The sequence below is a fragment of the Diadema antillarum genome, unplaced genomic scaffold, assembly GCF_040938485.1.
Source record: "Diadema antillarum isolate AM-2024a unplaced genomic scaffold, OU_Dant_1.0 seq00000980_RagTag, whole genome shotgun sequence".
NCBI lineage: Eukaryota > Metazoa > Echinodermata > Echinoidea > Diadematoida > Diadematidae > Diadema > Diadema antillarum.
Window position 1 is genome coordinate 495178 of NW_027271820.1, and position 70892 is coordinate 566069.

The following is a 70892-nucleotide window of genomic DNA, read 5'->3' on the forward strand; positions in this document are numbered from 1 at the left end:
GGAAGGCGGAGACAAAGGCAAACTTAGTGGTGTGCACGAATTGTACCGACATAATTCACATCAATTATGCAGTAACGCAGGCACTACAGCAAAATTTTACTACAAGGGAGTTGAAAAAGCTGCCGAAATGCAGTCTTTTAATGGACCCGAATTATGTTGATGATCTGAAAATTCACATCCCCATTTTGCATTTCAAAGTGGATTTGGGTTGAAAAGCATTCCTTTTATGATGGAAATGATTATATTTTCTTTTTCGGAACAGTGTCTTTCCCCGTCCACTGGGACATGAGCATAATTTGATCCATGTTTGTGTGATGTAGACCGGCGAGTCGCCTCTTTTCTCGATGCCGATAGTTTATCGACTCGAACAAAGAGCTTTGCCCGTCGGGCCACGCGTGAATCGTTGCGCCATTCGTAAGACTGACTCAGCGGGCGAGCGAGGGATTGCTCCAGTAGTTCGGCAAAGTGCTCGCCGAGAGATATTAAATTTTAGAACGCTGTCACTATCGACGAGGAGGGGTGGGAGGGTGCTAGAAGAACGAATCATATTCCACTCATTGAAGAGCAGCTGGTCTTTGTTCGCCCTCAATGTTCAATTACTTTCTCGCTTGCTACCACGATCGCGCCTCTCCAGTTGTTTCTTCGGAGAGATGACCTAGCTAACGGTTGTCGAAAATTTGGATAGGCTTTAGCGAAGACGGAGAAACCTATTTCTTAGCCTAGGGGCTGCCAAAATACATGACCTCATTTATTTTTAAGGAAGGACCACTGTTCAAAGTTGAATTAGGCTGAAGTAGAATAATATTGGCTAGATTTATCCCTTAAAAGGCTCTCATTTGAATAGTTGTGGATGACAGAACCACTCGCGCTTCATCTTCATTAAAACCACCATTATGCTGTTTCTCCGCTCACCATATGCCACATCTCGTGTTACCATCATAACAACGGTGAAACTCTCAACCAATCATAATCAAGACCTTCTGCGCATGTGCGCTGAGCTTCGCGACAACAAAGATGCAACGGAAGAGTGATGGTCGCTCCTTCTGCTTCATTTGTTGTGTGTTCGTCTTTATTCTGTCCCTCGACCTCTTCGCCTCTTCCCTTGCCGCTGAAGAACATTTTTTTTTCGTCTGTCAGAACTTTTTTTTAAAACCAAATTACAGTGTGAATCCTACATTGTAATACGGATCGGATTGCATTACGATGCACGTGAGTTTTCTGAAGGGAAACATAGATGATCTCTGTCCATGGACTTTTATTCAATTCCTTAAAATCTAATGACTTGAACAGGGTCAAATCCATTATTGATCACAGGTCACTGAGTCCAGATTAGTGGGTTTGTATTGACATATCTGAACATGATATACTAGTTTCTGTGAAACAGACTCGACAGACGTGAATGACTTTGTTGGGCTAGGTCGAAGATTATGTAGCGGCAAAGTTTTTGGATGTAAGGGATTTCGATTCAAATTTGCCACGTCGCGCTCAGAATACGGGGCACCGATCGGGGTGATAGCGGACCCATTGCTGGTCAGACTTGCCGGACATGTAAAGTCCAAGACATGTCGTTTCCATGGTCGTGATCGATGTTATCAGGCCCGTCCTCGACGATGACATCCTGTCGACCTTCACAGGACAGTCATCATGATTTCACCTGGCTCCTCACTTGTGTTTGATGATCTGAAATTTGACGAAAAAAAATAACGATAATATGTGAAGATATTTATCTTTGTGTAACTGTGCTGACGACTGTTCACGTAATCCTTTTATGTTTTGGTGCTTAGACGTCTGTAGGCCTAACTCCCATTTAGTCAAAGCTATAACTTATTTATCTTTCATGATTACCATTTTATTACCATCAGCTTTGAACATGATTATTGCAACCAATTACTAGTGTCCTTCACTCAGAACGAAGAATGATAAATTTGCATTCTGTAGACAGTTGTGTGAATAGGAACGTGCTCGTCTCCGAGAGCATTGTTTTGCTGCTCGACTTTTTTTCTGAGAACAAAGAAGAGAAAATCAACACGTGTTCCACGGACTGCAGTTGTTTTATTATCGGGCTATCGGAGGTGTATGCAATGCAGTTTGCTCTCAAACAGATATATCACAAGCAAACAAACCCACACGAGCAGACCTAACACGCAGCTCTAAAGGGTCAAGGGTTACCGGTCTTATGTTCAATCTGCCTATCGGGAATTTATGCACTATCATTATATCCCTGTTTCTGTTGAATTTGCAACAATGATGGAGTACACCTTTTCCCGCTTTGGGTGTGGGGAGGTAAGAATGTGTTCCGACATTTGTACTAACGTCACAGAAAAAAAAAAACTAATCAGGTCTTACAAGCAATTACACTGTATGAATGAGTGTGTACATGTATTTAATGCTCAAAATATTTTGATTCTGATCTTGGTGTTGCCACATCAGTTTATAGGAAATCAACATGCAACTGTTGATACGCCGAAACTGCTGCCAATAAAGTGTTCCCCCACTTATTGGCAATAAGAAATGATTATAGCTATTCCCTTTAATATCATCTGAAAATCTACATATCTCATCATGATATCAGCTAGTTGACCAGCAGACCATTATCATTAGTATTATTTCAACATATTTCTATCTAGTGGTTCTTGAAGTACTTCTACACACCTGTAATCTAATTACAATGTATATCGCTTCAAGACCCATCAATGAGGGTTGATAATATACAGAATACAGTGTACTTTGAATGTAAGTAGCACTTTGCAACCATTGTGATAAATACTGTCCTGTATAACACCATTGTATGACGTCACAACACTAAACGAGAGACGCGCGCACTTCTTGTTCAATTGTGATAGAGTGAAGTCAAATAAAGGTAACAGTATAGATGTTTCAATAAGATTGGATACAGGTGAAGGCTGTTGTGGGTGATTAAAGTTTCACATGTTATCAGATTAACACGTGTCAAGATTTAGATTAATCTGCGTTAAGCTGCAACTGTGACAACCACGATATTTGTAAAAGTATGTAATGACGCTAAATAATCAGCAACGTAGAACGGTAAAAATCATTCATAATAACAAAGGGACGTAAATATAAATGCTCACTTTGAAACGGGTGTAATGTCATTTTTTTTTAACTTTTATTCCTATCTTCAGTGTTGTTTTTAGTGATTATTCTGAGGGAAAAGCTACACGCAACAATGTAGGGCCTACGAGTGCCTCCTCTCTTCATTCGAAATACCAGTTGAAAGACAGACAGACAGACAGACAGACAGACAGACAGACAGACGCGTGAACATCCATTGCTCTATTTGTCCAGTTGCATAAAGTCTGATCCATATTATGTTCAGTTATTTTGATAAAAACTAGCAACTAAGGAACGCAAATCCAGAACAATTTCATATAGTCCACATACCTGTGAACTCTTATCTTCTGTGTTATGCCTTATCCAGAATAAAAGATAAATCACTTTTCATATGACAAAAGAAAAAAAAACATAAGTATGTGTCATCTAGAAAGTGTTTTGATTTGCACCGACCCCTACCCCCCCCCCAACCTACATGTACACACACACACACACACACACACACACACACACGCACGATAAATGGCTTACATGATGGCTTTTCGTGAGTTTTACTCTGCTCTATGCATGTAGGCCTACTCTCTCTTAATCAAGCATACAATGCAAACGTATCCATGTTACTATAATGTCTGTAGATAGCTCTTGGGCTGCTAATCATGTATTGTTCTTGTTTATATGAAATAAAGCATTACTTGAACGGGAACACATATCATCATATTGCCATTGTTTCTCTATTTTTTGATAGAAATGTTTAAACTAAATGCATCGTATTGTACTAAATGGTTACATGCTAAGAAGATAAGGATAAATTCCTGTATAAACATGATAAATGTTGGTATTTTCATTGAATTGTGGATGTATAGCAGTTTCGGATTTAATTCAAAATATCGGTGCATCACATCAAACGGTCCAATCGAAAGAAGAATGCATGAGTAGATCTAACATTGCCGTAAAATCCAGTGATTATGTGAAATAGAACAAGGGCATTGCAACTCTATGCGAGCAATAAGCCCGACACCGATTGTCATGCACTGGTTTAGCGTTTGCTTCCATGAACTTCAGAGATGTTAACTTTGTGAAGACGTAAGTGCAAGGAAACTAATGTTAATGTGTACAAGATGCAGGTCGTAGGATTTTTTTTTTTTTGGGGGGGGGGTTGTGCTGTTGTTATTTCAGGCTGGTTAGATATTGTCGTTAAATTATTCAAAAGACTTGATATGCCTTGCATTTTAAAAAAATGAAAATAGATATATTCTATCGCAGTATGATTATGTGTCTGCACAAAACATTACCTGACTGCGTCCAATGTAACTGTAAGACAAACGGTTAGTCCGTTCTGTCTGTTCAGGCCAATTTGATCAAAAAGGCAAATCGCAAACCAATTTATAAATGGCGCATGTGGACCGGTGGCTTTAGTATAAAAAGGCTGACAAATTATTAAGTCTGGTGTGATGAATATGCCTTGTAAAATATTGTCATCAGATTCGTGCATTCAGATGTGATACGATGGAAAAGTGAAGCAACGTTAATTATATGTTCATAATGACGTACGATGCATGAGTGCAATAAATGCATAAGCAATCAACTGCAGTACGGAATATGCTGTTGTAGAAATTTTGTGCAATTAGATGAAATGAAATAAAATGACGTCATGATTTCCTTGAATATTGGAGCGTCACTTCCATCCAAACCTAATATACAGGTTTCGATGTTTATAAACATGTGTACGAGGTTTTGACAGTTATGCAGGAAGTGAAACTAGAAACAAACACACTAACCTTGTTCACATGCTATCCATGATACAGCGCTTGAGTGCTTTGGGCAAAGGTAGGGTGTGGACGCGGTCCATCTCGGCCACGCATGATGAAATAATGTCTCGACATCGATCGAAGAGGGAGGTGAAGGTCCGTCGCGTCTGAACGAGGCTCATCTCTGTCTTTGCCGCCGTCGAGCATACGATCGGGTAGAGTTCGTCTTCGAGTTCGTTGATGCCCTTGAAAGCCTCGCCGAGGAGCAACCTGTCTTTGTAGAAGGTCAGTGTGCCCTTCGGGCCATCGAAGAGAATACCGACGATAGTGGGAGCGTCCTCAGAAAACGGAGAAGTGAACACTACCGAATTTCCTCCGTGCCAGATGGTTCCTTTATGTGAGAGTCCCCAGCTTTCTCTGTCTTCGCCCAGCAGGTTGACGAAGGAGTCAACATGGAGGCGAGCTTTGCGTGACCCAACCCCGACCATCATGCTCGTTCCATAGACGCGAGGAGAAACTGCCACCTCCCAGTAGTAGCGATGACCTCGCAAGAAAGGGCGTGTCCCACGTACCCCTGCCGCACCGATGGACCAGTTTGGGTGGAAGAGGGCTGTCTCGTTCCTCCTCCCGCTTAGGCATACTTCATGAGATTTGTCGTTCGGGTTCCATCCCCAGTTGTCTCTGCAGCTGTTAGGGAAGGGACACGACGCCATATTGCTAGCTCAAGGGGGTGGGGTGGCTCTATAAATCTATACACTCTACGTGTACGTGTGTTTGTAGACAACCACTTGCTGTCGTTTCTCTGGTTCATGAACAGACGAGGAGCGGCCTCACTTTCGATGGATGAGGAGTCAAATGTCTTGGAATCACGCGCCCCGCATCTCGACATATGATGAGGGGAGACATGTCGCTTTCCGGCGATGGTGTTTCCAGGGGACCACATCCGGCCTAGTCGGGATCATGATGGGTTCTTAGGCCGGGGCAGGGACCCCATCTGCTATTTATCTCATCCATGCAACATGGCGATCGCGTCTGCCCCTATTGTCGACAACCGATCGAACTCGCGTGCCGTCGCGTGCGAAATGGCACGGGTCGAGCCGAGCGAAGCACCCTGATTGGCTGACGAATTTTGTCGCGTGCGGATATCGCAGAATGCATAATAAGACGAATCCTCGTACTGCAAGGCAGACCCGCAACTCTGATAGCAACTACCAGTATAGCTGCGACCGCCTCATTTGCATACTCCAATATCCTACACACCTATTGTCAGTGTTGTACCCCACCCCCTTTCCAAAGACAAAAAACGCAGAAATAGGAGCATGGCGATGTGGCAGACAAGGGGTCAGGTTGCATTTGTTTGTTCTTAGCAACGTCTTCACTTTTTCGTTAAATCGAAGTAATATGTCCTCCATCATCCCCCCCATTTTCTCATTGAATTGTACCTTTGAAAAGCAGTGACATTATTTTGTTAGATTCCTCGATCTTTTTCTACATGCTCGCAAAGGTGCTTTGTGTGTACTATTTCCATCCTCTGACTAAATGAAAATCATAATGGTAAACAGGATTCTAAGGACATCAAGATAAGTCACTTTAGTTAAAGGGGCATTCCGGACGATTTTCATAATTTCACATCATGTAGTACATAAATCAACAGCTATATGTATAGATTCGTGGAATTTATTGTGGTCCTTGAGCAGAGAAACCAATAAATTGAAAATCTTAAACAAATTACACTGAACAGTGTTGATTACATCAGAGCCTCATATATTTCAGAAATGTAGCAGTGTAATTCCATTACAATACCGCTTGCTCAACAAGTTCACCTGTGAAAAATCTATGCATGCCTTCTTCTTTTGTTCTGCTCCCTTGAGCCCCAACTCATGCATTCTTATGGTGAGGCTGCATGTCATCATCCTTGTTCATTGCAATTTGTTATAAATTTTGAAAACATTCTCATTCCTTATCCCAATCACTATAAATTCGCAAACTCTGTACTCAGTTTGACTAATTTATAGTTGTTCAAATGTAAAAGTGTGAAAATCATCCGGAGGTCCCCTTTAAATCTTTCATTTATTCCATTCACCAACATAGGAAGATTAAATTGATATCTACATAATGCATGATAATCCTGATCATCGTGTGACATGCAATGACCACAACAGTATCACCTAGATAACCGTTAAAGTAGTACATGTACCTGCAGATAATGCGGGATTACCGGTTTATGCTTAGAACACGTTGTTGTTCTACATTCAATAGAAAAGTTATGAGAGAAAATAGAAATCAAGTAGACAGTGGATATGAAACTTCCACGTAGGACAAAAAATGTGATATTTGTTACATTAAGGGAAATGTCCCCATGTGACCAAGGAGGCTTAAAAAGACCTCTCGGTGTGACCAGGTAACCAATGAGATGGTACCAGGTTTCACTCGAGTTCCATCCTTTGTCTCAAACACGTTCTGTGCGTTGCTCGTTGGTAGCAGCGAATCCATCTGAATCACTCTTCGCTTCTTTAGTAGACACAGAACTTATTAGTGTCTGATGCTTGTTGCCATGACAATGGATGTGGGTTGGTTAATATCCGTCCTCGAGCGAAGTCCCTTGTTCAACGTCTTCCTCAGCACATATTTCCATTTGCTTCATTCAAGTCACCGATCCTTAGTGTAAAATGTGTTTCTTGTTCTTAATAGCATCAGACACCTTTGGATCATGTGCCGCGTACACAGTACGATACAAGTGGCCGTGGCCGTGGTAGAATGGACATTAACCCATGATTGAACGAAGAAGCACGTCTCTGTGTTATGATTGTCATTACTCTTGCCAATCGATTAGTACATCAGTGTACATTTGGCTTGTAAAATTGTCTGAGTATAGGCTTTTGTGAGAAGAAAGAAATGTTTTAAGGATATACAACTGTCGTGTGTGCGTGTGTGTGTGTGTGTGTGTGTGTGTGTGTGTGTGTGTGTGTCCGCGCACGCTTGTGTGAGTGTTTCCTCCTAGTACTAAGTACTATAATAGAGTAGCGAGTGAACGGACACAGCTAATACCAACAAAGAAATAATGGGTTGTTAGCTTGACAAATGAAACAGCTAGGACTTCAAAACCATCTGAAGACAGGATGTTACCTGTTTGAATTCCTTCATTAGTTTCATTCCCCATGCATCCTGTGATTACTGAAAGTAAGACTCAATACAATAACGTTGTATACCGACAAAAAGTTAATCATGTTTTTTTAATGCATGATATAGTCAGGTGATGTGGTCAATGGTTTTACTTATACCAGGTACGCTTATGAGGGTCCTCAAACTCTCAAGGCATTCCTTCCTTCAGAGTCCTGTTTTATGTTCATCTACAGCATCACCACATGGGTGCGAAAATTAGCGAGATCTATATTCAACATCATCACATAAAGATCCACGTAAGATATCACCATGATGAGATAATTAACAATGGCAAGTATAGCGTCATGAAGGATAAGGGTTTATGGAACTATCGCAAGATAGCGTTTCATCGCATGTGCCCTTCAGCAATAGGCCGACATATATTGCTCATTTCATGTGCAGCAAGATAGGTAGCTTTTTCCGTCCACTCTCTCTATGAATCTCACATGGCCCCTTCATCTTTGCATTCTCACATTACCCCCCCCCCCACACACACACACACACGGCTATATTATAGATTTTGATGTCTTATTATTCGATGTGATTAATGGTTAGGTAAGGAAACAATGAGCAGCAAATTATCGTCTTCAAAATGTTCGTCTTCTTCTTCTTTTCCTCTGACTTCATGTGTTATGCTTCTGGAGGAAAGAGGTAAATTTACGTGTATTAAGAGATTTTGACTACAGAAAGACGTAATTTGCCAAAAGGAGCGACCAGAAAGTATAATAAGGTGATATAGCGCAGGAGATACTCGGATAGATCGTATTACATACTGCATTCTAATGCTCAGCGCTAACAGGTGCACCACAGCAATACATTTGCTAGTGGATTGATATCACCGTTTCTGAATACCGCATAAGCCGAGAGGAATCATTATATCTTGTTCATACTTGGGGTGAGGAATCTTTTGATGAGTTCGCTGCTTTTTGATATAATCAGACCAATATGCTTGAGAAAGAATGAAAACCGCTCTCATGGTGGTGTTATATTGTGATGCGATATGTAAACTGTTGATCATGAGCATAACTCTCTCGTGTAGCAGGTACAATACCACTGAAATTCTCTGCAATCTTTTCTTGATATCAAGATGAGGATATGATTATGAGCAGAAAAGCAGTGTTCGTTGAGCTGAATTAACAGACAATCAATTACTGAGGAAAAGTTCCCTGTGCCGAAAGTATTTCTGTTGATTTTTTTTCTTCTTACATTACTAAGGCGGAGATGGGTTTTAGTATCAATATAAAAACGTGGTTCATGCGTAATGTAAGCCATGTCTGTGAAATACAGCAATGTCTTACTGTCCTCTCATGACTGAATGTGACCTTTGTTCGTACACTGGCCATGGACATCAGCCACCATGTCGATTGGAGCTGGTTGGTGTTTGAACAGGGAACTCGACAGCAGGCACTGTGTATTGTTACAATGCGTGGGCTGCTACCACCCCTTTTACACTGTACTTAATAGCTCAATATATTGCCACGTGATTGCAGTCTACAGCTCAACCAATGACACATTTCTTGGTGGGCCTTTTTTAGGATTACAGGTGGGGGAAGGAGAATATAAAGCTTAGAGAAACTTCTTGTAAAAAATGTCACGTTTATGAATGGAAATGTTTTAGTGATAAAAAGATACAAAAGTTCTTGGTACATGTATCCTCACAACTTAACGGTAGAAAGGGGAATGGTGCCAATTCCACGTATGAATGCTGATAAGGTATCAGGCTTCATAAAAGTGACGTTAATGATTACTGAACCACCATGTATTCGAAAAACAACTTAAAAGTATCATTTTATATTCTTTACAAAATATCAACCTGCTAGATGGAAGAGATCATTCTATACTCTTTATCAACTATCAACCTGCCAGATACAAAAGATGAGGAGCAAAGCTAAACACAAAGTATACTCTTTTCTCGCTTGTCTTTTTTTAGGTCAGACTGCACGTGCCCATTATTGTACTGCAATGATTACGTATGCAAAGAGGATTTACTTCTATAATCTCTATGTCGTTAATTAGTCGGGCCAGAGTTTTCCTAAAATTGTTTTCGGGATCCCGAACAAATAGCTTTGTTTGCTAAAGTCGCAATCAGCAGACCGGCTGCAGAAAGGCGCAGGTCTGTGCCCCGCTCTCCTACCGCACGCAGGCCGCAATACAAAGAGACGAGTAGCCATCCACGGATGACTGGCCAAACGCTGCTCTGGGAGCTGTAGAAACCACCACATCTGTTCCGAGGATGTTCATTGTCAGTATCACTTGTACCACTAAACTTTGGTGGAGTGAGCTTTGTTCTCATCATATTAAGGTTCCACCACTTACATAAACGTTCCGAAGACTTACATGCGCATAATATAGATTTCATGTTGAATTGTAATGCCAACATGAAAATCATACTAAAAGTATACCAACACTGCATGCCGCCGTTTCGTACAGAAGAATACATTTTGTAAGAGGAAATAATGCGGAAATGATGATCCGATCTTTAACTACCAAAATCAAATAAGGGCGTGGTTACAGATTGTGAAACAGAGGGCAAGATAGACACACATCAACTATTAGCCACTCTCCTATGTGTTAAAGGCATTATTTACCATTTGCAGATGAAACAAAAACCCAGCTTTTGTGCTTCAAAACAGTTGTAAAATGTGAGTTAGGGATAGAAACAGTCGATGTAAAAAATCGAATCAGTATAATCAGTGTTAAGTATTGTTAAATATACAAAATGTGAACAATAGTTATGATTAAAATGTTTCTAGACTAAACCGTCTACAGTTATGGTTTAGTGAGGAAAAATTGTGATACAGTGTATCTCCTTATATTTTAAACTTTATTGCAAAATTTTTACATGGTAGGATGTTTTGTGATACAACTGACCTACACATATGCATCAAATATGATATTTTGAACATTTTTTAAATCACTGCTCCCAATGGTAAACAGTACTTTATAATGTTACCATGACTATACTGTTCCAATAAGGCTGATATTACAGACGTTTACCCACTGACATATCCTCCTAAATATATCAATCCCAATGTGAACCTTTCCCATCAACTCAAATAAGAAATTGATGTAAAAAGATAACAAATTTAGTTTCATGATGATTGGCTATAAGATTTAGGGAAAGCTTAGAAAGATTTAAAAATAGTATATAATGTGATGAACAAAGAAATAGAAAGTTAATGAAAAGAGAAAACAATTTTAATTGTCAATTTCTCATGTCACACTTTCTTGACATCATGGAAAGATATACATATCTTAGATAACATCTCATGTCTCCTCAGTTTCGTAACATAAAATTGATCATCTTTTAAACCTTATTTTTGCAAGTATGCGCAGCAATGATTGAAATTATAATGTTTTTATGAACATAAGAAAAAAAGGAGGAAACCTGAGTAACGAATTGTAACAATCTTTTTATGCGCATCATGAACTGCATATGTCATTTCTGCAAAAGTGGTTTCAATTATATCTATTAATAATGTAATGGTTTTAGAGGTTTTTCATAATTAATATCGACTTCATATAGAATATTAGTTTTGTGCATTAGATATGTGTGCGCTTTCCACAACATTTAATGCTTCTGTTCGTATAAACATAAGGTTAATTCTACCTTTTTGTATTGACACGATTAATACATAGATGATAAACTATTTCAAGTATTCTAGAAGGGATGAGATGACAATATAAATCTATTATTAGTATTGTGGGTATAGAATTATATGCGAACCCTTGGCATAGTTGGTTTGTTGTAACCATGTATGTTACAATGTTAAATTCCTGAACGTTCCAGATATTTTGAGAAGTTGAATTTGAAGTTGAGAGATTTCAGAGATTATATACCGACCACACAGCAAACGAAAACTGATAAATTTTTATAACTATATTAATTTTGTTCTCTAATGTCCAAGTTAATGACTTTTTCAACATTATTGTAAATACAATTGGCATGACTAGTTCATGAGAAAACTTTAAGGTGAGCATACATTATAGAGAGCATGACCAGTGTCTAGCTTTCACAGGTGCAATAGACTGAGTCAAGATGGCATTCATATATTTTGTGAACCTCTTGAAGCTTTCGTTATTGATATCGAAATACACATTAAGTTAAAGTACAGTGCGCATGCTCTTTTGCTAAATTTTTCTTTTGACTAAATGAGAGAGCTCCGGTTGTATTTCAATGGAGTTAAAAAAAAAAAAGCTATCGTCTCGTAATTGCGAGTGTGCTGAACGAACGGTACTGACTGTTCACTCCCTGGCTCTGATCCACACGACAGATCCGCGTTGTGAGAGAATCACAGAGCGTGTAATACACGGAGGGATAACTACAGCGGACGCTAACAGGTCCTACTCAACTCCGCATCCCTTTGTGTACATCTTTTGTCTCCACACAGACCTCACTGAGAAAGAGGACAAAGCGAACATCGCCTCCCCATCCCCCGTCTGGCACGCTATTGAAATAGGGCCATAGGCATCCTACATCGGTTCTTTTGTAGCTCCGAACGCCTAGTTTAATGCGCGGTTTAATGTCCTCTTTGTTGTTTCACGCAACTTTCATTTTGTAGAAAGACAAATTCTGAATTAAACGATGTAGGATACAAGGAGAGAACGACCCATATGGCCACACTTACATTTCGATTTGTCATTTCAAATGACAAATTTCTAATGTAAGTGTGATTTCTAATTTGTAATTTCGAAATACAGTGCATGGAAGTGAAATAACCAGTAATCAAGGGATGAACGTACACTTTACCAATAAAGGGGAGAAAGAAAGAGAAAAACAAAGACAGAGAGAAAAGCTAATGAGAAGAATTTAAGCCTGTATGTTACAAACAAACACGATAAACCGTTGACCGGTATTGCAGGCTTTGTATCTAAATATGCACGACTGTGTGCTTCTGGTCCCTCTTCTTTTTCTTTTTTCTTAATTGTATTTTTTTCTGTGTGTTCTTTTTTTTTTAGATAGATAGATAGATAGATAGATAGATAGATAGATAGATAGATAGATAGATAGATAGATAGATGGATAGATGGATGGATAGATAGATACTCAGTAGATAGATAGATAGATAGATAGATAGATAGATAGATGGATGGATAGATAGATAGATAGATAGATAGATAGATAGATGGATGGAGATAGATAGATGGATGGATGGATAGATAGATAGATAGATAGATAGATAGATAGATAGATAGATAGATAGATAGATGGATAGATAGATAGATAGATAGATAGATAGATAGATATTGGTTTATTTCATCAAAAGAAAGGTACAGATAGCAGCCCAGAGACTGAATTTGCATGTCCTTGACGTTACTGTACAAACAAAACAATACATTACAATAATTTTTCACATTAAACAGATAAAAATGCCTTATTACATTTACTACAAATACATATATCTTTAGAAATACAGTTTTCGATCAAAGACTAGTTACACACAGCTTTTTTCTTTCTTTAAAAGTGCAGCAAGTGATCGAAATACGATAATCATGAGACATAATACATGTATTGTAACATATTTCCTCCCATAACGAATAACTCAAAGACCTCTGTCAAATATTTTCAAATTTTCATGGCAGGTGAGAATAAAAGACTGAAAATCATAACAAATATTGTGTAGGATAGAAGTACAAGACAGCACAGCAAAATGATGCATAAAACAGAGAGCGAAAGTGATTTGCTAATATTCTAGAATTGAGGACTGAAGTAGAGAGCAGAGTCGATGAAGAATAGCTAGTATAATATCCGAGGCGATAAGTAATGGGAAATGGACTGACATGCATAGTTACTGGAGAGATGCTAGCAATGATGAAAGCAATCACCATACCTATCATTATAAATCATTCACTTGGTTTTTTTCTTTTATTTATGTATTGTCATTGTTGCTTTGTATACTATGGTATATACTATTAGATCAGTATTCTCCTATATCCTGCCCATATACATCGTTCACATGCATTTTTGAGCTTTGCCCCTTTTTTCGTTTTCAATTTCTTGTTATCTTATTTCCAATAAACTCTTATTTCCAATAAGTTTTTGCTGTAAGGGTAAAAAGAAACTAGGACATATTGCAATTACACCTGCTGGTTTAAATTCATTATGAGATGAGTATCGTCGTCGTCATCATCATCATCTTCATCATCATCTTCATCATCATCGTAACACGTGAAAACTGACCATCCCAAGATAGTAATCATTTTATAAACAGTCTCAGTGAACTCGGGAGAAAAACTGATATCTCTGGAGTCGGACGGGATGAGGCGGAGAAAAAAAAAGAGAGAAAAAAAAGAGAAGTGAGGTCCATGGGGTAAAGGAGGATTGACTGCAAAGCAATTCAAGGTGATCGACACTAAATGAAAATAATCATTCTTCAGATAATTGCACATTTTGTTATCGATACCAATATTTGCACCTTGAACGTAGGGTGACTGAAAGAGATATTGAACCAACAATTCAATGAAATACACTTTACAAACACATCGTTATACAGTCGCTGTGGGCCTACATGACATGAACTAAAGACTGTATTAATGTAACCTTCTTTTTCTTCTTTGATGGAAATGAATAAACTATTGAATTGAACCTGCCTCTTTTCTATCAGTACTGACGCTGATATTACTCCGCTTATCCCTTTGTTTCTAATGTTTGTCACCATACTCAGTGAGTTAGGATCTCCTTATAATTTGTGCCGATAACAACCAAAGCTGCATCTCTTCCCACGGGAAAAAAGCGGGTTAGATAGCGCCCAGTGACGGTCGTGGTGTCAGAGCTCCATGTGAACCAACCGCATCGTGTTTTCCCATACTCTTAACTCTTTTCATCCCCACACATGTCCTACATGCGACGTCGACACGAGCTTTTGTTCATGCGATCCGTACGCCGTCATTTGCTACAGAACGCACTGGCAAACCGTGGCTGGAGCTCGTAACTTGGTATGAAAAAAGACAAATCTATCAGCAATAGCGAAAGTAAAATAAAACGGCATCATATTGTCTAAGACATATCAACGAGAAATTCTGTTTGATTACAGCGCAGATCGACTCGGGGAAAAGAAACCTCATATTATTCTCACGTTATTTATGGAAGCAGATTATTGTGTCTCTTCTAATCAGGCACTCTTCGAGCCTTCACTCCTTTAATATGCATGTGCCAAGGACTTCCTTGGGCAGTGTGTACAACATTATGTAGTTTTCTGTGCACAGTCGATACTAAAAAGACACAAATGTTTATAACAAGACAATACTCACAATCAAAAACTAACCATACTCTTTGTCTCAAACATACAGGGACATAGAAAGAACATTTTCTTTGTATAGAAACAACTTGCAGACAAAGACAAGTGATTATCGCTATGGAACAAACATGACAAAGGAAGAAAGAACTAGCGACATACAGATGGATATCAATATCAGCAAAACGTTAACACACCTTCCCCTGTCGCCTTACATCTATTCAATGCCCCGTGATTCGATGAAAGTATGTATAATTTTCTAAAAATTAGCTGGTGAAAGGAATTTTTGTCACTCTTTCAAAAGCAAGCATGTCGAACATCACGTCCTAACAATAAAAAATCATAATGACAGTTTCATGTAATTTTAACGTCTTTAGAGACAATTTACGCGATAATGGTTAGAGCACAATTTTTATTCAGAAATGAAATCAAAGGAAAAGAAAATTCAAGCCAATTTTAAAGACTTAAGAAGAATGTTAATGTATTATAGACAACAGGGACAGCCTTTGGGATGTGCAATGTAAATCACGATGATACTAGAGTCATCTTTATTTTTGTTCGCTGGCTATTTATTAAAGTCATCATGCGAATTGAGAAAGGCTTTTTCATTAGAAGCAAAACCAGCAACCCATACTGATGTCGCAGAAACAAGATGGAATTTATCTAGTTATCTGTTGCGTGGTATTTCACACATGTATATCAAGGTATACAATATAGCATGTACACGTCGTGGCCATCATTCGGTTGAATATTGTATTTTGCATATTTACATTGCCTTTATTATATTCATTAAGTTTTATATGACACTTCGTAGCTGTTAGTACCATTGTTAAAATTATTATCATCATCATCATCATAATCATTATCTACTGCTTTAATGTTTGTTGTTTCTTTGTGTAATTTATCGTTGTTTTTCCACTGAAAGTAAGAAAGTCTGAGTGTTTGACAGGCATACAATTGTACATGGGTGTGGTTATAGAGCTCTGAAATATCGTCGGTGCGATGATGTTTGAGGATGAGGATTTCACCGAATCCATAAAGTGCATGTAAGCTTCATATTTACTAACATCGTTATCAATATCTTTTAATTGCGATTGTCATCATGTTATAGTGATTTCCATCATGGTCAATTTTGCACGCATTTTTAGCTGTGCGCAGTGTTGAATATGTCACTGAAAGCGACGGTCATTGTGAACACTTTTTTTTCCCATCCACTTGTCATCCGAAATTGCCGGAGACGAGCACCCCCCCCCCCCCCCCCCCATCTACGTCCCTGATCCACAACGAACTATTATCATGCACCTGCAGCAGCGTTTCGAGTAAAGACCTGCCGACGGAACAAAAGCTAACTTTCATTTAAATCCCATGACTTTTCATTCTCGGCAGCTAACCGCATGGCAACATCAGCGCCTGAGTGTTGACCACGCTCTGTGCTAGGTAAGAGTATTGATTGCCAAGCTTACAACGCGGCACGCGCCGGGGATTAGAGGCGAGCAAGCCGCTCTCGACCCCATACCTGCCATCACTCGGCCACGGTGCGGATGCTATCGGGGGTATTCAGGGAGGGCTGTGAGGCAGGACGTTCCCTCCTCCTCCCACATTATTTCCTTTGTTGCGGCCACAGACGAAGATGCGGAGACAAAGAAAGGAAGTGACCAAGCACTAGGAATTTAATGAGACAAGAGAGTTATACGATTTCTATGGACGCTGGGCGAACCTAGGGCAACTTTCATTGTTCTGCGATAGTAAAAGGGAAAACGTGAATTTAAAAGCAGGGCATTGCTGAAGGGTTCAGAGAGTCTGCGCCTTTGTCAGGATCTACTTCATGAAATCAGTCCATGCAAAATTTAGCGCCTTTGTTAAGGCCTAAACGAACCCGTGATCGCCTGCAACTAACTGAGGTTAAGAAAAGAAACGTGCAATAGGTCTCCCCACATTTCTGCGTTCACAAGTTACATCAGTAATAGCGGCCGACTTGCGCAAGCTAATACAAATCCGTCGAATCTTATCTCATGATAGTCATGGTCAAACTAGAGCTCATACCACCTGTAACAAAAGATGAAGACACCAAATGTTGGTCAGAGCGAAGTTTCTTCCAGTTAAACATACCGTTTGTACATTAAGTGAAAGCAGAAAACCTCTCGAAAGGTAACAGTGAATGTTTGAAGAAAATATGACAATCATTCTTTTTTCCAGAGAAGAATATAAAGAGAATTCTGACACAGTTTCATTTTTCTGGACATTTAGAGCACTAAACCTGGCTCTTTCAAAAGGCATGGGGAATGATATCTCCTTTACAAGTCAGGGATACGTTTACTTCTAGAAGCATCCGTTTCAATTTATGCGTATTAGCACTTCTCTATTGTCCGCATGAAAAAAAAAAACATTAAAAAATATCAGTGTATAAAAACAGAACACAAGAATTTCAGAAGCACAACTGCATTAATCTAAACATATTCAGCTTTATTAGCCTATACACGGCACACATGCTGTCCACCCGAGGAATCCAGGCAATAATGCCAGGTAAATACAGCGATTGTGATTTGATGATTTAACAATAAGAGATCATTAATTTCAAGAGATGTAATAGACCTTGAAAAAAAACAATATGAAAGAACGTAAATATAGGTGGTTTCATACATCACTATCGCGTCCCGTCCCCATTATAATCAAAATGTGAAATCTATCTTGAAATAAGACATGACATTCACCAGAGAAAGAACAAGCGATACGAAGTACGGTTACAAATTATGCCATTTAGAATTAAAGATACTTTGGAATAATTTGTTATATTTAGTTACATTCCAATCAAAAATAAATAAAAACAATAATAGTGAATTATTGTTCTGGAGTAAATCATTACAGTGCAAGCCCCATGTATTCGAAAAATACTCTGCGGCAATCTTCAGTCTTGAGTATGAATGGTTGTTAAATTCTTACTGTTTGAGCGATGGAGGAGTTATGGAAATGAATTCAAAATGATTCCTTGAGATACCTAATAGGACTGTAATCGTGTAGGAATTTACTACTTTATAGAATTTATATCGGTTTTGCTTCTTGCTCATAATTAACCCCAGTCAGATATCAATTGAATTTCATGGTTGGATATGTTTGTATGGATTCCTTCCTAGAATAATCTTTCTGGCCCTGTTTAGCATTTTTTGTGATTGCATTCTATTTCGACTTAGAAGAGCCAGAAATAAAGTCGCCTAGTGAACTCAAGCAGCAGGAGGATAAGGGAATTGTTATCCTCCTGCTGCTTGATTACACTGACTTTATTTCTGGCTCTTCTAAAGTTGATTTTTGTTTAGTGTTTATTCGGGGGGAAACCGAAACTATGTTGTAGGCCTACATAGAATAATCATTTCTTCATTTCTTTTCAAAAACTTTTGATTCGAAATTAAGGTTATATCTCAATGGGTCGATAGTTTGGTTATGGAACAAGATTTACAATTTACACAAGATGCGGAAGGAGTCAATTTTGTCATCTTCCATTCTAGAGGGAAAACGCCCTCTTTGAATAAGACAGGTGGAAGAACAATGACTTCGGAGGACATTTACAAAAATGTGAATTAATCTGCTATATTTCTAAAACATCATTTATACGGTTAAAGATTCAGAGTTAGAAATACGATGAGCAGAGGCGGATCCAGGAATTCTGTAAAGGGGGGGGGGGTGGGGCAACTAATATTCCTGGTGCCACTTCCGGGTTTCATTTTATTTATTTATTTTGTTTTTAACGGAAAATAAATGAGGGGGGCGTGCGCCGGTTGCGCACCCCTCTGGATCCGCCACTGATGAGCAATTTCATAATGATTGACCTCACATGAGATTTGAAATAGACTTATCGAGGACAATAATTGTGATCCAATATTTGCAAGTTCATGCTTCTCTCTCTCAAATTGGAAAGTTTTTAGGGTGTTTTTTTTTTCTGCTTTGAACAGATTCTATAAATGTAATTAGTTCCATCTAACAGCGATGTATGTAGTGGAATTTAGACGTGCCAATCATAATCTAATTATGATGTAAAGATGTCCATTTCCACAAAACAAACAAACAAACAAACAAACAAACAAAAATCCCCGAGACCTACAAATTACTCGTAAGTGGAGGCCGACTAGCGAATAATGTCACGAGAATGTGGAGACGAGGTTGCGTCACCGCGCGCCTTTCTAATTTGTTTTACAATGCTATGTTTTTCTGTGACTGCGCCACTGTGTTTGTACAGGTAAGTATTTGCCATTGCCATAACAGGCTTAAAACGTTTTATTTGTCATAACTTCATATGTAATATAATGTTCCTATCTATTTAAACTTTGCAATTTACTTGTAAGTATTCCTTTGGATCATATATGATATACATAGTCGTGGTTCGCTGACAAGATTAATCATCGACCATTACCTAGTCCCATACATTATAATTTTTGTGAGTGATATACAGACTACAGTTCACTAAGTATGCACTGTGCTGTGTTAGACCTAAATAACCTAGAATCAAGGTAGGTAGGGCCTTCTGCAAATAATAATAATAGTAACAAAAATAGAGAGGCTCTTATAAAGCGCTAGATTCTACTGAGTACTGAGTCATCTCAGACAAAGTGTATCCGTCTTCTTTTTTTTTCCCCTTTTTTTTTTCCAGCGAATCGGCAATAGGCGTAACATTGTTAGGCGCTAACTTAGGCCTACCGTAGGCCTATGTTGTAGATCTATTTTAACAGTTACAATGTAAACTTAAAGGCAGCATGCATGCATGCTGGCAGGCAGACGTTCTAAAACTTCTATCTAGCCTGACCTGATGCCGTGTAATATTTTATTATAATGCTAACTGTTAATGCCAATTAGCCCGACCAGACGCCGTGCAACACCTGTTTACAGTGACAGGGCTGTGTATTAATGCCAATAATGGTAATGGCAATGCACACAGCTTCTGACATGCAACCTGTACCTGTGCACTGTGCCGTGGGTTGTGCACCAACAAGCTACTGAAATCCTTGCATCTGACTGGCTGGGAGCAAATTTGTCCGACAAATTTGTTGGACAAAGTGCTTCATGAAATGCCCCCCCATTCAAGGTCATGTCACTAACCAGGACACAGCGGTCAATAAAACCCCAAACCAGTAAAAAAAAACAGTAAAACAAAAAACTGATTGACAAAATGCCCTACCGTCAATTACCGTATGGTCGCCACTTGTGTGTAATTCTTGTGCACGTCCGCGCTGGCGAACTAATATCGGCACTGAATTAGTTCGCCGCCCATAACCTGCAACATATTATTAGCGTGTGTGTTATACATATGCTTCAATGAAGGAGGCATTGTCGGTCACCGCGTTTGAAAATCTCCCTTAATCTGCCACCTGAAATCCTTTCTAAATCAAAAACATCCTCGCATTAAAAATGGTTTTATCACCTGTTACATATGGTAAAATATATTTTGATCACAATTATTTGTGTTTTTACGGAGGAAAAAGGTGAATTACGAATGTATTTTGAGAGTGATGAAAATCCGTCGCCCAACCTGATCTCCGATCGTGGCGCGCGTTACATGCGATGTGAATGTCTGGCGACCTTACCGCAGTGGCGAACATACCGTAATTGACGTTAGGCTACTACTTAGTACATTAATGTAAATATTGAGCACTGAATTGATTAGTGTTGCTAGTAGCCATGATAAAAAATCATGGGCATACGTGTACTCGAGCAGGATTCAAACCTACGACCTCCAGATCTCCGGCCAGGTGTCATCTCCACTAGACCACCGAGCTTCCGCCCGACAGCAAGTGTACACCCATGATTTTGTATCATGGCTACTACACTACTAAAACACTGATCAATTCAGTGCTTATTTACGTCGATGTAGGGCAATTTGTCAATCAGTTGCAATGCAATGAAAACATCTCGATGGAAGAATTTCATGAATTTGAAAAAACTGTTGGTTGAACATATCTACATTCTACCACAAATTTTACGTCATAACCACATGGAAATTAAATGAAGGTTTGGACTATAGTATTCTTATATCATTCCATAGCGAGCCCTTGCATGATGTCCAGGGAGCAAAATTTCAATTTCTAACAGCAAAGCCTGACCATCACTGTGGTACACTGCAAAGTCAAAACAAAATATTTACGTCAAAACGGCCTTAACCAAAGACACTGCTGTTTTTTAAAGTGCTCTGTAACATAGCATGGCGTGTTTATTTGAAGTGTTGCACAAACCTTGCACAGTTTTATAGATATCAGTGCATGTACCGCTGTGCGCATGGCTGCCATTTTCGATAACCCATCTGATAGCAACTAAAGCAATTTCTTTGAACTGAAAAGCAAAAACCGTGTGGAGAAATGTGATCTACACACAGTGTGCAGATAATGCATTACATCGTCATTTTGGATGAGTTGTTAATTTTGTATGATGTCAATATCAATAACAACAGTCGGTAGCTAAATTGATCAAGATATAACATACCGGGTCTGAGGAAAACAAACATAATGGAATGAATTAAATATTTGTGTTACAGGCCTGAGTAGAGTGGTGTTTCAATTCCGGCCTGTACAGCCCTGCCGGACTTCCTTACCACAATAGATCTGTGTATAGTTCACCGGCAGGTAATCCTTGTTTGGCGCTTATGTGCTAGACTTTTGTATCCATGTGCACATGTAGAATCTAGCTCTCGAATTCTGAAAAACAGAGCAGTTCCACTTCCATATTGTGCAAGCACTCAGAAGCAGCGCATTTTCACTCTGCAGTAATGAAGGAGTCCTGGAAAACTTTTGCCTTGTTGGTGATCTGCCTGAATTTCTTGGGGTTGAACATGCCAAGCAATTTATTTATGTGTTTGGATTTAGTCTTGTAAGTTGTAATGGGATTGTCAACATAAGTCCATTCACCATCTTTTAACACATCATATTGATATGTATATTTGTAGCCTCTGCTTTTTTCTCCTTTTTTTTAAGTATCCCATCCCAGTTCCTCTAATTTAATGTCCTTGTAACAACTCCCTCTTCCTTCTTGTAATTATTGGTGCAGAATCTGGCTGCTTCTTGTTGTGTTTGTTCCAGGGGTTGTATGTTCTGTTCCCAGTGCAGGATCCCATGTTGCTGAAGCTTAGTACTTAGGCCTCACCAATTGATTTGCAAGCTGTAGACTTAAAGGGGAAGTCCAGATAATTTTTATGATGTCACATTATGTAGTTCAAAATGTACATAAACCAACACCTCCATGTATAGATTTGTGGAATTTATTGTGGTCCTTGAGCAGAGAAACCAATAACACTTGTTGAAATCTTGATAAACCACTTAGAGAACTTTGTTGCTACCACCTTGTTCAAGTTGTAGCTGCTGTCAGTAAACTGTTGACTTGTTTGAAATGATTTTCCACTCCTTCTCCGTCATGTTTAACTTTGTTTATGTTATTGATAAAGACTAAGTCAGTTTCCTGTTTATGAGGTGAGACCAATTCACAGTGATCTCATTGTATCTTCAAATACACAGTACTGTGTGATGATTGAGTTGGGGCGTATCAGTCTGGTGATAGAGATGCAAATATGTATGTCAAATTAATAGAGGTTGTTATGTAATTACCAACTCTGTTGCTTCTCATGTTTGTCACAAATATGTATCGAACAGAAACTGTAGTTCTGAAATTAAAACCAAAGTGGTCAGGTTGATGTAATTAAGCCTCTAAAATCTTTACTGCAAACTGCATTATGCATAGAGTCATGAACAAGTAACTCTTCTGCTGACGAGAAGTCTGCTTAAGTTTTTGAATCAAGAAATTGTATGATTTCCAGAGCAAAGATCACCCACTTCATTACCTGTTTCATTTCAGACAACATGAGTTCTACCAGCCCGAGACTTTTCGTCTAGCCTATTTCGAGCATGGAAGGTTAAACGTTTGAAGTTTTGTACTAAGAAGCACGCTGATGAGAAAATAAAGACATCTTTTCAAGAGCACAATTGAGGGATAGTCTAACAGTACTTCAGAGGGAAGCTTTGGGTTCTTGCTGACTGCTGCCTCACATCACCACATTCACCATCATGCCAAGCATCAAGTGTGCAGGAGTTCAGGTGGAATTCCCATTTGAGCCATATGGCTGCCAGAAAGACTACATGGAGAAAGTGATTCAATGTCTGCAGACGGTGAGAAAGATGTTCAGAGTAGTAATTATACAGAAGCGCATTTACACTGAACAATATATTTGCTGTGACATTTTCAGTTATAGAAATAGCTGTAAAAAGGAAAGAATGAAAAGAAAAAATGAACCCAGTCTGTGTCCACTTATTGTATGTTTACAGCATGCTAAGAATATAGACTTTAACATTCATTTCCGCTCATGATAAGATACTGTAGATGAAATTTCATATTGATTGATTGATTGATTTTATTTCTGAATTTCTTTTTCACACATAGATGTAATGCAAGTCAGTTAAACAAACTAATTGAGTATAACATTATTTGAATCTTACAGTTGAAACAGATAAGCGATTAATTCAAACATCAAACATTATTTCATGATAATGCATAATGAAAATGAGCAGATTTTATGTTATGCATGCAAGCATTGATATACATATTTGTGGAAAGTGAGATTTGGAGTTTGACATGAGACTGAGCCATTGTATGCATTTGTGTGTGATGGTTCAGTGATATGCTCACCAGGCAAGTCAGTCATATCAGTTTTGTAAAGAATTCTTTCTTTGACATTTACAAGTATGTGTCTTGCATGTCTTTTGAGTTGTTTAACAACTGAAAAGTGACTTCTCTTTTGAACAGGGTAAAAATGGAGTGTTAGAAAGCCCTACAGGGACTGGCAAGACTTTGTGCCTTCTTTGTTCTGCGTTGGCATGGCGCCACACGTACATAGCCCAGCAGGAGCTAGGCCGATGTCTGAAGGGGAGCAAGGCTGATGGAGCAGTGGCTTCCTACCAGGAGCAGCTAATGGGAGACCTGAAGTCAGGGGCAGGATGGGGAGAGACCAATGAGGAAGGTTAGATCAGGAGCAGAGGAAGACTAGATCTGGGCCCTCTTTCATAAAACTTGTTATCAGTGACAAGTTGTTATGGTTGTTATAAGCTACAGAAATCCTTGCATCTGATTGGCTAAGAGCAAATTTGTCATAGAAATGTGGCAGTTGTCACTGATTTTTTTTTGCAATTTATTAATGTTTTCCAGTGATCTGGCAGATATAGTGTAGAGGTGAGAAGCTTATTCTTTTCCTTGACTGCCACTAAAGTAAACATTCAGGTGACTATTTTAGTTTAGGTTTAGGTTATGAAAAGTGATACAGATCTATACAGCAGGGAAGATTTAATCTTTACTCTTTATGTGCCACATTTGCACGTCCCACTCAGTCGACGGCGTGCCAACTTGCAGTTGCCAAAGTATTTTACTGTTCACTTTGGACTTCTATTGATAATCACGAATAGCTGTTACCCAAATTTGTAAGCTTTTATGACTGTAATTCAAATCAAGCACCAGGAAATGTGCTGTGACTTTCCAGAAATGTGCATTTATTACTTTCCTATGTATTTATTTTTCCTCCAAGGTTTATTCATTGACAGACCAAAGATAATCTATGCCTCCAGAACTCACTCCCAGTTGTCACAAGCTGTGGACCAGCTGAAAGACACTATCTACAGGTACAGTGACTAACAGAATACTTAACATTGGCCATCATAGTATGAGATACATAGCTGCAGTATGTGAGGACACACATGTTGTATTGAAAGAACGTATAAATCTTTTCTAAAAAAAGACATCCGATTTTCCGTTATCTATGTTTCCTATTCTCAAAATATGATGTTATGAAATCAATAGCCACACCACCAATACCATATCTATTATGCAAACAAGATAGCAAATGTTCCATGTACAATCATGTCAAATGCTGCCTTATAGTCAAGTAAGAGTCAAATTGCCCCTTCATCTTTATTGAGGAAGAATAGAATATCATATCATTACAATGTCCAGAGATTCAGAACATTCCTTAATAAAGATAACCTTCCTATGTAGATAGAAATATGGCAAGTCTTTCTGAATATATCTAAAGGTCAAAATTGACTCTGTTGACCAAAACACATTAAAGTGACCTGAGTAAATCATGATATTAGAATGCCCCTACTCAATGCCTTATGTCTCAACTCAGGAACATAGTTTCCTCTTTTATGCAGACACCTTATGAAATAGTCTCAATTTGAATGTGACAGTATACAATGAGAATCTTTTCATTCATAATTGTGACTGATTGAATGAGAATGCATACTAATTAATCACAAAAAGTTTTATTTTTATAAAATGATGTGTTTCAGACCCAGAGTCTCTGTGTTAGGATCAAGAGAACAGATGTGCATACATCCTGAGGTTCTGAAAGCTGAAAGCAACTCAGCCAAGGTAGGATGACTCTTCTTTCATTGTGCATGTGTACACTAAGAAAGAGATGTTTTGCTCAACTTTTTATACCCCCACCCACACATAGTGTGTAGGGGGGGTATATAGGAATCACTCTGAGGTCGGGTGGCCAGTCGGTCGGTCGGTCGGTCGGTCGGTCGGGCGGGCGGTCGGGCGGGCGGGCGGGCGGGCGGGCGGGCGGTCGGGCGGTCGGGCGGTCGGTCCGTTGCAAAATCTTGTGGATCGAACTCCTCTCTCATTTTTTGAGCAATTGACCCCAAATTTGGCATGTGTGACCACTATCGAAGGTAGATGTGCAAGACACCTTTTTCGTTAGTATCGTGTAATGCGTTGCCATGGCAACGGCATATTTTCATAAAAACTTGTGGATCGAACTACTCTCTCATTTTTTAACCAATTTACCCCAAATTTAGCATGTGTGACCGCTATCTAAGGAAGATGTGCAAGACACCTTTTTCGTTACTATTGCACAATGGGTTGCCATGGCAACGGCAAATTTTAAAGAAATCTTGCAAAATTTTGTGGATCGAACTCCTCTCTCATTTTTTGAGCAATTGACCCCAAATTTGGCATGTGTGACCGCTATCAAAGGTAGATGTGCAAGACACCTTTTTCGTTAATATCGCATAATGCGTTGCCATGGCAACGGCAAATTTTCCTAAAATCTTGTGGATCGAACAACTTTCTCATTTTTTGAGCAATTAATTTCAAATTTGGCATGTGTGACTGCTACCACAGGCCGATGTGCAAGACACCTTTTTCATTAGTATTTCATACTGCGTTGCCATGGCAACGGCAGATTTTCATAAAAATCTTACAAAATGTTGTGGATCGAACTACTCTCTCAGTTTTGTGACAATTCAGTTTGAATTTGGGATATGTGATCAATGTACTATATAGTTGTGCCAAAACATCTTTGGTGTGTGCGTTAAAAAATCTGTTACCATGGCAACGGCAGTTTTTTTTTTTAACCAATCATTCAAAAATGTGTAGATAAATCTCACTCCTTCAGTTTTTAAGCATATGGCTCGAAAATTGGCACATGTGACCACTGTGGTACGTAGATGTGCGTACTTACTCTTTCGTCATTGGTGATCAATGTGTTGCCATGGTAACGGCATAGTTTGAATGAAAATCAAATGAAAATATTGTGGATTCAGATAACTCCCTCAATCTTTGAGCATTTGGCTTGAAATTTGGCACATGTGACCACTATAGTATATGGATGTGTAAACTTAATCATTCGTCAGTGATGAACAATGCGTTGCCATGGTAACGAGTTTTTTTTACCGAAAAGCTTACAGAAATATTGTGGATTCGGCTAACTCCCGTAGTCTGTGAGCATTTAGCTTGAAATTTGGCACACATAACCACTGTGGTACGTAGATGTGTAAACTTAATCTTTCGTCAGTGGTGATCAGTGTGTTGCCATGGTAACGGCATATTTTGAATGAAAATCATACAAAAATATTGTGGATTCAGTTAACTCCCTCAGTCTTTAATCATTTGGCACATGTGACCACTGTAGTGTATAGATGTGTAAACTTGATCTTTCGTCAATGGTGAACAATGTGTTGCCATGGTAACAGCATCTTTTCACTAAAATGCATACAAAAATATTGTGGATTCAGGTAACTACCTCAGTCTTTGAGCATATAGCTTGAAATTTGGCACATGTGACCACTATAGTACGTAGATGTTCAAACTTAACCATTTGTTAATGTTGATCAATGCGTTTCCATGGTAACAGCATATTTTCACTGAAAATCATACAAAAATATTGTGGATTCAGGTAACTCCCTCAGTCTTTGAGCATTTGGCTTGAAATTTGGCACATGTGACCACTATAGCATATAGATGTGCAAACTTAATCTTTCGTCAGTGGTGAACAATGCGTTGCCATGGTAACAGCATCTTTTCACTAAAATGCGTACAAAAATATTGTGGATTCAGGTAATTACCTCAGTCTTTGAGCATTTAGCCTGAAATTTGACACATGTGACCACTATAGTACGTAGATGTTCAAACTTAACCATTTGTTAATGTTGATCAATGCGTTTCCATGGTAACAGCATATTTTGAATGAAAATCATACAAAAATATTGTGGATTCAGGTAACTCCCTCAGTCTTTGAGCATTTGGCTTGAAATTTGGCACATGCAACCACTATAGTACAGAGATATGCAAACTTCGTATTTCATCATTGTGAAACAATGTGTTGCCATGGTAACAGTGCATTTTGAATGAAAATCATGCAAACATTTTGATTCTCCTAACTCTGTGTTATAGCATTTTGGCTTCAAATTTGGCATATGTTACCTCTACATTACGTAGATGTGCAAAAAATCTTTTGTCAGTGTTGAAAATGTGTTGCCATGGTAACAATATATTTTGAATGAAAATGATACACTAGTATTGTGAATTCAACTAAGCCCCTCAGCCTTTTATCATTTGGCTTGAAATTGCACATGTAACGGCTATTGTGCAAACTTCATTTTTTCTTAATGTCCAACATTGTGTTGCCATGATAACACACAATTTTTAATGAAAACCATACAAATTATCAGTTTATTTATCTTGCTCACTCAGTTTTTGAGCACTTGACTTGAGATGTGGGACATATGACTAACAGTGAGCAATACATTTATTCACTTTTGAACAGTGCATTGCCATGGTAACATTTTTTGCTATTAAAAAATTAAAAAGAAATTAGTCCTGGTTGAGCTAATTTCCTCAGTTGTGGGTGGGGGTATATTAATCACAATGAGTGATAGTTCTAGTTTTTTCCGTAGCACTTTTCGACTGTTTATTAAACACCAACTAACCACTTATTTGTGTTGATGAAGGGCAATTTGTCCCTTAAAATGTAGTTGCAATAAAAACAATTTGACCTAAGAATTATTAAATAATACAGGGGCGACAAGACCTTGTATCTACAAAATGTCAAAAAAAAAAATACCAGCCACAGCACTATATCAAATGAGAGAGCCTTTCCTTTGACATGCCATGGTGACTTCATTTTTGGGGTAAGACAGCTAGGATTTGGAAAGGACATCACTTAACTGACTATCTGACCATTAATCCAAAACGGTCATTTTCACCAAAATTTCAGATACGAGGTCTTGTTGCCCCAGTGATGATATACGTGTATGCAATGCTCACTGCTATAAGGGATTAGAACCATCACTGTCTATCGGGCAGAAGCTTGATGGTCTGATTTATTGCTGTATGTTTTCATGACTCTCTCATCTCTCTCTAGGTTCACATGTGTCGAGCTAAAGTGAATGCCAAGATGTGTCACTATCACAACAACCTTGACAGTGAGTGATTTACAGCTGTATACATTCAGTCTAAGAAACCATTTTTTTCCTGATTTGATGCTCTATCTTTTTATCATAGTTTTATCTTTCATGGCTCGAATTTCGTATGTTAGAATTAAAATGGCTTTTTCATTTGAGTCCTGTCTAGGTCATATACCATTGCTTATTTCAGCCGCAGAATTTTCAAACGCTTCCAGATGACTAGATTCATAATTAATCCTTCAATAAGTGACAGATGGAGGAAAATCTTTTCTGTCCCAAATTAACATGTTTTTCCAGATTTTTCCTGATTTTTCACTGATATAATGAATATAAGGAGTTTGAATTATTTAATCTTTTACTAATGTGGGATGCACAATGAAATTCAGAGTTTTCAATCAAATGAGGAAAAGATTATAATATCTGCAAAAATTAACCCAAAACTTCATGGCTTAGAAGGGAGAGACAGTCATTCATCACCTGGGAGATTATTCACTGGCCATCTTGGTCCCCCACCAATGCTTCAAGTATTTTAAGCAACATTCCTAATTTACAAGGCATGTTTGCATAATGCAGTGTGTGAAAGCACCGAGGTGAAAGCATTATGACAGGGTAACAAAGAGAGGAAAGACTAAGTCAGATTCATAAATTTGATTTTACAATCTTGAGCATTTATCCCAAATACACTGGTGCTTTTTTTTTTCTTTTCTTTTTTTTTGGCTTAATTTATTGTACTACTGAAGTGCAAATACAAAGTACAGTATGTCCCCAAAAAATTACAACGGGGCCCTCCGCAATGATATCTTTAAAAATAGTGAATCAATCTAAATACAAATTCAGGGTATGAAACTATAACTCATTGCCCACATCTTGCAGAAAATCCCATTCGATTTGTTTCAGTGGTGAAAGAGAAATGAGGAATTTTGTAGAGGATGTCGGGAATCTCTTCTGTCCAAATTCTGTCTATTATTCACACACAAGAGCACTGAATTGCTAAAATTGGAAGAATCAGACTCATGACATGCTTTAGGACAATCCACATTTCTCTGTGACCGCTTAACCAAATTGAATGGGGTTTTCTGCAAAATAGAGCTAAGATGTTATATTTTAAGACCCTGAAGTAGCACTTAGACAGGTTGATCATATTGGGTGCTATCAATTCGAAAATCTGATTGTAATTTTTGGGGCGACTTACTGCAGTATGTTCAAAAAAAAAATTACAATCAGATTTTCGCATTGATAACGCCCAATATGATTAAATTTCTAAATGCTACTTCAGGGTCCTAAGATATAACATTTTAGCTCTATTTTGCAGAAACGATTTGATTAAGCGGTCACAGAGAAATGTGGATTGTTGTAAAGCATGTCATGAATCAGATTCTTCCGAGTTTAGCATTTTGATGATCTTGTGTGTGAACAATAGACAGAACTTGGACAGAAGAGATTCCCAACATCCTCTACAAAATTCCGCATTTCTCTTTGACCACTGAAGCAAATCGAGTGGGGTTTTCTGTAAGATGTGGGCAATGAGTTATAGTTTCATACCCTGAATTTGTATTTAGATTGATTCACTATTTTTAAAGATATCATTTGCAGAGGCCCCCGTTGTAATTACTTTTGGGACATACGTGTATTGTATATTGTACTGCAGTACTCCTACGGGTTAGCATTGTGTGGTCAGTATCAACAGTGTAGTAGTTACAGATACATTTGTACCCTTGAGCAAGATTTGACTGATTTTACTCTGACTGATTTGCAGGCAAGAAAGGAGAAAAGGCTTTCACCGATAGTATCCTGGATATCGAGGATCTTGTCAAACTAGGAAACAAACACAAGTTAGTACACATAATCATCTTAATGTCTTCCTCAGTTAAATTGGCAACAGAGTAAATGAGTTGCATTTCCTACATTTTTGAGACTGTAAATGTTGCTTCTGTGCAGCTATGAAAGGCATTACATGGAATCCCCATTTAAAACTTTCAACACTTATTTCAGTGTTTACAATCTTCACTGAATACAAACCGTTCCCTACTTGCTTTTTAAACATTGGTGATCCATTGATAGTTCAATGATATTCCCATAATCTCAATAAAAAAAAACCAACTATTTATTTATTTGGAAGGGAGGAAGACACTGCAATAATACTCAGAAGGATTTTTACTTTTCTGCATTTAGCCATCCCTTTAGTTCTAAAGTATTCAAATCAGTTTGGAATGATAGTATACATTGGTTATGTCACATGATGTATATTTTCTTACTGTTACTTGCCATTGTATCTATATTTGTAGAGTATGTCCATATTACATGGCTCGGGAGCTGAAAACATCTTCGGACATCATATTTATGCCATACAACTATCTCTTGGACCCAAAGGTAAAAGCTCCATTCATGGGTCATTTTAACCTTCTCATGAATTCTCCTATTTGATACATGAGTTCACTAATTTTGTTTTCAATGTACCCAATTTCTCCAACAAATTTGTTTGTTTGTTTGTTTGTAGCAATGAAGTAGAAAAATATGGATAATGATTTATGTGACATTTTATTTCTAAATTGCAAAAAAAAAATAGTAATGTTGATGATGGCAACTCTAATCACATCATCCTCTCTAGTACCAAGGGTATGGCTATCCAGTCTTGATGTACACTGTAGATAGTGATGTAGAAGAAATGATGTCCTTCATAACTCTTACTGCAATGCCATTAGGCTGAGACTGAGATATTATACTTGATAGTGTACACTGTATATAGATATCCTACCTAAGCTTAAGTTTGATTAGATTAGATTTGTCTTATTTTGTCACCCTCATACATTTGTAGAATTATCAAGATTGAGTACTACTCAGGTTTCCCATAGGCATTCTGGAAGTATGTCTGCGTATTAGTTATAGTCGTAGCTCAGTTATGTTCCAATCTTTGAACTCCTTCACAAGGTGATGTTTGTTTCATATTTGTGTTCTCTTTGGCATCTTTGAGATGCCTACAAACATGCATAACTCTACAGAGTATGTCAAACGATACATCACATGTTGTGTTGAAGTTCCAGTATGAGAAATTGGAAGGATTGCTCTTTACAATTGTTCATTTACACTTGACACATGCTTTCATGTCATTTTCCCCCTATTTTTCTCAGTCAAGACGAATCCATGGAATTGAGCTACAGGGTAACATTGTCATCTTTGATGAGGCACATAACGTGGTATGTCTTCCTATTATTAAACAGAAATCTAGAATTTCATGAACCCTTAACTTGTCAGGCATGCAGTCTTTGTTTCTGAGGTATTTAGAAGAAATAAAAATCTACACAAATCGGAGTTAAGCCCATCTTTATACAGCTCTATCTCTTTACACTGAGTAACCCATACATGAAACAGTGTGCACAAAGGTCACAGGAAAACTCTTACTTTGTCTAATTATGACAAGGATAGTGGTCTACTTATTCTTGATCCCTCTGCAAACGTTCATCAATATTTACCCAGTAATTTCTTTTCATTGTTGTCTTGTTGTTCAACTGACAATTGGCCACTTTATGGCCTCTGGCACATTAAGGGAGAATCTGAAATCAGAGCCATTACATTTATACTGAAATGCAGTGTTCGGGGTTTTTTTTTGTACCATTAGTTTTTTTTCCAAAGTTGACACCAAGTTGCAAACGAGAAATTGTTTGTAAAACTCTATTAATTTTGTGTGTTTGTGTAAAAGCGTGTGAATTGTTCATGTTCACACTCCTTATTAAGTGTTTGTACATTTAAAATAATTTATTCTTTTTAGTTTGCTTTCATAGGATGTACAAATAGGGATACCACTTTGTGGAATAAATTTGCTTTGTAAATGTCTATGATGTTTCTCTTTCTTTTACATACTTGCACATTCTATTAAAGTACCTTTTATATATGCACTCTGTTTTAATTTCATGATGCAGTTGTTTTGTCCATTCAGATAGAATATACATTTATAGTTAGAAAGATGTTTGACCTTCATATTAAAATATTGTGATGGAATCTCATGTTGTGATGCTGAGCCCTACTCTTTTAATCCAGGAAAAAATGTGTGAGGAAAGTGCATCTTTTGACCTGACCTCATTTGACCTGGCGTCATGTGTTGAGGAGACAGATCACCTGTTGAAGAGGACAGTGGAGGTGACGATGCTGAATGAACGTTACCATGGTGATGGAGGAGGAGGTGAGTTTATGGATTAGGGATGAGCTTGAGTTACATTCTTTGATCCTAATATGTAGATAAACCCATCCTTTTCTTATTAACTTTGTGTAGAAATTTGTACATTGTAACTTAGTCTTATTTTGACATTGGCTGAAAATTCAAGGCACTCCCACTGATCGAGCCTTACATCATCAAACTAACAGGAAGAAATGAATATAACAGAAATTTCAGTTGCCTCAGGGTGATCAGTATAGATGTGAAATTGATGTACAAAAAGTGCTTGTAGAAAATGTGGGGTTTTTTTACTAACTGCTCATAACTTTTTATTGTTTCTGTAGAAGAGGAATTTGATGCTGCTGCACTCGCAACACTCAAGAGTAAGTTTGAACCTCCTTAATTTGTACCACACTAAGAGCCTGTAGATTATGTACTTGCTGTAAGTCTTGTGCTTGTATTGTAATCATGTGACTAAAAGGGATAATATTGATATTAGTTGAACCCTTTCAATCAGTTAGCATATGTCTATCTCCTCGCATGTTGCTTAGCTTTCCCTTTTCTTGTTACTCTTCATTTTATGGAAATATGTGCCAAATGGATTACAATCTGTGTGATTGTAAGTACATCTCCCATGTATTGTGACTGTTATACCGCAGACAGGTGACAGAGTACCAGGGTAAGTCTAAAAATATCCACAGTACCTTCAATTCAATTAGTGCATTTTGACTACAGTTCTGCACATAAAAAAGGTTTACGCTAATATATTATATATGTGTACATATATTTCATACAGCACACATGTAAGGCCAATCAAGCAAAATTGTATCTTCACAGATGAAGTTTTCTAAGATGTAGGATATGTAGCTCTTTCAGTAATAATCTGTAGATTATAATTCTCCTGAGTTTTGACCCTATGTCTTATGTTGTAAGTACATAATACTCATTACCATTTGAATATTTTCAGAGCTGTTCCTTGACCTTGAAGAGCACATCAGTTCCTTCAATATTCCTGAGGGAGGACAGGGTATCACTAAACCTGGCAGGTCAGTCATTACCTCTAAATGATGGCTTTTTGTGCTGCTTATAGACAAGCCTCTCTTCACTGTAATTCATTTCCTTTGTCTCCATGTGCCAGCTATGTGAAGAGCAGCACATTCCTGTAGGAAGACAGTGAATAGAAGTCTCTTTCACAACATTGTTAGTTTGGAGTGGAGTTATTGGTTTAGATAGTCACAATATATTTGTGGCTGATCGAAATATATTCTTTAGTCCTATAAAACAAGAATGAAAAGGATATATAAATGACATGACACAGAGAGATTGTCTTACTTTGTCTTCGTTGATGTTAAATACATATTACATTAGCATATTTCCATTTGTTCTAACAATTTGAACGCCATTACAATAAAACAAGTTTTTTGACAAATTGACTGGAATGAATGATGACTGAAAAAAAAAAGAGTCTAAATGAGTACATGCATACTACATTTTTTTCCTTGCCAGTGATGACACGAGAACTATTAATGCATAATGCTTCATGTCTTGATAAAACTATTTCTTAATATTTTTCTATCAATAGTTTCATCTATGAGTTCTTCAGTAAGGTCAACATCAATGGTGAGACTAAGAATGAACTCATGCAGCTCTTGGAGAAAATGATAGCTCATTTGACCAACAGTGAGTAATAATGCTACATTTCCAAAGTTATATTGTCATTGACATTTGTTAACTATGGTGAAAACCAAGTCCCAGACTTTAAAGTCAAAGAATATGATTGCCTGTTTAAATCGATTAACAATGGCTTCATTTAGAAAAAAAAAATGCTCAGGAAACAATTTATTCTGCTGAAATCATTAATCTTAATATGGCTTGCTTTACTCTCACTGAAAGTATTTGTACTAGTATTATACTCTGGTATTGATTTGTCAAAAGTGATGGCTAGAAAGTTGGTTTGGAGAGAGAAAGTGTTTCTTTCATCAACTCAATATTTTTGCTGTGCAGCAGTGTTTGGATCTTGTATGCAGCAGCAATTGATTCTTCTCCACTGGTTTCCATTTTTACCTCCGCCAAGGGAGGAGGTTATGTTTTCGTTACCGTTGGTTTGTTCGTTAGTTCGTTAGTTAGTTTGTCCGTGTGCAAAATAACTCAAAAAGTAGTTAACAGATTGGGATGAAACTTGCAGGAAAGGTTGAGAATGACACAAGTACCAAACGATTAACTTTTGGTAGTGATCCGAGAATTTGGGGGGAATTTATGAAGGATTTTTGACATTTTGGCAGGTAGGGTCAATGAACTTGGTATTCAGGCTGCGCGTATTTGAGGTTTGCCTGCGCGCACTAAAGTGCATGCTCTAGTTTCTGCTGGGGAGAGGCGCGCCGTGCAGCTGAGTGTTTATGACGTAACAAAGGCTTCTATATTGGGAAATCTGGCAACTTTCAGCACGCAATGCTATAAGCACGTATGGGTGGAAATCACTTGATATCTCTACGGAAGAACAAGATCAGTGGTGAAAATGATTTGCATGCTTGGCGGAGGTCTGCGCTCTCAGAGTGCTTTTCTAGTTATGTCTATTTAGAGTTTGATTTCAATTCGAGTTTGTTTGTTTGTTCGTTTTTTCCTTGAAGCATTTCACATATTCAGTTCAGAATTATTTTGTATTATAAAGCCTTGTATTTCATTTACTGTACATAATATGTCATAACTCACACTAAATGTACTTCCAAACTTATCCTTTATTTACTGACCGAGGTAATTATGCCTAACTCTGACGAATGTCCATGTTGGTCTCTTTGTTTTTCTCCAGGCTCCACTTTCTTCCATAACAAAGCAGCTGGTCTGCAGAAGTTTTATGACATTCTTACCGTGAGTAAAGAAAAGTGTTCTCTATGAGACACAATGAGTTACTACAAATAGAAAATGTAAGATCACACTTTTCACTCATCTGTATTGTTTGTAAAACAATAGAGTATTTGCCATAAGTATCAAATTCCAAACTCCTAGTACTGTCATGTTGTATTAAGTGCTAAATAAATATTTCATATTATTATTATTACTATTATTGCATCAGACCCTGATGAAACATGTTTTGGAAAGATGCTACATGATGATGATGATGATTCTTCAGAGTGAATTTAGATTGTAATATGCTTTTGCCAAAATCTGCATTTTAATACTGCCTCTTCAGATGTTGATATCATATAAAAATCTGATATTTTATACTCATTATGAAGTATGTTTTATATGTCAAGTATCCCCCTCCCCTTACTTGTGATTCTCATATGTTTGTATTTTTAACCCGTTGAGGACGGTTTGATTTTGCTACAGCACGCATTTCCCATAGACACCTGCCCGAGTATACTCGGGACTTGTCCCCAACAGGTTAACAGATTGTTTTTAGTCGTGATGGTCCTGGGACCAACCCAGGTCAAATCACTGTGATTATCATATGTTTGTGTTTTCAACAGATTGTTTTTAGTCGTGATGGTCCAGGAATCAACCCAGGTCAAATCATGCCATCACAGATGACCAAATACTACAAGGTCCACATCAGGAATGCTGAATCAAAGCAGAAGAAAGGAGAAAGAATGGACTTATGGACGAGTGCAGCAAATAAGTCAAAGAAAAAAGGTATTAAAGTAGACTTTAGAACTATTTTTTTCCTGTGCCTGTGGCATTATTGTGGATTTTGTTTGCAAGGTACCAAGCCATGTTAAGTAAAATGTCAAAGACAATTACAGTTAACATATTCCCCTAACAAGCAGTTGTACACCAAAGTCAAACATTAGCATACCTGAACATATATGTAGCTTTTGCATACATTTAAAGTGAAAATATTTGACTTAATTCCATAAAGGAAATGAAAACAAGATGCATGTGGATTCATTACAATGCCAAGTAACGTAATAGACAAGGAATCATCAATTACCAGAAGATCTCTGTTTTGTGGCTCACAGAGTGTGCTGACAAATGTGACGTCTGCACTCATTATAATCTGATGAAAATGCAGATCATCCACTTAATACTCAATTTTTGTTTCACTAGGCAGATGCAATGTTTAGTGATGCAAAATATGTATTGAAAGTTAACAAGCAGGGCTTTATGGCAACAAATGGTGAAAACAATTGAATACAGTCAAATTCCTATTGAATTATGCATCCAATTTGGGTTCCAGTAGAAGACACAGAATAGCTGGAGCATATGTTAAGTGTGCTATGCTTTGCTACTATGTGGGCAATGTATTTAATTGAATGTACGAGATGAATGTTTTATCTACACATATCCCTGTCATACAGGCTTCATCCTGAGTTACTGGTGCTTTAGTCCAGGGTTCAGTATGCAGGAATTAGTGTCTCAAGGTGTACGCTGTATCATCCTGACATCAGGCACCCTAGCACCACTCTCTTCATTCAAATCTGAGCTCAGCATGTGAGTCTTTCTCTCAGCTTCAGAGATAAATGTCTGCTTGATAAATTTCAACTTTATAGATTGTTTTCACCTATTATCAAATGTCTTTAAATATGTTCAGCTGGTTGCTCATCATTTGACAGTAGGCCCTCATTATCTTAGAGATGGTCACAGTGTCTAAGTTGAAGTACAGATGATCAGATTAAGGCTGTGAATATGTATAAACATTTGATAAAGCTTATCCAAACTTGTACATGTATAAATTGTTATAAAATAATTCATCAGCATATTTTAGGGACAGAGATAAAAGTAAAAAAGACAAAAGAGACTGCATTTCTTGTAATAATGGAATTAAACAAACACATCTGAGGCTGTCATATTTTACTTCACGGGAAACATTTAAACCAGCTGTCTTTGCTTTTCCTTTTTTCTTTCTTTCTTTCTTTTTTGTTTTTGTTTTTTGCTTTCACTAAAGGAGGTGTTAGATATTAACAGATACCAACACTCCTGATACTTTGACTTATTGTGTTTGTTCATAATTTCAGAGTTTTCCCTTGATTTGATACTGACTCTCCTTTCTTTTCAGAGACTTCCCAATCCAGCTTGAGAATCCTCATGTGATTGACAAACACCAGATGGTAGTGGGAGTCATCACCAAGGGTCCAGATGGCACTGTCCTCAACTCCTCCTATCAGACTCGCTTCAATCGTGACTATGTACTCTCACTGGGAAACACAATAGGTCAGTTACAGACAGATAACAATACAGGTTCACGAGAGGGAATGTAATACTGATTAAAATTACGCTGGCAGCATAAAACCAACAGCATAGATTCCTCCCAATTCATGTGAAATAAAACTGTTTAGGCCTCTCACATGTGGAAAAGTAAAAGTCTTTGAATAATAGAACCTGACTCGCGAAATTCGTGAAAATGAAAACGCGTATCGCATACAAGTATTTCTTGTAAGCGTTTCTTGTATAGATTTTGAGTGACATCTTTACTCTGGTCTTCTCTCCTGGTAAACTTTATTCACATGTAGGTTTGAAAGTGACATCTATAACATGATGTTGAAATGTTCCTGTCGCAGTGAATTTTGCTTGGATGTATGTTTTGAAGTGCCATCTTCCTTTCTCTCCTCGTCAACTTTGCCCGTATGCTTTTAAGTGACATTTATACAATAATGTTGGAATGTTCCTTTCTCTTCTAGTAAACTTTGCCCGTATGGTACCAAACGGTCTCCTGGTGTTCTTCCCATCCTATCCAGTCATGAACAATGCTATGCAGGTTTGGCAGGTAAGGAATTCTCTTGTCATTTTGAGCTCAACTCCTCCACCATTGCACCAGTCATTCATTGGCAGTCATGTCCCTCATTTTAGTTTAATGTGATTTAAAATGTAATTTTGTTCATCAGATTTTGTCCTGACAGCATGCTCTGTCTTTCTGTCTCTTACTCATATATCTCCCTCTCTTCCTTTCTTAATGTCATTTTCCTTCACAAGTGTTTGTAATCAGCAGATGACACTTTGAACATATTTATCAACAACTTACAAGTGTAGCAAAACAGATAAAACTTATCTCTTTTAGAAAGAAGAGTTATTGAAATTCTTTCACTGTTTCACTTTCCAGCTTATAATGGCATTACTTTCACTGACTAATTGCAAAAAGTTTCTGTTTCCATCTGATATAGTAACAATATATAGATTCCATTAGGTTACTATTAAAACTCTTTTGTTGAATTCTGGTCTTTTATTACAAGGATTCTGGTGTTAGCAACAGGATCAGTCAGTACAAGCAGATCTTTATTGAGCCTCGAGGGAAAGCGGACTTCAATGAAGTGAGTTATTACACCGTGTTTTTCTTTTCTTGAGTTTTTGATGCCTCCACCCAAGGTGGTAATGGAACCTTTATGTTTTCTGGTTATCAGTTTGTCTGTCTGGCAGGTCTGGATGGAGGAATTTAACCCATACATCATATTCTTCAAAATGTATACTCATCAAATCTTGCAGGTATGAGCCTCGGGGTAGGATATTGTGTATGTAGTTCCCAAGGGGGTGTTAGGGTGGGGCCACTGAGGGCCAGAACACTGAATTTCAATCATCTCAACAGTGAAACAGGGAGTTGTATTGTGTTTGTATACCTTTGTAGACAAAGTTGTTCTTCCCTTCCCAGAACCTTTCAAACCATTCAAACCGTTCAGTTCTTTAATATTATATATGACCCTTCTACTCTCTTCATGTCTACACAAGTCACTGAGACTAAGGGTCAGTGTAGAGATAATGTATCATACTGTGAGTCAAGTGTCCACACTTGTCCCTCTTTCCTTTACAACATTTGTTAGTGCAGTTCACATGAAGATCAAGAAAATCAGCCTCTATGGGGTGGGTATGGCCTTTGCAAGGCCTTCTTGCTGTAGTGATTGCTAACAAAATGAATATCTTGCTGTTAGTAGTAATTGCTAGCACAGTGAACAGAGTCAGAGTAGCAAGGCAGAGCCAAACTACAGGCTAATGGAATGCCACCAAAATTGTATTTGTTTTGAAGCTTATCTGAACAATAAACTGTCCAGAGCTCTCATTCTTTTATATGTTTCAAAAACCAAATGTGATTTAATGAATTTGCTCCTGTAGTGTAGGATGATGTATTCCTATCATAGTGTACAACACAAGGGTATCCTTACAATAAGGGATGTCTGCAGGCTCAATGTGCGTGTTTCAGAGATGTCCAGTCCTTACTTTATTTTCTTGATGTTGAATGACCTTTGAACCTCAGACGATGGAGTCATTTTATGAAAGAGTCAGAGATCCGACACAGAATGGCGCTGCCTTCTTTGCAGTCTGTAGAGGGAAGGTAAGTTTTAGCATTATGTCATTCCTTTTCCATTATGACCTGGAGCAGAAATATTATCATCTCCACCTTCTTCCCATCAATGTGATGATCACTGTCTTCATGGTCAATTTCATCACTTTTTATCATCAACATCTTCACGACCAAGAATATCATGATATGTACATTTACAGTATTACATGCACAGATGAAATAGATGAATCCTGTATGTTTGACTTTCTATTTAGCAGATTTCAAAGCTTGATCTTTGTCAGATTTCTTCCAATTGTTCCTGTGATTTCTCCTGTAAGTTGTTCTTGCATATATAAGAAACTGTAACAGAAATCAAGATAAACCTCACCCAGCAAGATAATGATTGATCATTGAGGGCTTGTAATTCTCACATTGACATTGTTCACAAAATAGTTACCATACAAAAGGTGAACTCCTGTTCCTTTATATGTTTTAGTGTACAAAAACGTTTGTGATTGCTACAAACTGTACAGGAAATTCTTCCAGTGCAAAGTTTGTGATGAGTTGTAAGGGTAATGTTGTGTAATTGGGAATTCTTGGAATCAGTTATTATCATTATGAGTAAATTTGTTGTATTCACTTTAACAAACTTTCCATCACAATCATCAATTTGGTGTCCACTCTTGATGATGTGGGAATTTCCAGACAGCTAGTTTAACACATAATTTCTGCTTGACAAATTGCATGATTAATGTCCATTCACACCCACCAGGTGTCTGAGGGTCTAGACTTTGCTGATAACAATGGGCGTGCTGTGGTGATCACAGGGCTGCCATTTCCCCCTAGGATGGACCCTAGAGTCATGCTAAAGATGCAGTACTTGGATGAAGCCAGGAGGAGAAACCCTGAGGTATTGGGAAGGAAACAAAACTTACCATGTACAAATGTGTTGATATTATTGTCAAACACGAATAACTTTATTAACATGAATTTCTAAAAGTGTGCCTTGTGGTATGATAATCCGTAAGTAATAAAGTGAAAGAATTTGAAATAATTTGCAAATGAAATATACGGTATTGATTTAAGCATCATAGAGGGGGTGAGAATGAGTAAGAGAACCATTCGATAGAATCATCAAAAAGATTGATTTCTAAGAGAATGGTGTATATATATATATATATATATATATATATATATATATATATCAGAGATATTGTTATGTTGTGATTTCATCGCTGATTTGTTCCCCTTGCATGTTACAGATATAAAGTATTGCTTTTGTACATTCCATTTCAAGGGTCTGAGTGGCCAGGTATGGTACCGACAGCAGGCCTCTAGAGCTGTCAACCAAGCCATAGGACGAGTCATCAGACATCGACAGGACTATGGTGCAATCCTTCTCTGTGATACCAGGTCAGCTGTCACTTCTTAGTCTTGGAGTTTGAAGAAAGTTACCTTGGATTAAAGGTGTCACCAAATGACATGAATATTAGATTGAATATTGGACAAGGAGTCATTTCCACTGGATTGCTGAATATCATGTAAAATGGCATCTTATGAGTGACATCATGTAACCATGGCAACACTTTCATTATTTTTATGTACATGAATAATGTCAATAAACCTGTTGCTGGTATGAAGGAATCTACTTACATTGTCATTCAGAGTTTGTATGATATAAATATCCCTGGCGCTAGACCCAGGTCGATGAGCCTAGCTTCTGGTTTAAGTTCCTGATCTTGAATAAAACAGTTTGCACAGAAATCAGTCAAAATAATTGCAATTTTGACAAAGTTACCCACAGGGAGATCTGATCATTCACATGTTACAGAAGCATGGGAAAATTTTAAATGCACTGACGGTCAGTACTTATGATCAAATTTGTGAATACTTGTAGTATATAATTATATCACTTGATTTTGACAGTGAGCTGGTTGCAGTGCTTTTTGGTTTGATATATGCCAAGAAATTTTATTTCACTTTGAACTACGTATTACACAGCCATTGTCAAGATACATTTCCCTTACACTGTGTCTGCGCATATCCGGCTAAGAAATACGCAAAATCCAGTTTAATAGCATCATTCAACACCAGTGGACCTACTCGCTCAAAAAGCTTCTGCTTGCTTGTGTAATGGATGTGATATTTGTCCATAGGCATAAAAAAAAAAGAACAACAGCAACCAAATGTTGCATGAAAAATGCACAGGAATGGTCAAGTCTTGCAAGCAATGTTTGTATGTTGTCAAGAATTATGAGTTATCCCCCCCCCCCTTTTTTTCTCTCTTATTATTTTCTTTTCCTTTTGGAATGTGATTGCTTTTGACTATTTGTGCTTGCAGTAAGTCATATCAGTGTATTTTGTGCTCCATCAGATTCACAAACTCAGACGCTCGTTCTCAGCTCCCCTCCTGGGTCCGCCCTCATCTAGCCATCTATGACAAGTTTGGACAGGGTGTCAAAGACCTCATGAACTTTTTCAAAGTGGTGGAAAGAGTGGCAAGTATTTATAATTAACTATCCAGTACTATCAGTAGCAAGTGGTAGGTGCTCTTGGGATATGTATGTGTGGCACTTTCTGGTGTATGACTGACCTAACAACCATATTGTGTATTCAGTGTAGTCTGCAAAATACTGGATGGGAAATTTGTGTGATAGCAGAAATATACTTATGAACAGTTTATTTGGCTCCAGACAAGTAATAAAGACATATCAACATTCTTTGATTGTGAAGAATAACTTGACTGACTGAATAATCTGGAAGACTTAGAGCATGTCATCAGGGCACAAAATAATACTATATAGTGTAAAAAGACTACGAGTGATAATAGTAATAAACTATAGGTTTTTATGGCAAAATTGATTAATATCTATAGCAGAATAACCCACTTTACTAATACAGAGAGTGTGATACAATGTATATTTGTCCATACAACAGAATTATACTCTTTGCAGCTGTAGTTGGGGTACATACACACATTAAGCCAGTTTCAATGAGAAAGTACAGGCTCATGTTGTTATTTTGACAAACTACATGTCAGTGTGTTGTGGTGGCAAAATGGTGTACTGATTTTTAGCTCACCAGAACCAAATAGCTCTTGTGAGCTATTGTGATTATATACTGTCTAGCAAACCGTTGTGTGTTGTGCCGTTCACATTTTCATATTCTCTGTTTGTTTTTTTGACTCTATACTGTACATGTTTCTTACTTGTTAATTTTGTTAATTTGTAGTTGCTACTCTGCAGTTCAGCCTTTTGGCTGCCATGGCAGTATTTCTAATAAACCAGATTGAATGAATGAATGGATCTTTTTGAACTCTGGGGTATAAATTTTTACCAAATTTGGCAAGAATTATCAATGGGAATAGGGAATTACTCTAGGATATACTTTGTACAAATGGTGATGGTGCCCCCAAAGGGACCATATGGCACTGCCCTAACACCCAAAATTAGGCGGATGGTGCCCATTGGATCTGCAACAATAGTCCTCCTAAAAATCGTCTTGTTTCTGTTTTTTGTTTCCCTGTGGTCATAAAGATGCCAAAGCCCAGCTTGAAGCCAGTTCAGACGGGACCAGTGCAGTCAGGATCATCACTCACATCTCAACAGGTGTCAAGCCACACCCGGCAACAACCTGCCCCTGTCCTAACATCCTCCTCCTCCCAGAACACATCTTATCAACTCCATGCTACTAAAGCCAAACATGTTGATGCACATGTTCCCAGCCTCAAAAGGAGAGATAGAAGTAAGTTGATATTTGTTAGGGTGATTTCAATGATGTGTCTTACGTATAAAATTATGCTGTAGAGTTAACGTGCAGTGTGCATAATACAAATAACATGATGACGCACCACATATTACTGTAAAAGTGGTAATTTTTGCGGTGTTGAAATTTTTACGCATTTCGCGCAACCAGAAACAAGCGCGAAAATAAAAGCACGTGAATATTTTTGTTTGCCATATGTTCCTATGCGTGATGTCTTGATTCCGCGGAATTAAAGACACACGAAACTCTTCTTACCCGGCCAAGCACGAAAAATTAGTCGCGCGAAAATATCCACTTCTACAGTATATAGCTGTGTATACGCACACAAAATGTAAAGAAAGCTTATTACATGAAAGCTCATATTTCCAGTGGAAAGTGTAATACTCTCTAAGGTGTGCAGTGGTAGAAGGTCTCATATGTCATATTAAGTACCTTTTTCCTCTCCCAAGGTCACATGTCTGATGCCCAGCTGAGAGTGATGTATGAGGAGTCAAGACCAGCCCCTCTCCCTAAGACACCTTTCAGTCTACTGGATGCCTTACACCAAGCTGAGGTATGCCACATTATATAACATGTAGATAATAGAAGACCCTCTCCCCAAGACACCTTTCAGTCTACTGGATGCCTTACACCAAGCTGAGGTATGCCACATTATATAACATGTAGATAATAGAAGACCCTCTCCCCAAGACACCTTTCAGTCTACTGGATGCCTTACATCAAGCTGAGGTATGCCACATTATATAACATGTAGATAAGAGAAGACCCTCTCCCCAAGACACCTTTCAGTCTACTGGATGCCTTACACCAAGCTGAGGTATGCCACATTATATAACATGTAGATAAGAGAAGACCCTCTCCCCAAGACACCTTTCAGTCTACTGGATGCCTTACATCAAGCTGAGGTACACCACGATGTAGATGATAGAAGACAAGGCTTCGTGTGTTATTTATTTGTATACAACATTTGTTCAAGTCTCTGTACAGCAGCCATTCAAGAGAAATCAAAGGTGCTGAGGTATGGTAGACATACTTCTTTGTGAACTTTTTGTGCTACGCATCAAAGCATACAGTGGCACTGCCTATAATCTGAGGGATACTTACACAAACACAAATGCAGTACATAGATATTTGCTATATATTATCATTCTTATGTTTGTGTTGGGGTTTTTTTAGCTTATGTACAAATGAATTGTAATTCTGCTGTAGTTTATGAAGCTCTCTTTTAATTTCACGTAATTTAAATGCAGAAACCAAAGGAAGATGACAGCTTCTCAAGTCTAGCAAGCATGGTAAGATTCATTTCTTTGCAATCACTCCAGGTATGGTAAGATTCACTTCTTTGCAATCACTCCAGGCGTGGTAAGATTCATTTCTTTGCAATCACTCAAACCTCATTCATGAGATGTTTGTGAGGGAGAGGTATTCCATGCCTTGTAGTTCATTCTCTGATTTGTCATGGGCTGAAGTATTCCATTTCCCTGACATCACCAAGCTTTGTAGTCTGTTTATACTTTACCTTGAGATCATCCTAATGTAACCAATTAACTGCTAATGGTATTAGGCTGGTTGTCATTAGCTCTAGCCCAGTCAATGTGTGTGTATCTATTTTTGTACAATATGCCCACATGATTCATTTATGTATGCCTGCTACATGTGTTTTAATATGCTGCACCTGTTGATGTCTATGTATACTGTATCTGCTCTTTCCAAAGTGTTTCTTTTTAAGCAAAGACTGATAGTGTTGTGAAGCAGATGATTCTGAAATTGTGAGGATACTGCTTTCAATTTTCTTGTCCAATAAAACTAGAAATGAGAAGGATATTGAAGATTTTTAGATTCAATGGTATACTTTTGTTTCAAGGATGTAAGACCTAATCTTGGCATGAGGCATACATTTGAATGAAGTAACATCAAACTTTTCTAGTTTTGTCACTGCAAGTATTCACAAGTTAAGGCATACATGTAATATATAAAACTTGATCTGTATGAAGTGACGCTCCCATGCAAGTGAATAGTTGTGTACACTGTATTCCTATAAATGATGCGAATTGCAATCACATGCTTTGTGCATCAAATGTGTACCAGAATTAATAGTAATGATTTCTTTTTTTCCCCTGCATTTTAGCCTAATGCCAGCCACAGTCTTGCCTTGAAGAAACAGGAGGAGTCAAAGAAAAAGAAGAAAATTGTCATCGTAAGTTGTATATTGAATATCATCACTGAAGTTGTTTGTTTTTTTTTTTGTGAGTACCAAATTATTTTTGTTTTCTTTTTTCTTTAATCATACTAAAATGTATACATTATGATAATCTGCAGTTTCTCTACTAAGGAGTAAAACATTTCTTGTTTTAATACTTGGTTTAAAACCAAGTGAGTGATTCTTCTTCTTTATCTTTCTATCAGAAACCAGTATCTACCAGCTCTTCCTCTGTGTCAACCAACAAGAGTCTACGTACAGCTTGTCTTGTGTCTGCAAAGGACTATGTGGCTGAGGTACGCTGATCATAATGATGATAATCAACCATTGTTATGCAGTGATTAATAAATTCCCTTAATTTCTTTCTAGGTTTGAAACATAATAATAGAAATATGGAATATAAGTCAGAAGAAAGTTGACTGTGTTAAGCAGTGATATTTTAAAATCTCAGGATCAAAATCCTTCTACATGATGAGCTGCCTGTCAAGACCAAAGAGCCCATTTTACCAAGTTATAGAAATAGGAATTCAGAGTTTGTGATACATCCTCTATTCAAGAAATATCTCCAGATTCTCATTTTGCTTGCATTCTGCCTGAACTAGGGCTTTGTTGCACAAACTCAAATACATATTTATTTTACACCAGGTGTACAAGTTAAAGAAAAGTCCTTAATGATAGATTCTGTTTGATCTATTTTGTCAACCACAGCTACATTCAAAAAGGGTTTACATTGACATAAGTAAACTTTGCCCTACAGTTTGTCATGAAGAAGAGAGTGGTTGAAGGAAATGTTTGAAACTTATGTGAATCTTAGCATTAGGAGAAGCGCCCTCAGCAAGAAGTAAGATTTAGGCGATGCCAATGCTTATGTAAAAGACATTAAATATTTGCAGGTGTCTATGTGCCATTTGATTTAATGTTGAACTACAGTTGCACATTTAAATTATGTAAACTAACCGTACATTCTATGATACCAAGAATTTCAATTTGTAAGCAAAATCCCATATACATGTATGCATAATGATACTATCAGAGACAAGCCCAAAGTGCTCTACACACAGATTCTTTTTCATTTGTGGTCTTTATAGTCTTTTCATTTTCATTCTCTTTTTGTTTTTAGGTGAAGAAGCGTGTGAGCAAAGAAAACTACAAAACGTTCTCAAGTGTGATGCAGTCATACAAAAAGGTAATAAAAGCTGATATTGTGTTGAATATTGACACACTTGTTACATTTTATGTCATGTAATTTTGTGACTTGTGTGTTTATTGTATGTGCTGTGACCTGTGCAACTACTTTCATAAACAAAGGACAAGCTCTTTTCTAGGAGTCTGGAAGGAAAGAAGATGTTCTTCCATTTTATAAGACATGGTTAATAGGCAATGTTTTTAATTTGGTACCCACATCGTACTAGACAGAGATGACGTTACTTAATTGGAATGTTAAGAAAATAATGATGACAGTGCCTGTGTGAGATCAGTGCTTGCATTGGAGTAGGCCACCCATGATGAACAAGACCACAACATTTCCATGTGTGCTTGATAATTTGTGATATTTACTGATTTCTGTGTTAACTAATAAATGATAAAAAGTACAATATTCTCTTTTGCATATTCTGGAAGGTTATGGAAGCGAGCGTAAAACACTACTGGATGTAATCTCATTCTACATACTCTTACATGAGTGTCTACCCAGCAGAAACACAGAAAAATAGCAAATATGCATTCCAGGGAACATACACCATGAAGGAGTGATTTTTAATCATCTTGAATGATACTATGAAATCCAGTGATATTAGGAATAAAATGTTTGTATCACGAACCCTGTGAGGCAGCACGTCCAAGGTATCACACAGTATATAAAGTCCAGTACCTGTAATCTTTTCTGATGTACAGTACAGAGTAACTCATTTACATGTATGCATTTGCCCCATGAATGTGCACATTTTTTTTTTTTTTCAAATGACTTGCTATGATCCCATGTGGCACTGTGTTGATATTTCTCTGTAGGATAATGACTTTGGGGTGATGATAGCTGGCCTGGCAGACCTCTTCACTGATGACCCCACAAAGTACCACCTCTTTCGAAGTAAGTCCATCTCTATCCTGTCAGGTGTGACTGTCTTCAAACTGTTTCGGGATTACTGCTTTATTAGCTGATGTTCCTTGTATCATAGCCGAAGTGGTGATCGGAGCTCAAAATAATGCATGGCTTCCTCTATCCATAGTTTCACCCATACACGGCAATGTTACAATGATTTTTTCCCCCTTGTATTCCAAGTGGCTTCTACGTGTAGTGTCAGATTTATGGGGGGAGGGGAAAATAAGTATGCTACATGTGTGAAACAGGGAAAATGAGGAGCAAACATAAAGCATTGACTTGAAATCAATTGCAGAAATATTCACTGACTGAAAGAAATTGTGATGCATTATTTTTTTCCCCAAAAAAAAGCACATAGTTTTAGGTAGACTGAAGGCAATAATGATATATTATTGTCCCCGCCGAACGAGTTTGAGCAGGGGACTATGAAACGGGCTCCGTACGTGTGTGTGTCCGTGTGTCCGTCCGTCCGTCCGTCCGTCCGTCCGTCCGTCCGTGCGTCCGTGTGTGCGTCCGTGTGTGATCAAAATCTTCAATTTGCTTCTTCTCTGTCATTTAAGAGCCAATTTTGATTCTGTTTGCTTTATATGATAGCACTACATGGGAGCTTTGAAACTTCTACACAGAATTTCAGTTGTGACCTTTGACCTTGACCTTTGACCTATATTTTACATTTTGCTACAAAATGCTACTCCTTTGCCATTTCTAACCCGATTTCGATTCTGTTTGTTTTATGTGATGGCACTAGGTGAGGGCCTCAAAACTTCTACACAGAGTTTTGACCTTTGACTTCTTTGACCTTTGACCTTGATTTTTTACCTATAGCATACATTTTGCTACAAAATGCTACTCCTTCGCCATTTCTAACCCGATTTCGATTCTGTTTGCTTTATGTGATGGCACTAGGTGAGGGCTTCAAAACTTCTACACAGAATTTTGACCTTTGACTTCTTTGACCTTTGACCTTGAATTTTTGACCTTGATTTTTGACCTATATTGTACTTTGGTTATAAAATGCTACTCCTTCGCCATTTCTAACCCGATTTCGATTCCGTTTGCTTTATGTGATGGTACTAGGTGAGGGCTTCAAAACTTCTACACAGAATTTTGACCTTTGACTTCTTTGACCTTTGACCTTGATTTTTACCTATATTGTACATTGGCTACAAAATGCTACTCCTTTGCCATTTCTAACCCGATTTTGATTCTGTTTGCTTCATGTGATGGCACTAGGTGAGGGCTTCAAAACTTCTAAACAGAATTTTGACCTTTGACTTCTTTGACCTTTGACCTTGATTGTTGACCTGTATTGCACATTTTGCTACAAAATGCCACTTCCGGCGGGGACATATATTACGCACCGCGTAATTTCTACTTTTCCTTGTTATTTTGGTTTCTCATGTCTTTTCCATGGCAGAGTATTTTAAGTCTTAATTTTTCCGAATCAGAGCATGCTAACAATATTGTTCTGAATTTTCATGCTAATATTTGTTGTCCACATAAAAAGCTTGGTCACATCTCAGTCAGATTACTTCAACAGTTACTCATACCTGCTTCCGAGACAGAAAACACTTTGAGAATACCTGTATTGGTATTGAAGATGAACTTGCCAGACTAGCTTGTCAATAGGTTTATAATGGGTCTTATGAAACATACCTGCTGCTACTGTTGTTACTTTCTATATTTGTAGCATTGTCTCAGCAGAGTTTAGACAATTTGCTTCACTTTCCACTGTGAAGAAGCACCCTGGATGTAAACCTTTCTTGCTCTGATGCTGTGTATCAGTACTAAATGCTCTGATGCCTTTTTGGGGAAAAAAATCTAAAACATACAAGATATTTCTTATCAGACATAAACTCCTTTTTCTTCACTTTCCTCAGAATTCTACAGTTTTGTTCGCCCTAGCCATAAGAAGAAGTTTGATGAACTTTGTCGTGAGGTGACAGGAGAAGGATGTGGCTACAAACCAGAGGATAGCAAAGAGAAGAAGAAGACTGAGATCAAGACTGAGAGTCATCCAGGTTGGTCAAACTTTGAGGACAGGTTTAGAGTCATGTAGATTGGTCAAATTGTGAGAATGGGCATAGAATCATCCAGGTTGGTCAAACTGAGAGGAAAGGTTTGAAGCCATGCTGATTAGTCAAACTGTGAGAATAGGTTTTCAAACTGTGATAATAGGTTTAGAGTCATCCAGGTTGGTCAAACTGAGAATAGGCTTAGAGTCATCCAGGTTGGTCAAACAGAGGACAGGTTTAGAGTCATCTAGGTTGGTCAAACTTTGAGGACAGGTTTAGAATCATCCAGGTTTGTCAAGCTGAGAGGACAGGTTTAGAGTCATTCAGATTGGTCAAACTTTGAGGACAGGTTTAAAGATCCTGGCTTCATGTTTAAATGTATCATTGACACTGATACAATTATCACACTATGGTAACACTTGTCTTTATAGCAGCCACTTAATATTATACAGCCACTATACACTTCCATGGAGAGATATACTGAATTGAACACCAAGTGTAAAGCAGCGACCATTTTTTTTTCCATGTGGGTAGCACTTGAATTTAGTCCATGCACCTCACACACACACACACACACACACATCTTAAGGCAGGTAATTAAATTACTACCGTTTGTATCACAGTGACCATGAAAGCTTTCGATATTATTGAGTACATTGCCAGTTTAGTAGGGACAGACTGTATACAAATCTGACCTTTTTTTTGACATGTAGGTGGTAAGCGGCTGCTGGAGATTAACACCACCAGTGAGTCGGCCAAGAAGCACTGCTGTGGACTGGGAGAAGCATCGGCTGCTACCACCAGCAAACACCTTGATAGCACCAGCCAACTGAACCATGGCAAGTCACACTTATTAGGAGTTGGTACTGGGACATTGCTTGCGGGAACAACGGAAGTAACAAGGTATGTTTCATGAAAGCTGTCTAAAAAAAATGCTGGATATGATGTGACTAAAGGAAAAATTCTATATAGTGAAATTATCGTGTGTGCAAGAGTAATCAGTATAAATTGTGTTAAGTATCTTTCCTATTTACTTGTATGCATATCCTCATTAAGGATTGTGAATTCCTTTTTTGTTTTTTTGTTTTGTTTTTTTTTTGGTGGGGGGAGGGTTCTTAAAAGGGTGTGGCTCAAACTGCAGTGTTATTCATGATTGTAAACAGTATACTGTAAAACATGATATATTCGCGGCATGAATTTTTCGCGAATTGGAGCCGACGGCCTTTTTAGCGGCATGAAATTTTCGCGAACTGGAACTGGTATTCAATGCATATAGTGTAGAAAAGAACTTTTGCGTGCATTTTAATTTCGCGAATCTTCACGCTCGCGAAATTCGCGAAATTAAAATGCACGCGAACATTTCTCGTTTTACAGTAGTTATGCAACACAGCTATTGTAATAAATTGTTTGTGAAACATTTGCTTGCAACATAAGTAGACTGAATAATTGAATGACATCATTGAGTAAATGACGACTTTTATCATACACACACTATAACAAATAGTGATGTGTACATGCAGTGTATAAAATATTGATGGGCTTTGTGAACTGATTGAGGCAAACATGAGTAGGGCATTTCTTGTTTGTGAACACATGTCATATATGTCCCCTATTGTGGAAACAAGAATGATTAAAAATGCAATTTGTTCTACTTCTCTTTGTTTCTGTGGACAGAAGCTCATCCAGTACAATGACAGACCAAGCAGCACCTTGCAAGCCCTGACCAGTATTACCCACACTCTGATATCACCAAAACACTGGTATCGTCCAAACATCGATATCACCCAAAGATCATTATTGCCTTGACACAGGTAGCACCAAAGACTGGTATCACCCAAACACAGGTGTCATCCAAACACTGGTATCACCCAAAAGGACAACAGACAACATTATCTTGATGTTTAATTTTATGCAATTGTATTGAATTTTACCTGAAAAATTATGAAGAATTTTGAAGCATTCTGTCAGGGGTTATTTATAGTCAGTGTGTTATTGTTTAATCTACGCCTTCACTTTCTTGCTCAAATTGTAGGACTAAAGCTACTCAAACAAAGTGTTTTGAAATAGCAATGCATGTAAGAAATACATCGTTTGTCTGTTTAGAGGACCAAATTTCAGGATTGTTAATCTAATGGATAATGAATAGATTATGAATTGACATAGGATACCAGAGTACCTACATTACTCCCACTGGAAGCATTCCCAGCCTCTGCCAACCCTGTCTGTAAAGTGATATCCCAGTCTGGACATTCAAAGAGATAAATGACATTGGCACATCAAAATATTAAATGACAGCATTTGTTGTTGTTGTTGTTGTTGTTGTTGTTGTTCTATGTGTGTGTGTGGGGGGGGGGGGGGAGGGACTTACGGAATTACCACAGATTTACATATTTTAGATTATGGTGTTTTGAAGGGGAACCATGTATTGTACAATGGTACATTTTAAATCAGGCAATCAAGTAAATACAATTTATAACGATATGAAATAAAATGAAAAGGAGACAGACATAGATACATGTACACTGTATTTTGTTTTATTTCTAGACCAGTGATCATGAGCACAACAATGTAAATCTTAACATTTTGTCAAACTGTTTGCATGCTTGTCGACTGTGTAGCATACTTGTTGGTATGCTCAATGGTAAATGTTGCACTGTACAGTATGAAACTATCTCAGGTTTAAAGACTACCATGACATGAGCATGTATTTTATTGAAGAGAAAAACAGTAACAGAAAGGTGACCATTTAGCAAGGCAATATGTAATCATACATTTCTTTGAACCTTTTAAATGCAATGAACTGCACCTTGATGTGCATGAGCCATTATACAGATGAGCAGTGTGGGAGGGAACACTCAGAATGATCCATTTGAAAGTTTTGTAATGGATGATGGAGGTTGTAACTCCTGAGACAAAGACAATGGACAAATTATGATTTCCCTTACGAAGCATTTTAAAATCTAATGTCATAACATACTTTATCCTCCCAACGAAAGATATTGTCATCTTTTTGTTTGAAGCTGTACAATAGATTGCAAAGTCACAGTGCATTGCAAATCTTGTATGTGTTGCTGGACGGTGGTGTCATGCATTTTTTTTTTTTTTTGACAATAATCGAACACTGATCATGGTTTTTCTGACCTTCATATCTTCATACTTTCTATTCCTAATTTGAGATATTTTGTCAACAGAAATGGTTTGATGTCTCATTGCATCTGTTAGATGGCTTGAATGCAGACTTACCATTGTCTAGGAATTAATTGTAATATTTAGTTCATCAAAATACTTCAATATTGATTACTTTCAAGCATAATTGATTACCACTTTAACAATTACAAGTCTCATCAGCTTGATATGCTCTGATATTTGGCTGCACATTGGATTTAATCATTTCAGTCTACTCTCTAATTGGCTTTGATGACAACTCACAACAATCTTTTCGTACTGAAATTTGTACATGGAAGAAGTAGTTAAAGCCAAATGGAAGATGTAGTTTGTATGAACATTGCATTTTCGTATCTCATGATGAGTGAACATATCTCATGAGTAGTGCATATATCTCATGAGGAGTAAATATATCTCATGTGGAATTAATATATTTCATGAGGAGTGAATATATCTCATGAGGAGTTAATCTTTCTCATGAGGAGAGAATATATCTCATGAGGGGTGAATATATCTCATGAAGAGTGAATATATCTCATCAAAAGTAAATATATCATGAGGCGTGAATATATCGAATGAGGAGTGAATATATCTCATGATGAGTTAACATATCTCATGAGGAGTGAATATATTTAATGAGGAGTGAATATATCTTATGAAAAGTGAATATATCTCTTGAAGAGTGAATATATCTCATGAGGAGTGAATATATCTCATGAGGAGTGAACATATCTCATGAATATGTTGCAGTATTTCTGTACTTGCCTTCTCAAGGGTTTCCAATCTCTGAGCACCTTATGCCATAGATTGGCAGATGCTGTACTTGAACCCAATCTAGTACTTATAACTTCTTGCATGGGTTTTTAAAGTCAGATATTGTAATGGTTGTTATATATTTATTATATTTAGTCTGCATGATAAGGTTTGATGTTAACATCTGTTGAGAAGCAATTATATTGGAATGTAAAGTGTATCTAATGGAACAAACTGGAAATATGTGATCATTGGAAATAGAGTAACACCTATGAATAAAGACTTCATGTGGACAATTTGAATGAGAAAACGTATGTTAATTTTGTGTCTTTTAATATGAGTATTCATGTAGATGTCCTTGTAAATTACTACATAGTGTTAAGTTTTGCTGGAATTTCCAATTGAGGTCTGTGTATGATGTTCAGGTTATACTTTATTGTTTTAATACGCTTATGGCAAAGTCACCCCCCCCCCCAAAGAAATGTAGATAATGTGTGTGTGTGTGTGTGTGTGTTGTATATATATATATATATATATATATATATATATATATATATATATATATATAGTATGTTATACATTGTGTACTATGCAAATACATACATCTTAGTAAGTCACTTAAAAGTTTGAGGAAATTTGGGCAATCCATTTAGAAGTTATGAATCCTTAAAATGTTGGTTAGTTTCATGAGTTGCCCTGTCAGGATGGGAACTGTAAATACATATAATAATTTGTGATGTGACAGTTCATAGAGCAAGGATGTACAGAAAAATATGAAAGGAATTTACAAAAATCCATTTCTTTAGGACATGGAAAGAACTCTTGACTTTGTTTCTCCAGATGAAATAGAGAATGATATTTGCCTTCAATCATCTCATCAGCAACAGGTCAAGAGATGTGTACTTTTCATGAAAAACTAAATGAAGATTTGCGCACGTGACATCATACACTGCAGTATAGTCTTCTCATCCAGCTGTGACTGTGCAGATACTTTAAAGAATTCATAAGTTTTGAACGGATTGTCCGATTCTCCCCAAACTTCACTGTGTTCTACTAATATTGCTGCATTCACTCAATCGACATGTATATGAAGGTGGGCTTGTCCTTTCATGAGCACACAAAATGGTGTCGGAGTCATGTTAATTTGGATGTCCGTCCTTTCATTCGTCTGTTCGTCCACGGGCCGTCCCACGTGACCCCAAAGCCCCGGTCATTGCGAAGCAGCTTGGGTTAGATGATCATTGCTACAAATTATTCAAGTTACATTAGTTACAAGACCGACAGCAATCGATTCATCCACACAGATATTTATTAGACTTGATAAGTCCACTGTATTATGGATCTAGGCCTATATGATTTTTTTTTTTTCGATATGCCAAAAACAAAATCCTTTCATATCAGGTAAATAATTGAAAATAATGATTATGAATAATTTCAGTCGTTATATCATTATAATGTTGGATGTGCGATCTCTATGTATCTGTGTGTCTGTAGGCATCTTGTGTGTGGGGAGGAAGGGTATTTTGATGTCTTTTGAATTGTCGATTTATTATAAGCACATACTTTAATCTGCTGTACTCGTTGGAATAAGCCATTTCGAACAGAGGGAGAATCTCCCCATGCCTGCTTGAGTGAAGAGACTGTTTGTCACTGTAGCTGTTCCTGAGTTTACCCGTCGCATACTTCCCACACACCTAATTCTCTATCTCCTCTCCTCTCCTTTCCTAGCTCACCACTCGCTTTCCATTCATGCTATCAGTAAAACTCCATTACAAGCTGCGGAAGTCCCACAAACATGATGTGCTTCGACGAAAAGTCGTTGACTCTGGATACGTATAAAACCACATTTACCCTCGTGTGTCGTAAGAATTTGGGTTTATTAGATTTGCCCGTATCTGAACGTCAAACACACATGTTGAGTGTACAGTGTAATATTTAAATGCTGACTTACACCAAATGGAGTTGGATGTATAATATTGCATGTTTTCCTATAACCCTCCTAATTGACAATAACATCATAGGGCAGTAGTTCGTTCAGTGAGACTATAACTTCGTATTTCGCAAAGGTCACTCTATCGGGATGACTCACAGGCTTGGAGTCTGCTAGCATCCTGGCACCCGTGTGCTGGGGAGGGAAGGGGGGGGGGACAAATTTGTCGTAGGTATCTCATATCTACTGAGCCATGAAGACTGCAAAATGAATGTTGAAGTATAGATGGAACAACAAATTGTTTGGCTTTTTTTTTCTAATTTGCTACTTCCTTTTTTTACAAGAAATTGTATTCAACTTTGTTAATTTCATTACATTCATCAGACAGTAGCTCCGAAATAGAGCTACCGTGAATAATAACGCATGTCGTAAGGTATCTTGTAGTTGAAGATGGGCTAGATCAATTCCAGTTACAAACTTTGTACATTCGTGAAGATTGACTGGATCAGAATAGAATAACAATTTCCTTTGGGCACAGAGCCTATTTTTACGGGAGCCAAAGTGTGAGTCACCATGTGTTACGAGGCTCCCCTGTGAGATAGACGGGGACAAACGCGGACTTTTATAACGTTAAGACATTTTACACTCATCTCTCTTCGTCAATGCAGACGGACTATCGTCATAGAGTGACGCGATGAAACTTTCTATTTCCAGTTCAGAGCAGGTTGATCTTTTTCTTACCAAACTCTTTGCTTATCCAAGGTTACATTCGTTACAATAATTAAAGCAATGATATTTATGTAGGCGCGAGAGGATCGCCATTGCAACATTTCGCGTGCAGACAGCATCGGAGTCGACGTAAGGTGACATGTACCACTGATTTTACTTACCATAAGCGACCACTGCCTGTTTCAGATATGATACTAATAACACATTCTTAACCTATCAGACGCAGACTCTTAATAAAGCACTACCTGGATGTGAGCCCTTCACTGCACGGCTGCTCGGACTTCCTGTAACTGGGGCGTACAGGAGAAGTGTGCCGTATATCTTGACAGAGAAGCACTGCCTATGTGGAAGGAATTTGTCTTGGCTTTCTGATGACTTCACCTCTGCGGTTTCTGCCACTTCATACTTCGTAAAAGAAGACCCACATAACGCGGTATAGTTTTTAATCTATTATATAAAAACAAACCAACATCGTCTACTTTGTTCAACTGCCCTTGTGATTGCAAATATCGATAAGAGGACTCTGGAACTATGGCAACCATTTTCAGCAGTCACCGCAGCAACATGATCATGTCATCTTGTGCAATCATGATTCTAGTGCTGGCCTCATGTGTCTCTGGTTGTCACAAAATCGCTAGCAAGGGGTCAAAGCGCCCCAAGAAACCGACGCCTGATATCGTATACGGTAAGCTTTCACCATGTTCCATAGTGCTCCAACCAGTTAATGACGCCAATTATTAACTAGAACGAATTCTCAATGAATGAAGTTTCACTTCAACCATCTATCTCCTGTAAAGTCGAGAGGGTGATAACCACATTTATCATCTTTGTGCATTATTCGTTATGGATGAATTTATAGGTACCTACTAGTCTATGAATGAAGGGTTGGACTATTGTTCGGACAGGAGTCAACTCAGAAATGGCAGAATTAACCTGCGACGGTGCAATGACGTTGTGCTACTTTTAGATATTAGACTGTAAATTTTGTAGGTTTACCTCACTCTACTAGGCAAAATCAATAACGATCCTTGGTGGACTGTTATTCTTTTTTTTAAACCATGTTTTCGGACTTGTTCTCAAACCAACTAACTTCGTTGTTTAAAACGTGAAGGAACTCAGATTCAAAGTTCGATGGTTCTCACCTCTCCTCTCCAGACATGAAAAAGGAATTCTCGTTCGATATTCAGTGACTTTGTTTCATTACTGACTTGTCTGATGAGAATGATTGGAGAGAATAAGAGGAGACCCAAGTCACCAAATCTCTCGGCTTGGCGAGGACGGATTTTGTATCCCTCATTATATATGATAGATTCGCCATCTCCGTCTATCAAAGGATGATACTGTCCTTGTGAAGTCACACCATGTCTAATTTAGTCCCCCATAATATTGACTCATAGAGCACTTTGTCTGTTGCAGTTATTGAAAAGAAGAGGCAAAATAATTCAATGTATTTTTTTCTCTCTCCCCCACTTTCATTTTGTTAGAACCTTTCTATGATCATTGATGAAAATGTTTTCAGGTTCTACGATCCTGCATGATTCGAGACACGCCTCGCGCGTTTTCGACAACTGTTCTCTGGTAAACATATAGTATTCTGTAGACTCTCCGAGAGAACTCTGCCTTTTTGTTTTGTTTGGGTTTTTTGTAGTTTTTCTTAGTTTATTCGTTGTGCATGAATGATCATGTTGTTAGTGTCATGTGTTAAATTAATGATACACGTTAATGAATTCAAACTTCACGATTCCTCTGTAAAAATTCGTATGGTTTGGAATGAACAGTGACTCAAACACCGTGATGACCAGTGGCGGATCCAGAGGGGGGCGCAACCGGCGCACGCCCCCCCCCCCCTCTTTATTTTTCGTTAAAAACAAAAGAAATAAAAAGAAAAAATGAAATGAAACCCGGAAGTGGCACCAGAAATATTAGTCACGCCCCCCTCCCTTTACAGAATTCCTGGATCCGCCCCTGATGACAGTGTATCAGTCATTACTGTCCATGCTATATCCAGAGTTACCGATGAAGACACGTCGTGGGTTTGTGCTGGCTGATATAATTTGTCGTCATAATCCATACACACGAGTCATAGACAAGGATGCATAGCACACAGCTCTGCTGAAGTTTGGTCTCGCTAATTTATATTGAGTTTACCTACATGTTTTGTACCATTCATAGCTCTTCTGAGGTGGTTTTCATATTTTACAACCTACCCCTCCATCAAGCGGAGTTGTTTTACCAAGCTAAATTGATATATTTTGTCGTCGAGTCTTCTTAATTGACATGGATTGGCTCGAGCATTTGGAATGTTCACGGGAATTTATTTGGCCCCTTTAGCACAATGTTCAGACCTTCTTCCCATACAAAGAAATGATCGATGAGACGAAACGTTCCCTACATCTACTGGAGACCCAGGAGAATGTGGAAAACGAAGTGTCAAACCTTCCGTAAAGTCAAAGTGTCATTTGAGGAAGAGATTCCACCTGATAAACCACTGAGTGACATGAGATGAATCTATTTTGGTTATCTTCTGTCATCTTTCTCATCTCCCAGTGCATGACAATGTTGAAGAGGGGCACAAATATCTTATCCCTGCCTAAAAAGCCGGCCTCTTTATACTGCATAGCTGGAGCAGCTGTCACATCCAGGGTCCTATTCTACATGTTTTGTTGTGGATAGAAGTTTGTTGGACGGGTCCAATAATACCGTGAACGTTAACATTTTTTTTTCTCTCCAAGTGGATGTGAATTTGCCTACATAAATGGACCTCGCGTCGCGAGTTTTGCACGGTCAGTTCTGGGTCATTTCTGCGTCCTCTCAGATCAAGACGCAGAGAGAAAATTGATGCAATGATCATAATGGGGGCGCCATTTCACTTTGTATAACCTGCGTCCTTAAGTAATCTAAAGCTACCTTGCAACATGACGCAGAATGAGAGGAGAACGGCCAAAGCTTTCGTTGGATCGTTGTCTTAAACGTCCGCGTCGCAAATCTAAAGCTCCCTAATGTCTACAATACACTAAGTCCAGTGGGGGTCCAGTGTCTTTACATTCCTTTTTCGAGAAAAGTATAATACTAATCATTAGCCCCATGGTGGACAAAATAACCTCCACACTCCCTTGATTGAGGATGGACGTGATCAAAGTGGTAAAAGAGTGCAGTGATATGGGATGATAGATGTATGATATCATAACGTGTAATAGATAACTAATATCAATGACATTGAAGAAGGCGATGTCCTATAGACACTCGTGAACTCTTCTTTATGCCACTATCGGTAGACGATAGGAAGGTATCAATGGCTTCCTATACCGCTGATCTGCAAAACGGGATTTTCATATCACTGACGTTGGAACTATTCTGTGCAAATTATGAGCAGCTGTAAAGTTCCTATCATTTTTGGTGTAAATTCTGAATATGCGCGGAGTATTGCGTAGAGTCAGTCTTTAAGTGATATGAATGATATGAGTGTTGTGAAATACCTTTCCAAGTCAATAAAATTATGAAGTCGTGTCTGCCACTACATGGGCTATGATTTTACTTCGGATTGACAAAATGGTGATGATTACACGCTATTTATTACTCAGTTATAGGGCACCTGTTCCCCCTCCTTAAAGTTCCCAATCTGATAGCTTGACGATTGGTCGAGGAGGTTGCCATGTCTAAGAAATTAAGAGAGAGGCCCTAGTTGGACAGGAAAATCAAGACAGGCAAACAGTAATGTCTAACACGTCATTATTCCACCTGTGTGAGTTTGTTCCCCCTCTAATTCCGTCTACGTAATAGGTATAACTAGGTAGCTAAACATGTTAAATAAAAGAGAGTATCAGTGAACAAAATGAATGTTTGGATGTGATTTTGCGGTCTTCTTATGGAAGCTTAACAGTACGCAGAAGGAGGGCTCTGGAAGCCCCGTGACTAAGAGGTAAAATACGAGGGTAAAGATGGAAATACAGAGGAAATCCCGCTTCTCCGTCAGCTAGGAACTATACACAAATAGGCTGACGGACATACTTCCTTGAAACTCGCTGCACCCATAATAATGACATTTGGCAGGGAGTGGAAATTGAACACGCAAAGGAAACGACTCTGATACCAATTTAGCTGCATGTGGATGAATTCAGCACCTAAAATGTATTCCATGAGGACTATAGTACTGACCCTATGCCTCATTTAACACACAGTCACATACGCATAATTATGTAGTGAGCACTTTCCTCACTACACAATATGCGCAGAGCTACCAAGTCTCACGCAAAATGCGTGAGACTCAAGCATTTTAAAGTCCGTCTCACGATCTCACGCATGGCATCCATTTTCTCACGCATCGGGACCACAGCTCAAAGGATTAAAGTGATAGTTGCAATTGAAGGTATATTTCTCTTTTGTCTTTCAAAATAAGAAAAAAAAAGTCACTTAAGTATGCACCAGATGGCACCATTAAGAGCTAAAAATTGAAAATGCTCCCGACCGTTTTTTTAAAAATCAACATAATTATGAACATGCACACGTGTAACCCCCACTTTATCTATTCATTTATTTATATTTTGATTCTAAAAATGTATCGGTATATTGCAAAGACTATACACAGACATACACCTGTCACTGACTATAGAAGCGTACGTTCTCGATAAAGAAATGTAGTTAACTGTATGAATAAACAGATGAATCATGCATGTATCGATCACGCTCATCGCGCGTATGTTTCACGTGTATAAAAAAGGTCTTGTTCCTCTGACACCGTCGTTCCATAGAACCTTTCTTTACCCCACACTTTTGAGCCGAAACAAAAACAGTACACATGACGCTTGAATTGTACTACCTATAAATATGATGAACAAAAGTGTTTTGTTTTTGTTTTCCTTAACGATTAGGCACCACGATTCCTTTCCGAGCTTTAATCTAATTATCATTTCCTGCATTTCTTCATCGACAGACTCAACAGCTGATGTCTGGCTGGGTGCCATCGAATTCGTGGATTTCTTCTGCGGAACTCCCGATCGGATGAAGCCCAAACCAAGCGTCGGACCTCCCGTGCCACCTGCCCTTTACTCGCCTGCTGAGCTCAACGATAAGATCGCACAGAGCATGCAGCTACCAAAAGGAAAGGTGAATCCCTACAAGTTTGACCATTCCTTCGTGTATTTCCGAGGTAAAACATTCGAATGGGGCGCAAGCGTTATGACTGACTACAGCAAGGGTACGATCGGTCGTGATCCGCACGTCTGCCCAGCGATCTGGAGTCTGCAGAAATCCAGCAACTGCTCGTTGGCACAAGCAGAAAGAATAGCGGCACAGTATAGTCCAACATTTGGCCAGTACAATCTGCTCACGAATAACTGTCATCATTTCGCAGAGTGGCTCATGAATAAACTCATTGGGGGTCATTGTGTTTAGGTCAACCATTACTTCGCCAAGACCTGATGAAACTAGAATATCATCGTTTTGTGATCCTCATGACGACACAGCTCGCCATATATTCTCACTTCCTACACTGTGAATATGTGACACAAAAAGTGTATAATGAACTCAGAAAATATATAATTTGTAAATGAGGAACATTTTATTTGCATGATCTAGTAGTGAGATCAGTTGACATACAAGACCCTTCTATATACAAAACAGTATGATTTGGATGCGGTCAAAAGACAACACAATATTAGAGATCTTGATCAATGTTACTGTCTTTCTGTGTTTATCTTCTTTCTCACTCAAAATTCCTGAAAAAAACAACAACTTTGTATCGAGATTTATTTTCACTGTTCATCTTGATTCTGGAAGAGAGAGAATTGATGAGACAGTCTGAGGGATTGACCTGCTTGAAGATCAGTGGCGTATCTAGGGGAAACGGCGCCCGGGGCAAGCGCGAAAATTGCGCCCCTAATTTCTGAAAAAGTGTTCAACCCCAACCCCATCCCGGTAGGGACTTTAAACAAAGTCTCCATGATATGCTTTTTTCAAGCACTTAAAAGGGGTCTTTTGAGGGTGATTTAAATGTAGCGAATTTTGATAAATTTTGGCGAGCGAGCGCAGCGAGCGAGCCGAAAATTTTTGTATTTCAGCTTACAAAACATGGAATTCTTGCCATTTTTTGCTTATTAAATCTTACAATTCTAATCAAGATATAGTGACGGCCTTATAGATAACGATTTATACCAACAAAGTGAAGACTTTAAAAAAATACTCTAAATTAGTGCGCGCGAGTGAGCCGAAATTTGTGTATTTCTGCGTCATCATCACGTTTTGTTCTTATCTCTCGTTATATATATATATATATATATATATATATATATATATATATAAATTTTGGCGAGCGAGCGCAGCGAGCGAGCCGAAAATTTTTCTATATCAGCTTACAAAACATGGAATTCTTGCCATTTTTTGCTTATTAAATCTTACAATTCTAATCAAGATATAGTGACGGCCTTATAGATAACAATTTATACCAACAAACTGAGGACTTTAAAAAAATACTCTAAATTAGTGCGCGCGAGTGAGCCGAAATTTGTATATTTCTGCGTCATCATCACGTTTTGTTCTTATCTCTCTTTTTTTTATAATAATATATATAAATTTTGGCGAGCGAGCGCAGCGAGCGAGCCGAAAATTTTTGTATTTCAGCTTACAAAACATGGAATTTTTGTCATTTTTTGCTGATTAAATCTTACAATTCTAATCAAGATATAGTGACGACCTTATAGATAACGATTTATACCAACAAACTGAAGCCGAAATTTGTATATTTCCGCGTCATCATTACGTTTTGTTCTTTATCTTTTTTGATTTTTTTTTTGCGCCCCCCCCCCCGTATGTTCGAAACCGTTGGCGTCCTCTTTTGATCCAATCGGCGATCGCCTTCAGAACGAAAGAAATTGCAGCCGCTGCTCAGTGAAACATTTTGCCTGCTAAATATTAAATGACATGTGTGAACACAATAGACATTGTCATTTTGTCCGCGTCGTCACGTTTTGTTCTTATCTTCTTCTTCCTTTTTTTGATAAATTTTGGCGAGTGAGCGCAGCGAACGAGCCGAAAATTTTTATATTTCAGCTTACTAAACATGGAACTCTTGTCATTTTTTGCTTATTAAATCTTACAATTCTAATCAAGATATAGTGACGGCCTTATAGATAACGATTTATACCTCCAAACTGAGGACTTGAAAAAATACTCTAAATTAGTACGAGCGAGTGAGCCGAAATTTGTATATTTCCGCGTCATCATTGCGTTTTGTTCTTATCTTGTTTGATTTGGGGTTTTTTGCGCCCCCCCCCCCGTATGTTCGAAACCGTTGGCGCCTTTTGATCCAATTGGCGACCGCTTCAGAACGAAAGAAATTGCAGCCGCTGCTCAGTGAAACATTTTGCCTGCTAAATATTAAATGACATGTGTGAACACAATAGACATTGTCATTTTGTCCGCGTCATCATCAAGTTTTGTTCTTACCTTCTTTTTTAGATATATTTGGCGAGCGAGCGCAGCGAGCGCGCCGAAATTTTTTTATTTCAGCTTACGGAACATGGAATTCTTGTGTGAACACAATAAACATTGTCATTTTGTCCGCGTCATCATGTTTTGTTTTTATCTTGTTTGATTTGGTTTTCTGCCCCCCCCCCCCCCCCCCCATCATTCTCCCTCCCCCCCCCCCCCCCCCTTCCGGGCGAGTTTCTTCTTCTTCTTCTTCTTCTTCTTCTTCTTTTTTCTTTTCTTCTTCTTCTTCTTCGTTTTTTTTTTTCTTCTTTTCTTCGCTTTTTTTTTTCGTTTTTTGCGCCCCCAAGGAGTGGCGCCCGGGGCACGTGCCCCCCTTGCCCCCCCTAGATACGCCACTGTTGAAGATTGAAGACATATTTTGATTATGAACATTAATAACATAAATACTGTTAAAACCAGACGGTTATCACAATGACTACCATGGTGACCATCAAACTTAATTGTGAAATCGTTGAGATTCCAAGTGTTGAAAACATTTTTTTTTCATCAAATTTCTCTTGTCTGCTCATTTTACAGTATCTCTACAACTTATACGCATTCAGATAGCTTAGGTAAACCTCAACGGAATTGAAAGGGGGTAACCCACCTTGCAAGTATGCTGTCAAAAGGGGTATGTCAATGGAGTTCAAAGAGCACAACATAATTTACTTGATATTTCATTTGTCAAGCTGTGTAACCCAAAAAATACATTGTAATTACTTTCTAGCCATTCAAATGTTAACTCTTAAGTTCTCAAATTTATTCTATTTCATGGGAATATAGAAATTAAACAAATGAATAATCTTTTGCTCTGTATTCATAATCTTCTAATAAATCATGCTTGCCTTGTGTGTGTGTGTGTGTGTGTGTGGGAGTGGGAGTGGGGTGATGGTAAAAGCATTTGTTGTCTTTGTTGTACGATTGGATCATTCAGAAGAAAAAATAAAATTCAAGTTCAACTATACATTTACTGCATACAATCCCAGTTCAGATAAGGCAAAATCTCTCACAGCCATACTTTATATACCAGGTAAGCAACTAGGGATGGAATCCAACCCTAAATGATACTCAATGACAAAAAATGCATTTCTATTTTGCCAAACTGTTCACATTTTACAACCGTATTTAACTGCAGTTATTTTGCAGTTTTAAACTTCTAAGATGTGATCTCCTACCAGTATTTTTTTTTTTGTTGTTGTTGGGGGGGGGGAGGGGAATGTTTTAAAATAAGACACTGTAATGCATATTAATTACTATAGCTTGGTTATTTGTACATTTGTACTTAACAGAAAAAATGACAAAGTAGCATTTCTGCTTTTCAAAATGACACCATTATATGAAGAGATTCATCACAAAATGAGCTAATTCCATTTATGTTAAGTTGAGACATTAGTGATTAAAGCAGCTAAAAAAAAAAAAAACAGGAAAATTTTATAAAGGATATCTTGAATCCTAAGTTCTAGAATATTCCTTGTTATGTCATAACTGAGATAATTTTGTTCTATCTCATGCTGGACATACTTTGACATGTTTAAAAATGGCGCTAAGCCCATTTTGCAATAAAACTCTTCATATGTTTGTACCTCTAGCACAGCAAACCCACATGTAGTCTCTCAGTGGGGAGGCTTAACTTTTGCCATTCCAAATCCTACCACTTCATGCCTTTTAAAGAGAAATCAAATCATCATTACTCTCATTATCATCATCAATACCAAAATTGACTTATTCTTAGTTTTCAGCAAAAATGAAAGAGCAAGAATTTCCAATGTTAATTCACCAGTTCACTGTGAATTTATTGATTCACAACATGCAGTACAGGACAGAAGGAACATAATGTATTACTGGATGATAAACATAAGAAAGAAGTTGTACATGTACTTTGAGGGCAATCTGCTAGCTGGTACTGAGGCAGATATGACTGTCTGATCTGTTAATCACCTGACTGGGCATATGATTCCCTTGATCATGTGACCATAATGTCCCTCTTCCTTCCTGTGAAGGAGTTGATTTCCTCTTGCTGCAGTGTTAGAGAACACATTATCACATATATTTTGTTCAGTCATGGAGGGCATTTCTTCTTCATTTTTAAGAAATGAAAATTTTGTCGCAACTGATTGACAAATTGCCCTGCATCAACGTACGTCGATGCAGGGCAATTTGTGAATCAGTTGCACTGAAAGCATCTCGACGGAAGAATTTCATGAATTTGAATGAAAATTTTGTGTCATTTCATATACAAAACAAGTTAAGAGTCTCACATATTGTCACATGGCCAATATGGCTACCTGGCAGAGTTAAGACTCTGTATTAAACTTCAGATTAATTTGCAGACATGTTTTCTCAAGGCTGACAGTATTCTGGTATCACACATATTTCCACTTCTTTCACCTCTTTCTACTTTCATTCCAATGCTTAAAATCTTCAATACATTGTATTTCTAGATTTGTACAGTGCATGTACCAGAAGGAAGAAATCACACCCAAATAGACATACAGCTGTAGTAAGCATAATTTAATCTACATCTATGTTGCTAAAGATTCTACATTACATTGACATTATTCACTGTATACACTCTCATACATTTTTTCTACTTTAATGAAATATTCAAAATATGAAATAGTGAATAAAAAATGGAACCAAATGTGCAAATATGATGAGAATCAAAGCAGCAGAAATGTCTTCAATGATGATAGAAAGTCGAGACATGGGAACCAGCCCCCTCAGTCAATCTAATGTGATAGGAAACACAGACCCTCTGGAATAAATAGATGAGATACATGGCTTGATAGGCACATCCCATTTTTACATCTACATATATACAAATTCAGATCCAAAGTAAATATTTACAAGTTGTATCATTTATGTGAGTACTGAAATACTTTCTCTTTGTACTGGCTTCTAATGTGAGAAAGTTCACGTGATTAGTACTTGTCTTCAGATGAAACAATGCAAATTGATTTTGTAAGCATGTGTGTGTCTGTGTGTCTGTATTTCTGTGTGTGTAATACAATAGTGTCTTGCGTACACTCATTCTATATCAAGACTTTATGATGACCAGATACACCTGCATATCATTTTGATAGAAAACTCTTTAATCATATTGTTAAAAAGGAAACCATTATTTGCCAGATATTCCCTCCCACAATTTAACGAGTATTCCCTGTAAGGGAACATTAAAGGAATAGACAATAGCAGCTTTGTTACACAGGTGATTATGATGCAATTTAAAATAGTAATAACAATAATAATACTAATAATAATAATAATAATATCAATATATAAAGTGTAGAACTTATTTACACATATTCTTCTGCACTGTAAGAGCTCCTGATAAGCTTATCAAGAGTAAACCACTAAAAGTGTTTAATGTGTTAATTTGAATGATGCTACAGTTAGGGATTCCTCGATTTCTAATGGTAATCTCTTCCAAAGTTTTGGGGGTAAACAGACAAATATGGTGGCTACTTGATAACAAAAAAGCTACACTGGTAAAAATTGGAAAAGATTATACAGCTGTACAGGTGTAGTTATATCTTGGCTCCAACCATCACATGTACATTCTGCTGATAATATCTAATGTCAGTTCATTTATTACAGATACATTGGGTGATTTCAAGTTCCGGGCTAGTGCTAGCTCCCGAATCCTTAGATCGAGTTCCAACAATGACGGTCAGATTAAAACAATGATACTGATCAAAATTATTGATCCCAACATTAGGGGCTAGCATCGAACCACAGTGAAGCCTGTGGAAATTGCGCAATGAAAAAAGGGATGGCGCATAATTAAAGTCAAATAATTATTAAAAGATGCAATCATGACTGCGTAGTTTTAGCCACAAAATGAGGAAAACGGATTAAAATGCACAAATTTTATCCCTTCTCCAAAATACAACGATCTTACTTATGCTTCCAGGCTCAAATTTATGTAGCCATGTCTAGAGCGTTTGTGTATGTTATGTGGGCAACCATTGCATTATCATAGACTTTGCACATACAACGTGCATCTACTTATAGACATGAATGTGGGTCTCGCACAGCAGCGCCAACACCAGCACCAAACTTGAAGTGACATTGATAATCCCTAGGGGCTAGTGTTAGTCAATGGGGAAAAAGCATGTGAATCGCCAACACAAACTGCAGAGCTTGGTACAGCGGATGACATTCAACACCGAGCCCAGCACCAACTACTGGAAATACGTCATAATTTTGAGGTCAATCTCCCAACACCAACTGATTTCAAGTTTGGTTTTATCGCAGGTGCTAGTGCTGAGATATTAGTACTAGCACTAGCACCTAACTTGAAATCACCCATTGTATCAGCACTGTCATCATAAGGGAAATATTAGAACCGTCATTGTAAATTTATCTCAATTGAAAATAAACATCAAAAATCTTTCTAGTGATTCTCTTGTAGACAAGATTGTCATTAGCTATGTGGACATCATTACTACATAATGACCAGATCCTCACTACATGTAATGTAGGTCCAAGCCTACACACCGTTTTGTGCTCCTGAAAAGTTGTCTGGAATGCTCCTATGCATACACAATGTACACTAACATAAATTAGGTGTTACCCTTTCTCTACCTTGAATAACATTACCCAGTGTGTGTTAAAGACAGACAAGAAAGACAGGGAAAGAAAAAGCTCAGCCTTCTCTTTGAGTAATGTCCTAAAATACCTTGTGTCCAAAACAATCACTAATAAATAACACAAATGACTGTTGTACTTTGTGCAACATGAACCATGGCATAAAGAACAAATGACCAGGATTATTGCTCTATGTGAACACGCAGTAAACCATGCTATAGGGCAATAATGAAAATATCAATAAAAAAAAATGAACTTCATACAAAATGGAAGATGATACCCTTGGCTCAGCCATGTTTGCACTTATCCTTCCTATTTCCAAACATCTCTATACAATCCAGGTAATTTCTTTATATACAAAACATTCAGGTGTACATTTACCACCTCCCAGTGGTGGACTTACCCTTTTTACCCTGGTTCTTAAAGCAAGGAAGAAAAGAAATAAATGGGGACTGCTTAAAAACATAATTCTACACCTAACTATCATCAATATTTCATATTCTTTCTTAGAAAGGTAATTGTCCTACATTTGAAGAGTTCAAAGGTATTCTAGTTTTTAAAAAAAATATATAAACAAATAAACTATTTAGTACATCGGCAAGCACAAATACACATTTCAATAGGAAAAGAACTGTTTTCTTCAAACAATACACATATCCTCACAAACCTGGTCCCTCAATACACACCAATACATACTGTATAATGTACACAATACTAACACTGAGAACTCTTTTATGTTATTCATTATCACTTGCACCTAGCTTAGAATACAACATCTGCATATTAGGTTCTGTGCCATACAACAAAGACTGCTCGAAATGTCAACATAAATCTAAATAAACAACAAAAATACTGCTCAAAAGCAAAGATGTCCACTGTTACAGGAAACAAACAAAAACTAAATAGAACAGAAAACCCAAGTATTTGCAGGTGCAGAATACCCATGCATTGTTGCCCATGAATATTATTTGCATGCCACAGCTCTGGTATTTTTGTTGACTGTAACTTACCTAGACAAAACACACAAAAAAAAAGATAAATAAATAAATGAATAAATAAATACCAAAGAAGAAGGAAATTGCAACTTGAGAGGCACAAAAAAGACAGAGCTTAATATTTGATTACATTTCAAAAATCAATACAGGACGGGATACTGTACTTTTGAATATATGATTCTACAAACATACATACTGTGGCATATATATTTGGAAGCTTGGAGAGGAGATTAGCTCTCAGGAATATCTGCATCATCGTCACACATGCTGCCCCACTTGCTCTTACAGCACAGAATGCAGGGCGCCACCACGAGAAGGAATGGTGACGCAAGTAGCAAAAGGAATCCAAAGCCAGCAAAGACACACACAATCTGTGAGACAAGAAAAGAGAGCATTGCACAACATGAATAGTTTTTATGTAATGTCCATCCATTATCACCATGCCATTGCTTGCATACATAATGAGGAAGTAATACCCTCTAATAGTAATTCCTTAAAATTTAAGTCAATTGTACTGAAAATTAAGGAAATACAGAAAACCACAGCGACTAAATGTGACACTGCTTTTGTTCAAACCTGCCACATTAATCTATGAATAAAATACAAAAATTGTATGTGCTCTTTTTGATAGTCATATTTATAAGATATCTCATCATTAGATTTTCTTTGATCAGGAATTTTCATACATTCAAAAACCAGATTTTATGACCACAAAAAAAAAAAATATCTTAATAAGTGGAACATCCTTCTATTTCTTGATGTAGTACCATGTTATTATCTTAGTCTGTCTAAAGCAATTTGGAACGTAGCCAAAATATTTTTATACGTTCTGTGTCATCATGCTGTTTCAATGCATTGTGGCATCGTTTGGTACAATATCTGATATAATGCATTTCAAAATAGAGTTAACC

General features: G+C 37.7%; 3 protein-coding genes across 3 annotated transcripts in view; 1 reads left to right on the plus strand and 2 right to left on the minus strand.

Moving 5' to 3' along the window:
• Window positions 1-1393: 1393 nt before the first annotated feature.
• Window positions 1394-5847, minus strand: LOC139742115 (SPRY domain-containing SOCS box protein 3-like). The gene is made up of 2 exons (XM_071652686.1): window positions 4851-5847; window positions 1394-1680 (listed from the first exon to the last, which is right to left on the minus strand). Exon 1 carries the CDS (start codon window positions 5531-5533, stop codon window positions 4856-4858), a length of 678 nt encoding a protein of 225 aa, XP_071508787.1. The 5' UTR covers window positions 5534-5847; the 3' UTR covers window positions 1394-1680; window positions 4851-4855.
• Window positions 5848-23187: 17340 nt separating this feature from the next.
• LOC139742108 (regulator of telomere elongation helicase 1-like) lies at window positions 23188-52161 on the plus strand. Its single transcript, XM_071652678.1, has 32 exons — window positions 23188-23352; window positions 23987-24200; window positions 24759-24852; window positions 25522-25603; window positions 28881-28941; window positions 30680-30755; window positions 31209-31293; window positions 32052-32117; window positions 32959-33100; window positions 33418-33456; window positions 34041-34119; window positions 34656-34753; window positions 35880-35938; window positions 36541-36703; window positions 37369-37501; window positions 38067-38221; window positions 38689-38774; window positions 39238-39315; window positions 40251-40328; window positions 41050-41187; window positions 41575-41690; window positions 42652-42775; window positions 43814-44021; window positions 44492-44595; window positions 45293-45334; window positions 46171-46239; window positions 46449-46538; window positions 47363-47428; window positions 48250-48328; window positions 50221-50361; window positions 51069-51250; window positions 52030-52161. Exons 1-32 carry the CDS (start codon window positions 23251-23253, stop codon window positions 52159-52161), a joined length of 3381 nt encoding a protein of 1126 aa, XP_071508779.1. The 5' UTR covers window positions 23188-23250.
• Window positions 52162-70205: 18044 nt separating this feature from the next.
• LOC139742116 (probable E3 ubiquitin-protein ligase RNF144A-A) overlaps window positions 70206-70892 on the minus strand; it is a 14531-nt gene continuing 13844 nt past the window's right edge. Inside the window, exon 8 of the mRNA XM_071652687.1 lies at window positions 70206-70352. Within this exon, the coding sequence (XP_071508788.1) occupies window positions 70212-70352 (141 nt within the window). The 3' untranslated portion in view covers window positions 70206-70211. The remainder of the gene's footprint in view (window positions 70353-70892) is intronic.

What these genes read in the sequence shown, in the direction of transcription:
- LOC139742115 (XM_071652686.1), bottom strand. Translation starts at nt 5,533, where the DNA reads ATGGCGTCGTGTCCCTTCCCTAACAGCTGCAGAGACAACTGGGGATGG.
- LOC139742108 (XM_071652678.1), top strand. Translation starts at nt 23,251, where the DNA reads ATGCCAAGCATCAAGTGTGCAGGAGTTCAGGTGGAATTCCCATTTGAG. An exon ending in GGGAGAGACCAATGAGGAAG is followed by an intron (nt 24,201 to 24,758) that starts GTTAGATCAGGA and finishes TTTTCCTCCAAG; the next exon opens with GTTTATTCATTGACAGACCA. An exon ending in CTATCACAACAACCTTGACA is followed by an intron (nt 28,942 to 30,679) that starts GTGAGTGATTTA and finishes ACTGATTTGCAG; the next exon opens with GCAAGAAAGGAGAAAAGGCT.